The sequence below is a fragment of the Talpa occidentalis genome, unplaced genomic scaffold (genome assembly GCF_014898055.3).
Source record: "Talpa occidentalis isolate TD23 unplaced genomic scaffold, MPIMG_talOcc4v2.1, whole genome shotgun sequence".
Classification (NCBI taxonomy): Eukaryota; Metazoa; Chordata; class Mammalia; order Eulipotyphla; family Talpidae; genus Talpa; species Talpa occidentalis.
Window position 1 is genome coordinate 66,285,887 of NW_026555331.1, and position 72,089 is coordinate 66,357,975.

The window sequence follows — 72,089 nt, forward strand, 5'->3', positions numbered from 1 at the left end:
CACAAGGGAGTGGGAAATTTGGGGTGCTTTATTGGAGAAAATATATTTTCTTCTCATTCTATGCACACTAATTCCATAAAAGTTCTTTGACACCAAAAGTCTGCTTTGCCTTTGTGCACATGGATGGCCAAATCCTGTTACAGCATGCAAATTTGGGAGTCCTGGGGTGCCCCTTGGTCATTGTAGGGTCAGGAATGGACCAGTGCAGGTTTTCTGATCCCATGCAGACCGGGTAAAGGAGGAATCAGAGTCCTCAGTGGTTTTTTGCAGGTCTTTTATTGGGGTTACCAGGTACACAGCTGGGAGGGGTGCTGGGGGGGCGGGAGGCTGGCAGGCCTCCCAGCCCCCAGCAGGTCATCACTCTGTAGGCTCTCCGGCCTTCTCTGCTTCTCTCTCGGCTTCTGCTGGCGTCCCTGTGACGCTGCCCTTAAAAGCAGAGTCTTAGCCCAGGTGAATCCCATCTACCTATGCCCACACCCTACTCCAAGTGCCCACCATCAGGCATGCATTCAGGACCGCAAGGATCCATCATCTATCCTGATGGCGGGAGGGCAGAAAAGCCTGACATTTTCTTTACCCTACAGTCATGCACTAACAGTTTTTAGATTAAGTCATCAAGGATTGCCTGTTTGAAGGACAATTGGAGTGAATGATACAAAGGAATTTTTTAGCACTTTCTAAGCAAAGGTTAATTTCTTCATTACATCATAATACCATCGGGGATCAACTGGGAGCTCTGTTCCTTTTCTAGCAAATTCTAGTACCCAAGCTGAAAGAGTAGCCATCATCTTGAAATGTACAGGTTGCTGTGACAAATGGAAAAGGATTCTGGAGGGTCTTACACCAGCAATAAAAATCTCTGATCTACAATTGACACTTTTCCACATACAATTCTTTGACCAGAACTACTCACATGATCTCACCTGAACCAAAAATTTAGAAAATGTGATCCTACCATGCCTTGGAAGGCAGAGTTTATCAGAAATATTTGGAAACATTATTACTGACTACCATAGTCTTTCACATTCACAAGGGAAAATAAAGAGATAGGTTTACATACATGTGTAGTAGTGGCACATTATAATTGTATTGCTTTTTTTTTAAAGATTTTATTTATTTATTTATTTATTTAATTATTTATTTATTTATTTATATAAGCACTGGGTACAGTCAGAAGTGTGGGAGGGTGAGAGAATTCACCAGAGCCAGAGCAGAACAGAACAGGCAGACTGATGGAAATACACTGCTGAGGGGAGCAGCGGGTGCGACAGGAGAGATCTGTCACGCCATGTGGGACCCTCGTCGGCAGCCAGGGATCAAACTGGCGCTGCAGAGGCTGTGGACAGCTTCGCAGCCCAGCGCTCAACTGTTGCGCCACCAGGGGAGGCCCTGTATTGCTTTTAAATCAGTTTCAGGGAAGGAAAAAATTTTCCCTCTACACATCTATGTACCCAAATGTTAATAAAAGACATTAATGAAGAAATTCATATAGAACCACAAAAAAATGCAAATAGCCAAAGCCCTACTGATGAAAACAAAGGAGAATGGAGGTATCACACTTCCACACTTCAAACTATACTATGAAAACCATAATAGTTAAAACAGTATGGTATTGGAACAAAAACAGACTCACAGACCAATGGAACAAAATAGAAAGCCCATAAATAAAGCCACACATATATAGCCAATTAATCTTTGGCAAAGGAGCAAAGAATATGCAATGGAAGAAGTAAAGTTTGTTCAATAAATGGTCTTGGGAAAATTGGACCACTACTTGCAAAAGAATGAACTAGACCCAAATTCCCAAAAATAGATGACTGGCTCAAGATGTGGTATATGTACACAATGGAATACTATTCAGCAATCAAAAAGATGAACTCATGCTATTCACAGCAACATGGATGGAGCTAGAAGGAATTATGCTCGGTGAAATAAGCCAGAGGGAAAAAGAAAAATATCGGATGGTTTCACTTATAGGAGGAATATAGGGGAACCAAATAAGACATGAGATGGGTGGAATAACAATACAAAACAAAAACAAACAGATAATTATAAATCAGAGACATCCTGCAGGGAGGAAGAGGGAGAGGGATCAGAAGGAGGGAGGAAGGAGCACAGGGGACTGTGGTGATGGTACATGGGTGCATTGGTAAAGGAAATTCTATGGGGACTATACCTGGGTGAAGGGGGAGGAAGCAAAAATTGTTTAAAAATCAACAATGATGTAAAAAATATAAAAATAAAATAAAATAAAGCCCAAAAAAAGACATTAAGAGGAAGAAAACAAACAAAAGCATGTTCATTAATATGCCTCCTGTTTATAAAGAAAGATTTGGAAGAACTGAGTAACTTCCCAAATTGGTCCAAGCTATCACCTTAAATATCTCCTTCAGCTAAAGATAAAACAAAGATGGGTGGTGAAGGAGAAGCCAGTTATGAGAGATGACCAAACAAAGCAAAGCAAACAAAATTAGGCAGATTTAAGCCAATGCCTTTGAGTCATAATCCACTCTATCACCACCTTCTTCCCCAACTCAGAGTGACATCAACTCTACTCTAGACAGCTATGGACAAGAGGATGGGACTGTCTCTCCTCTTTCCTCCCAGTCTCAGGTGTGTGTTTCTTTCTGAGACGGTATGCTGCTGGCCTTTCTAAAGCGCTCACCATTGCGTTGCATAGACCCTATTCTAAAGTCAGTGCAAGAGAATTGAAACTCCTTTTATCCAAACAGGTCCTGACTTGTAGGGTGGAAAGTACCATGGCAGATGGTAGGCTGAATATATTGGCCCTGAGAGTCCACACCCCAGTGTCCTCACAGGGTGCAGCTTGTTATGTGCCAAATGGTATCCCTGTGAAATTCGTTTATGAAGCGTTAACTCCCAGAACCTTACAATGTGACTGTGTTGAAGGAAGGATTCTTAATTATGTAATTAAATTAAAATGAGGTCATTTGGGTAGGCCCTAATCCAGGATGATTTGTGTCCTTGTAAGAAATGAAAATTTGAACCATGACCTGTTTAGAGGGAAGATATCGTGAAGACACAGGAAAAAAGATGGCTATCTGCAAGCCAAAAATGTCACCTCAGAAGAAGCCAATCTTGCCAACACATTGGTCTCCAAAATTATAAATATTTATCTATATGTGCATACAGATATGTTGTTTAAATCACCTATTCTACAGTGCTTTGTTATGGTAATCTTAGAAAACTCATACAGATCGGTACCAGTGTAGGGTAAATGAATGTCAGGTTTTTCTGCCCTCCTGTCAGTGGGATTAATGATGGATCCCTGTAATCCTGAATGCATGCCTGATAGTGGGCACCTGGAGTAGGGTGTGGGCATACGTACGTGGGATTACCTGGGCTGAGACTGGGCATATAAGGGTGGCATCACTAGGACGCCAGAGGAATGAAGTGAGAGAACCAGAAGAGAGAAAAAGAAGCAGAAACTCTAGTCTAGAGAGCTTTCGAGACCATGAAAGAACGCCAGAGAGCCCAGAAAGAGTGAAGACTTGCTGGAGGCTTGGGAGGCCTCCCAGCCTCCCTGACAGGGGTGCCTGGCAGGCACCCCTGCCTGCCATGTACCTGGTAAAATACCAACAAAACCCTGAAAAAGCCATGGCGGGCTCCAGGACTCTCCTTTACCCATCTGCTCCAATCATAGAGATCCTGCGCTGTCCCTACTTCCTGCCACTACAACCAGTCAATAGGATTCTGCTCTAACAAACACTTAAAATTGTGGGAGTGTTTTTGAAACTAGGTAAAGGTTAGAAGCTAGAAGAGTTTTGAGGTGAATATTTGAAAAAGGAACCAAAACATAAAGATTTAGAAAATTCTCAGCTTATACGTAAAGCACAAAAAAAATGAGAAAGTAAGTTGTAGTGCCAGCTGGCATGGAACAGGTTTTCTATGGATCTGGGCAGATGGATAAAGGAGAGTCCTGGAGCCCTCCATGGCTTTTTCAGGCTTCTAATGATCTCTCTACACCATTTATAGTGAGGCAACCAGGTGCAGGGCAGGCAGGGGAGCCTGGGGGGGGGGGGGTGTGTTTGGGAAGATGCAGGCCTCCCTCCCCTCCCCGCCACCGCCCCAGCAAACCTTCACTTCTGGGCTCTCTGGCATTTTCGCGTGGCCTCTTCCCTGGTCTCTACTGCACTCTGCCAGAAGTCTTCTGCCGCCCCATCCTCTGCTGCCACCCTTATATGCTCAATCTCTAGGCTCAGGTGTGCCCACTCACGCACACCTGAACCACGCTCCAGGTGCCGCCATCAGGCACACGTGTAAGACCACAGGTGTAGATCGTTGACGCTACTTGTGGGAGAGGAGAAAAACCTGATCACTTCCATTTACCTTACACATGTTCTGAAGAAAAAACCAAGGATGTGACTAAACAATAATTTACTAGAGGGTTTCAACATTAAGTTTGAACTGAAATGAAAAAATCAGATTGATGGTGGTAATGTATTCTGAGGAAAAGAGAAAAAAGAATGATGATAAGTGAACAGAGCCTTAGAGAACTGTGAGACACCATTTGGAATATCAACTTGTGTGTGCATATGTAACAGGAGAGGAGAATGAAAGAAAGGAAAAGAACAATATTAAATACTGTAGGGTAAGTAATATGGTCAGCCTTTTATGCCGCTGGCCTCTGTGGCTATTACCTGCGGCCTTGAATGCAGGAGGTACTTGGGAGCGTGAGCATGGGACACGCATGCCTGATGGTGGACACCGAGCACGGTGTGGGCATGCATAAGTGAGCACACCTGAGCCTGGAGGCTGAGGCAATAAACAGGGCATCTCTCAGAGACAGGAAGACATCTACAATGGCAGGCTACAAGAGGACAAGCCAGAGTTGCAAGAGCAAAAGACCATGAGAAATGCCAGGGAAAGCCCAGAGGAAAGAGTGTATAGAGATTAGCAAGTTGCTATCTGCCTGCTGGCTTGTTTCCCCTGTGTACTATTAAAAAACCTGTGGGGATGATGCCAAGGGCTCCAAGTTTCTCTTTTAAGCTGCATGAATTGACTGTGAACCTACGAGCCTGGGATGGTTGCAAAACAACCATCTAGTGACTGAAAACTTCTCAATTATGATGAAAAATGGTCCATGTCCACGAAGCTCAAAAACCTTCCAGGGAGGAGGATAGGCCTCCCTGGTGGCCTAGAGATTAAGTCTCAGGGCTATCACACTATCTCTGCTGTGGCCTAAGTTTGATCCCCAGTCAGGGAGCTAACCTATATGGTGCAGCAGACCTCTCCTGTCTGGCGCGCTGCTCCCTTTAGCAGTGTATTTCAGTGGATCTGCCTGTTCTGCCCCAATTCTGTCTCTGATGAATCCTCTCACCCCCCACCCCACACATCTGGCCTATTCCCCAGTACTTCTAAGCATAAGTAAATAAATAAAAAATCTTTAAAAAATAAAAAAAGGGCCTCTCTGGTGGCGCAAGGGGTTAAGCACCACACTATGAAGCAATCTACAGCCTCTGCAGCATGAGTTCAATCCCTGGCCAAAAATAAACCCAGATGGCACAGAAGACCTCTCCTGTCTCACCCACTGCTCCCCTCAGCAGTGTATTTCAGTCAGTCTGCCTGTTCTGTTCCCCACTCTGTCCCCAGTGAGTCCTCTCACCCCCACATTTCTGGCCTATACCCTGGTTCTTGCATGCATAAATAAATGTTTAAAAAAAATTTAGGGGGGCTTCTGGCCTGCAGTCCAAGCCCAGAGGGGGAGCGGGAACCCACCACCGGGGCAGACCTGGTGCGCAGGGAGTGCATCCCGCATTGCCATTTTAGAACAGGGACATTTCTTCAGTAAAGACTGCCTGAAACCAGCAGAAGGCTCCCAGAGGAGCCAGAAGTGAGCTGGGAAGTTCGCCCACGCCAGGCCTCTTCTGGCCTGCAGCCCAAGCCCAGAGGGGGAGCAAGAACCCACCGCCAGGGCAGACCAGGCACGCAGGGGAGCATGTCCCCGCATCAGCATTTTAGAACAGGGACCTTTCTTCAGTAAAGACTGCTTGAAACGTACAGATGTCTCCCGGAGGAACCAGAGAGGAGCACAGAAGTTCACCCAAGATGCCGGCCAGTCCCAGCAACTCAGTGTCCCGATGCATATGGCAAATTAGAAAAGAGACAGTAGGGAGTAGAAGAACCACACGCAACCTAGCAACTCCTCAGGAAAAAAGCACAACACAAAAAGAAAACCACCCCCCAGATTGCAACGACAGTAACTTGGAAGAAATTCTGAGCCTTCCAGAAAGAGAACGTCAAATGGCCATGATTAAAAAACTGACAGAAGTCATAAAAGAAAACAATGATAAGGGAAAAATAATCAAAGACCAGAGGAATGAAATCGAGTCCCTAAAGAGGGAAGGAAAAGAAACGCAGGAGAACAAAGAATTAATGGAGGCACTAAAGAACTCTGGGAAAAGCAATGAAAGCAGAATAGATGAAATGGAAGAATGAATAAGTACTCTTGAAGACACAGAAATAAAAAGAACCAAAACAGAAAAGGAAAGAGAAGTACGAAGGAAAAAGACCAAAGAAAGACTTTGAGAACTATCTGACTCCATGAGGAAAGGAAATATAAGAGTTATAGGAATACCAGAAGGAGAGGAGAGAGATGTAGGAACAGATAAAATATTCAAGGAGATAGTTGAAAAGAACTTCCCAAACGTGAAGAAGGAGATGAAAATTGATATACAAGAAGCAAGAAGAACACCAAACTTCCATAACAAAAGGAAAAATACAGCAAGACACATAATATTAAAGCTCCCAAGAATGCGGGACAAGAAAAAAATAATGAAGCTGACAAGAGGGAAGAAACAGATAACATTCAAAGGGAAACCAATCAGGCTGACATCAGACTTCTCCAAAGAAACACCACGGGCAAGGAGAGAGTGGAGGGACATAGTCAACAGACTCCAAGAAAACAGATGCCAACCAAGAATACTCTAGCCCACAAAGCTCTCCTTCCTCTGTGAAGAAAGAATGAGGACCTTCCCACACAAACAGAAACTCTGGAATTTCATTACAATAAACCCCCACTCCAAAAAATACTACAAGGAGTCCTAAAGCCAGAACCTCAGAGGGATGAATAAAAATGAAAGAAGGCCAAAAAAAAAAAAGTTATTAAAAGAATAAATAAATAAAATAAAAGGAAAGACAAACACAATGGCAAATACAGATGCTAACATATCAATATTAACTCTTAATGTAAATGGACTAAACTCTTCAATAAAATGACACAGAGTCACAGGCTGGATTAAGAAACAAAACCTAACCTTTTGCTGTCTCAAGGAAACACATTTAGCTACAAAAGATAAAAATAGACTCAAAGTTAAAGGATAGATAACAATCCTACAAGCAAATGGACCAAAAAAGAAAGCAGGAAAAGCAATACTTATATCAGATAAAACAGATTTAAAACTCAAAAAGATAAAAAGAGACCCCAACGGTCACTACATTATGATCAAGGGGACAATACTTCAAGAAGAAATAACACTAATTAACATATACTCACCAAACGAAGGAGCACCAAAAAATATCAGACAACTATTGTCATCTCTGAAAACAGACATCAGAGAAAACACATACGTAGTGGGAAACTTCAACACACCACTATCAACAATGGATAGATCAACAAGACAAAAAATAAGTAAAGACATTAAAGCTCTAAATAAGGATCTAGAGTGCTTGGGCTTAACAGACATCTATAGAACACTAAACCCAAAAAAAAATGAAGTACACATTTTTCTCAAGCGCACATGGATCATTCTCCAGGATCGATCACATACTGGACCCAAGACAAACATCAACAGATACACAAGATTGAAATCATACCAAGCCTCTTTTCTGACCATGAAGGCATCAAACTAGAAATAAACCATAAAAAGAAGGCAAGGAACTCTCCTACCTCATGGAGATTGAAAACTATACATCTGGAAGACCACTGGACTAACGAGGAGGTCAAAGAAGAAATTAAAAAATTCTTTGGGTTGAATGACAAGGAGGACACCAATTTCCTAAATGTATGGGATGCAGCAAAAGCAGTAATAAGAGGAAAATATATAGCAAAAGAGGCTCACATCAAGAAACAAGAAAGAACTGAAAGAAACAACCTAATATCAAAGCTCAGAGACCTAGAAAAAGAACAACAAAAAAACCCCAAACCAGTAGAAGAAAAGAAATAATAAAAATCAAAGCAGAAATAAATGAAATTGAAACTAAAAAAACAATCCAAAGGATCAATGAAACCAAAAGCTTGTTCTTTGAAAAAATCAATAAAATAGACAAACCCCTAGCCAAGCTCACAAAGGGAAAAAGGGAGAAAGCACAAATAAGCAGGATCATAAATGAAAGAGGAGAAATCACAACAGGCACAGCAGAAATCAAAAGAATAATCAGAAACTACTATGAACAGTTATATGTAAACAAGTTCAACAATCTAGAGGAGATGGACAAATTCCTACAACTCTACAATCACCCAAAGCTAGATAAAGAAGAAATAGAACACCTGAACAGACCAATTACAAGCAGCAAAATTGAAATGGTAATCAAAAACCTCCCCAAAAACAAAAGCCCAGGACCTGATGGATTTCCAAATGAATTCTACCAAACATTCAGAGACGAATTAGTGCCTATCCTTCACAAACTCTTCCAAAAAATTGAGAAGGAAGGGACAATACCAAACACGTTCTATGAAGCCAACATTACACTAATACCAAAACCGAACAAGGACAACACAAAAAAGGAAAACTACAGGCCAATCTCCCTAATGAACACTGATGCAAAAATCCTCAATAAAATTTTAGCCATCAGAATCCAACAATGTATCCATAAGATAATTCACCACGACCAGGTAGGATTCATTCCAGGGACACAAGGATGGTTTAACATCCGAAAATCAATCAACGTTATCCAGCACATCAACAAAAAGAAATATAAAAACCATATGATAATATCAATAGATGCTGAGAAAGCTTTCGACACAGTGCAACACCCATTCATGATAAAAGCCCTTGGATTCTTGGGATACAAGGAACATACCTCAACATCATAAAGGCCATCTATGACAAGCCAACAGCCAGTATCATTCTCAATGGTGAAAAGCTAAAAGCAATTCCATTAAGATCGGGAACAAGACAAGGATGTCCACTCTCACCACTGCTTTTCATTACAATACTGGAAGTCCTAGCCAGAGCAATAAGACAAGAGAAAGACATCCAAGGAATCCAAATAGGAAAAGAAGAAGTCAAACTATCACTCTTTGCAGATGATATGATAATATACATAGAGAACCCCAAAAACTCCACAGAAAAACTAATTCAACTAATCAATCAGTTCAGCAAAGTGGCAGGATACAAAATCAACATGCAAAAATCAGTAGCCTTCCTATACACAAACAATAAATCTGAAGAAGAAATAAAAAAAACAATCCCTTTTATTATCGAAACAAAAAAAATCAAATACTTGGGAATAAATCTAATAAAAGAGGTAAACGACCTGTACAAAGAAAACTATAAAACACCCTTAAAAGAAATAGAAGAAGACACAAAGAAATGGAAAGACATCCCCTGCTCATGGATTGGAAGAATAAACATTATTAAAATGGCCATCCTACCAAAAGCAATACACAGATTCAATGCTATTCCAATAAATATTTCAATGTCATTCTTCAAAGAAATAGAATAATTGTTGATGAAATTCATATGGAATCACCAAAAACCCCGAATAGCCAATGCTCTCCTGAATATAAAAGAAGGGAATGGAGGCATCACACTCCCAGACTTCAAACTATACTACAAAGCCATAATCCTCCAAACTGCATGGTATTGGAACAAGAACAGACACACAGACCAATGGAATCGAATAGAAAATCCAGAAATAAACCCACAGATTTATGGTCAACTAATCTTTGACAAAGGAGCAAAGACTATGCATTGGAGCAAAGAAAGTTTGTTCAATAAATGGTGCTGGGAAAACTGGGTCGCTACATGCAAAAGAATGAAGCTTGACCACTACCTCACACCATGCACAAAAACCAACTCAAAATGGATTAAAGAACTAGACATAAGACCAGAAACCATAAAATACATAGAAGGAAATATAGGCTAAACAGTACGTGATATGCACATCAAAGACATCTTTACAGACACATCACCCAAAGCAGTGATAGTGAAGGCAAAGATGAACAGCTGGGACTACATCAAATTAAAGAGCTTCTGCACAGCAAAAGAGACAATAACAAAAACAAAGAGAAGCCCTACCGACTGGGAGAACATTTTTGCACCCAACACTAATGATAAAGGACTGATCACAAAAATCTGCAAAGAGCCGATGAGACTCAACAACAACAAAGAAAATAATCCAGTGAAAAAATGGGCAGAAGAGCTAAAAAGAAACTTCTCTGAAGAGGAAATGCAAATGGCCAACAGGCATATAAAAAAATGTTCAACATCACTTGTAATCAGGGAAATGCAAATCAAAACTACCATGAGATACCATCTTACCCCATTGAGAATGGCACATGTTAAAAAAAACTAGCAACAATAAATGTTGGCGAGGATGTGGAGAAAAAGGAACTCTCCTGCACTGTTGGTGGAAGTGCAAAGTGGTCCAACCACTATGGAGAGTTAAGTGGAGATTTCTTGACCTACTAAACATAGAGCTTCCATATGATCCAGCAATTCCACTCCTAGGTATTTACCCAAAGGACACAGAAACATTAATTCCAAAGAGCACCTGCACCCCTATGTTTATAGCAGCACTGTTTACAATAGCTAAGCTTTGGGAACAACCCAAATGCCCAAAAATAGATGACTGGATCAAGAAGATGTGGTATATATACACCATGGAATATTACTCAGCATTCAAAAAAGATATACACATGCAATTTGCAGCAACATGGATGGTGCTGGAAGGGATCATGCTCAGCAAAATAAGCCAGAAAGAAAAAGAAAAATACCGGATGGTCTCACTCATAGCAGGAATCTAGAAAACTTAAATAAGGGACCAGGAAAATGAATAACTATAAGAATGTGAAAATCAAAATCAACAAGCAAAATAAACTAGAGACACTCTATGGGGGCTTGGGGGTGGGGAGGGGAGGGATCGTGGTCAAAGTAAGGGGGTTGTAATTGTATGGGGAATATAAAAATAAAATTTATTTAAAAAAAAATTTAGGGGGCCTCCCCAGTGGCGCAGCAGTTGAGCGCTGGGTTGGGAAGCTGCCCACAGCCTCTGCAGTGCTGGTTCGATCCCTGGCTGCTCCCCTGCCACCAGAGGAGGGTCCCACATGGCTCGCAGTCCTCTCCTGCCGTCCACACTCCCCTCAGCAGTGTACTTCGGTCCTTCTGCCTGCTCTGCTCCCTGCTCTGGCTCTGGTGAATTCTCTCACCCTTCCGTGCTTCTCACTGTACCCAGTGCTTGTATAAATAAATAAATAAATCTTTAAAAAAAATTAAAAACCCTTCTTTGATTGCTGAGTAATATTCCATTGTGTATATGCACCACATCTTCTTGATCCAGTCATCTATTATTGGGCATTTGGGCTGTTTCCATAGCTTAGCTATTGTAAATAGTGCTGCTATAAATATAGGCGTGCAGGTGCCCTATGGAATTAATGTTTCTGTGTCCTTTGGGTTAATACCTAGGAGTGGAATTGCTGAATCATATGGAAGCTCTATCTTTAGTAGGTCAAGAAATCTCCACACAGCTTTCCATAGTGGTTGGACCACTTTGCACTTCCACCAACAGTGCAGGAGTGTTCCTTTTTCTCTGCAACCTAGCCAATATTTGTTGTTGCTAGTTTTTTTAATGTGTCATTCTCATTGGTGTAAGATGGTATCTCATTGCAGTTTTGATTTGCATTTCACATGCAGTTTGCAGCAACATGGATGGAGCTAGAAGGGTCATGCTTAACGAAATAAGTCAGAAAGAAAAAGAAAAGTACCGGATGGTCTTACTCATAGCAGGAATTTAGAAAACTTAAATAAGAGACCAGGAAAAAGACTAATCAATACAAAGTAAAAATCAAAATCAACAAGCAACCATAAATCAGAGACACACTGTGGGGGTAGGGGCTGGGAGAGGAAGGACTAGAGTCAAAATAAGGGGGGGTGCAAAGGTATGGGGAATATAAACATAATGAAAATGCATACATTGTGCAAAGATGACAAATGATTTAAGAATTATATAAAATAAAATATTTTAAAAAATTAAAAAACCCTCTAACTAGGATAAATGAAAGGGGTTATACGTACGTACACCCAGACATAAGTACGTATGTATGTATGTACCCAGATGTACGTACACCCATTACAGTTCAATACTAAAATCTGAAAATGTATATTCAAAAGAATTGAAAACAGGAACTCAAACAGATATTTGCATATTTATGTTTATTGCAGCAATATTCACAAAAACCAAGGTGTAAGACCACAGGTGTCACATATTTAAAATGTACAATCAAAGAGAGTTATGCAATCATTATCATTATCCAGTTTTAGAAAATTTGTCTCCCACAACGGAAAGCCTATATCCATTTAGCATCACCCCATTTCCTTCTAACTCCTCCCAATCCCCTGGCCCTAGGCAACCATCAGTCTACTTTCTGTCTCTATGGAGCTACCAGTTCTGGACATTTCACATAAATGCATCATACAATATATGGTCTTTGATTGGCTTACTTCACTTACTATGGTTATCGATGTTGTAGCATGTGTCATTTCTGTTCACTGCTCAGTGATACTCCATTGTGTGGCTATACCATATTTTGTTTATTCATTAATTAGTGATGAACATTTGGGCTGTTTACACTTTGGAGCTTTTGTGAATCAATATGCTATGCTGTGAGCATATCAGGTTTTTGTGAGGACATATGCTTACCATTATCTTTGATATATACCTGGAAGTGGAGTTTCTGTGTCAGATGATAACTTTATGCTGAATATTTTGAGGAACTGCCAGCTGCACCATTTTACATTCCCATTGCCGGGTAGGAGTGTTCCCATTTTTCTATGTCCTTGCCAACATTTGTTATCTGTCTTTTCTATTATAGCCATCCAAGTAGATGGGAAATAGTATCTGAAATAGTATCTCGGTTTTTTCCCCAGACAAAACTTCTTCAAATGTTTACTTTGTTTTTCCACTTAAAGGGACAGAATAAAGGCTAAAAAGTAAGAAAAGCAGAACAGCTTTCAAGAAACTTAGTTTTTCTTTACAGGCAAGAACACAATATTTATGATTTTTTTTCCCAGTCTAGGGGTGTTCTTTTCCTAAGTACAAGCATTAATGAAATATTAATAGGTTGTAACTCTAACCGAGAAATCTATTTAACCAGCTGAGACTATTTTTTTCTCTTATGTACAAATGAAATAAATGACAGTCTTTCATTTGTAGAACCATATTAAAGCATTCTTGTTACACTTTAACACTAAGCTATTAGAGACTCATCTTTAAAAACAAAAACAAAACTAGGGAGACTGAACTTGAAATCTTACCAAATACACGATAGTTAATATCACACTCATGGGGCCTCCCTGTGGCTAAAGGGGTTAAGATGCAGCACTGTGAAGCAATCCGCACCCACTGCAGCATGAGTTTAATCCTGGGCCAGGGAGGTGACCCACACCGCGCAGCAGACCTCTCCTGACTTGCCTGTTGCTGCCCTCAGCAGTGTATTTCAGTCAGTCTGCCTGTTCTGCTCACCACTCTGTCTCTGGTGAATCCTCTCACCCCCAACACCTCTGGCCTGGACCCCAGTTCTTGTATGCATAAATAAATAAATCTTTTTAAAAAATCACACTCATGCTATAATCATAATCCTGTATTTAGAAATACTTTTCAACTTTTACAACCACCAAGAAGAATAGATAGTAATGTATTTCAGTGGGATCTGGAGAGAGCTTAAAGGGGGAGAAGGAGGACTGAATATATATTTTTTCCTAAAAGGTTAGTAGTCTACTCTGAAGAATGATGTTCCATTTTTTGAAAATCACTTAGCATGTATGGTTTCTTTGTCCAAAATGAAAGCTGTGCAAATTATACACATTCATGCAAAGACGAAAAAGGTAAAAATGGATTCCTTTTGCAGTTATTAGTAACAGATATATTCAGGAGCACCTGGACAGGACTCCCTCCACCACAACCATTGGGTAAGATAATATAAAATCAGATAACTGTAAGTTAACTAAAGTTTTTAACGTTCCAATTTAAATGAAGTAGTTCTGTTTTTTTTTTTTTAATTAAGGTAACATTGGTTTACAACATTGTATATCTTTGAAAAGCAGATGAGTAAATGAAAAGCACAGCCACAGATACGGAGAAAGAATTTTCAAAAATCTGTCTGACAAAGTACTTGTGTCTAGAATGTATATCCTTATAATTCAAAATATAAACTTATAAAAATAAGTCTAAAAACTCAGTAATAATAAGACAGACAACCCAGTGAAAGCATGGACAAAACAGGTTTTGCTAGTTATGTAAAATAATTATTTTGGAACAGGTTTTTGAAGGTTCTTAAAGAGTTAAATCTCGCCATTCATATCACCCAGGAACTGCCCCCCCCCAGAAATTGTATGCACATATTTAAATGACAACTTGTACAAGATTGTTTATAGCAGCATATTTTTTTTTTTGTGATAGCCAAAAACTGGAACCAACTCAAAAGTTCATCAGCTGAACAGATTTAAAAAATATGGTAGACCGACATAATGGAATGCTACTTAGAAAAAAACAAATGAGCAACTAATTCAGCATGGGTAAATCTCTAATCAACTATGTCCAGTAAAGAAATACTAGAAAACAAAAGAGAATCTATTGCGACAAAATAATCAGAGGTTCCCTGGGGATGTGGCACAGGAGGAGGAAACTCGCCCGCTGCTCCCCTCAGCACTATATTTCAGTCGATCTGCCTGTTCTATTCCCCACTCTGTCTCTGGTGAATCCTCTTACCCCCACACTTCTGGCCAGTACCCCAGTTCTTATATACATAAACAAATCTTTAAAAAAAAAGCATAAGAAAAATTTGTCTGTGATGGATGCATTCATTATTTTGATTGTGGTGATAGTTTCAGGAGTATAGACTAATACAAAATTCATCAAATTATACACTTAAAATATGTGCAGTTCATGTGTATCACTTATATGTCAATAAAACTGCTGAAAGACATAACACGATATTTTGAAGTTGTTAAATTTCTTCGAAAGGTCTTTTGTAATTTGTTGTTTTAATTCAATACTGCTTTGGAAATCAGCTTATGCTGATATGTTTATATATTGAAACATTTTTACCTTTGTATAATATCTCATTGTACGAACATAACACAGTGAATTTATCCATTTTCCTATTGATGAGCATTTAACTAGTTCTCAGTTTTTCACTTTACAAAGTATTTTGCTGTTAATAGTCCTATATGCCTCTCTGTGCACACATCTGTGAAGCTTTCCAAAGCGTACTCTCAGAGTAGAAGTGTTGTGTCGTAATTATTCACATCTGAAACTTTATAAGATTTTCCCAAATTGTCCTTGAGCATCATTTCCCTGTATACTCCCATTAGCTGTGTATGCAATGTAACCCTGTTCTGTTCTTTCCAATAATAAGAACCTAAAGTAGTAAATTGTATTTATGTGCATTTCTTTAATTATTAGAAAAGTGTACTTCTTTGTTTTAGTCATTTGCATGTGTCCTTCTGGAAACTGTCTAAAATTTGGTGGGGTTGTAACAGGGACCCCACAGGGCCAGGAGGCTGAGTGGTAGCAACGGTTGCCACCCCGTTGCTCCAGTGTGTGCAGGGTCAGGCCAGCACAGGAGCCTCAGAAAGCAGCAGAAGCAGTGAGCATTTCACCCCCTCTCCCAGAGCAAGCAACCCCACTGGGGTTCCGAACAGCTTTGCTTGGCAGCCTGCCTTGACCTGCTGCCTACAGGCATTCCCCTTCCCTTGTAGCAGCCAAAAAACCGGCTGGGCCAGGAGGATTTGAAAGCTACCAGCAGAGGTGGCAGCAACTTTGGTTCCACGCCCAGTGGCTCCATGCCATACTGCCTCTCTTGGGCTGCATCTGCAAAGATTGCAGATTCCACAGCAAGCTAGACCTGGGGATCCCACAGCAGCTACTGTTCTGGACAACATGGTGTGCTTCCAACAGAGCCCAGCCCGCAGCTGGTAGGAACCATGTCCCAGTGCTGTTGCAGCCCCTACCACCCACACTGCTATGTTTTCCCTTTTGTATTGTGAAACATTGTTGCTTATGGGTATGACAATAAGGGGCTTGTTGGATTGATCACTGTAGAAATGGTGAGGAGAGTTGAAAGTTGGGAAATTTAAGCCAGATCCTCATGGCAAAACCTGCTTTTCCCTTCTTCCTGAGTGGTGGAGCATGCTGTCTTTGTTGGGGCTCAGGCCAGCTGCCTCAGCCAACAGCCTGTGGGTGATCCCCCTCTCCCAGCCCCAGTGTGTACAGTGGTGACAGGCATTTTACTGCCCATAGCCCCCAGTGGCTGACCCAGGATGCTCTAAAGCTGCCTTAGTATGCTGTCAATGGACAGTCCCTCTCCTGGTGCCAACCCTGAAACCATGGGAGCCCTGAGAGGTGGGGCACTGGGAGGTGGAGGCACCCTAAGTTCTACAACTCCCAGTTTGTGGCTACAGGGAGAAATGTTGGTGTACTCCCAGTGGAGCCTAGCCTGCAGCAGCTGGGCCCCATGTCTCAGTGCTACTGCAGGCAACCTGCACCTGCCCACCCCCACCACCTGGTTACACCCAGTCAAGCTAAGGTGGTACTGGTTACAGTGTGCCTCTGGCTCCCACCAAGGCCAGCTCCAGTTGTGGCACCTCAGAGCCCACTGACCCAGAGCCTGCCCTGACCTCAGTCCAGGTTGGGTCTGGGCAGGTAGCGGGCTTTTCCCTTTTGTGTCTGGTGCCAGGATGGTAAGTGGACCATTCAAGTTTAAGCTCCTCAGCTGTCAATCAAGGGCTTGAACTGATAGGAACAAGTTGATTGGTGCTTAACAGTTAAGACTGAAAAACAGTGTCATCAGATTTAAAGGGTGGGGGACCTTTAAGAAGGTATAAGCACAACAGGAGCCGATTTGGGATTGACTCAGCAGTCAGTCTCCAAAGAAGAAGCATTGAGCAGATGACCTCTGTGGGGTTCTAAAACCTCTGCAGACTCTGAGACCTCTGTAGACCTGCAAACTTCCACAGACCTACAGATCTCACAGACCATCACAGAGAGCTGGCCACTGAGCCTGCCTCTGTGACATCACATACAAGGAGCACCAGTGGCTTGGGCCCAGTGTCTCAAAGAACTGTTGGCCATTGGTTCATACCAATAGCTCACACAATGCTATTAACACTGGCATCTCTGACACTTCCTCATAGTGACTGGAGCTGACTGGCTGTCTACTGACCAGTTACCATCTCCCTGTGTCCAGCCACCTTTGAGAGCTGTCCACCACTTCTGATCATCTGGCATTGCCTCCTGGTGCTGTTGCTTCCATTGCTATCTAGTCCTGTGTCCTGTGCTGTCTAGCCAAGGCCTTCAGACTGTTGCTGTGAGCTGCTGCAGTGTCACCTCAACCTGTGAGTAGCTCCAGCTGCCACTATGAGTTGGATCCTGGCTCATTGCTTACCAATGTGCCACCAACTATAGGCTCTCATTGACAGGACAGTGCCATCTTGTATGAATGGCCTTTATTTGGGACTGCCGGGTACTGCAGACACTATCTGGGGTGAGACAGCCTATCACTTGTGGACTTAGAAACTCTTTGGTTTCCCCAATTTCTTTTCTGTTTAATAAACCTCATTGTAGTTGCTCCCTGAGCCTAAGTCTTCTGGTAAATAGTCGTACATGGGTGAGGACCCACAGAGAGTGACCTGTCCCCAACTCGGCACTGTTCTTTGATATTGTTTTAGTACAGTTTTAGGGGGAATATTGGAAGAACTAGTTGAATTTTCTTCCAGATGCAGCCAGTCAGCTGATAGCATTTGCTGAAAAATTTTCTTTTTACTGATTTGAAAGGCTGCTCTTTATGTGTACCTGTTTCTCCCATGTGGTTTTTTCCCCTGGGAGAGTTAATTCTGCTCTAGAAATAAATTCACGCATCTAGAGTGTTCCATAAATGATCAGATCTGCTTGTCCTTTCCTGTGTTGGTAATTGGCTATGGTAACTTCTGTAATACTAGATGATGTCAACCTCAAACAATAAGGTAACGATATTAGCCAACAAAATATGATATAGCAGAAAAAGTTGGAGGAGATGCTTTGAAAGAAAGTTTATGGTGGAGACAAAGAATATGAAGTGGTGAAGGTATTTATTGCAGGTAAGAATTGTTTGATATTGTTGGATCAGCATGAAACCTTCCTTTCTCCTGCTGGGATCTACAACTGACAAGTGGTAGGGTGTGAGAACTTTCTTTTCAGGGCTTGCTGGCTCCATTTTGAATAAGGTTTTCCTTTATTTTCATAATATTTACCATGAGGAAAAACTTTTTCCTCTACTCTCTCAGGTTCATTGGCTGAAGCTCAGCAAGTAGAACTGTCAAAAGACATAAACAGGAGGATAGATTATTTTATATGCGTATGGAGAGCAGGGTGCTCATTAAAATGACATTTGTGGAGAATGACAAGATAAAAGGAAAGATGTTTTGAGCTTCCAGAGGTGTAAATTGTGGGAGGGTAAATATATGGGGGAACTAATGGAAGACAAGGGTTATTTGATAAAGTTTGTTATACAGGCCCATCTTGGCACTAACTTTTCATCTTCATGGCTTATAAAATGTGTCCAGGGACAGGGAATTTACAGCAATACTAATTTCTCAGATGTTTATGTTCTTAGATAAAAGAAGTTCTGAGAAGGTTTGTATCTACATCTATTGATTTTCAGTGATCCTAACTGAAAGCAATTCATATGCTAAGTGGCATATTTTGGTGTGGCATATTCTAATCCCCTTTTTTTTTCTTTTTTTCTTTTTTTTTTTTTGAGGCATGTTTATTTATTTATTTGTTTGTTTGTTTGTTTATACAAGCACTGGGTACAGTCAGAAGCGCGGGAGGGTGAGAGAATTCACCAGAGCCAGAGCGGGGAGCAGAGCAGGCAGAAGGACCCAAGTACACTGCTGAGGGGAGCAGCGGGCGGCAGGAGAGGTCTGCGCGCCATGTGGGACCCTCCTCCAGTGGCCGGGGAGCAGCCGGGGATGGAACCGGCGCCGCAGAGGCCGCGGGCAGCTTCGCAACCCAGCGCTCAACCGCTGCGCCACCGGGGAGGCCCTCTAATCCCCTTTTATATCAAAGTTCAGTAGAGTTAGTAGCGCCAATTTCACTATTACTTTTTTTTTTTAAAGATTTTTTATTTTTATTTATTTATACAAGCACTGGGTACAGTCAGAAGCGCGGGAGGGTGAGAGAATTCACCAGAGCCAGAGCCGGGAGCAGAGCAGGCAGAAGGACCAAAGCACACTGCTGAGGGGAGCAGCGGGCCGCAGGAGAGGTCTGCGCGCCATGTGGGACCCTCCTCGGGTGGCCGGGGAGCGGCCGGGGAGCGGCCGGGGATTGAACCATCCTTGCAGAGGCTGCGGGCAGCTTCGCAACCCAGCGCTCAACCGCTGCGCCACCAGGGAGGCCCTCACTATTACTTTTTAAAATGATTTTTTGGGTAACCCTGCATATTTATTCTGTCATGTTTATTAACTTTAGAATTATTTTATAAAAATTAAAAATCATTAGGATATTCATGAGTAATTTTTATTAAAGTATGAAATATTGGAATTTTAATTGGGAGAACTTGCATTGGTAAAATAATTATGACTATATTAATAACCTTATAATATTGCATATTCCCACCAATTATTTGTCTTTTCTGTACGTTGGTAGTTTCATATTTTGTCTGATATAGGTCTCATACACTCTTTTAAATTTTGCCTAAAAATATTTTAAAACTTCTAATGTGAATATTTTTTCTTCTGTTAGATAATTCTAAGCAGCTTTTGTTTGTATTTAATAAAGCATTCTATTTTTGTATATTGATTTAGTAACTGGATATATTTGCAGAATTTTTCTTAGTATGTAGTTGTTCGTTGTAATTTCTAATATTCCTTTGTATCTGTACTCTATCTATAGTAATTTCTCCTCTTTCATTTCTAATTCTGTTGATTAATGGTTTCTCTCTTCCTTTCTTCTTGAAGAGGCAAATATTAGTTTCACTGATCTTTTGTAAATTCTTTTTTGCTTCTATTTCACTTATTCCGCTCTAATATTTTATCTCCTTCCTTCTACTAGGTTTAGATCTTGCTTGTACTATTTTATTTGGAATTTTTCTTACTTCTTAATATGAACCTGTACTGCAATTATTTTCCTTCTTGAAACCATATTTGTTGCATTCCATAACTTCTGATAACATGTATCCTCATTTTCATTGGCCTCAAGGTAATTTTTGATTTTTGTTTTAATTTTCTCTTTAACACAGTAGTTGTTAAGAAGCATGTTGTTTAATCTCTATGTGTTTACAGTTTTTCCATTTTTTTGTTAAGCTTTATGGCATTATGATCAAAAAGAGTGCTTTGTATTATTTTAATCTTCATAAGTTTATGGTCAATTGACTTATGTTCCCACATATGGTCTATTCATGAGAATATCCCATGCATACTTGAAAAAATATATATATACTCTGGTTTTTGTGGGGAGTGTTGTGCAGTTATCTGTGAATCCTATTTGGTCTAGCTCATCATTTAAAGCTATTGTTTCCTTATTTATTCCATATTTTGTTGATCTGCCCATGTTTATAAGTGGATTATTAAAATCTTCTAGTATTACCAGGTTGTTGTCAATCTCTCTCTTTAGTCCTGTTAATAATTGCTTTCTTTAGTCCTATTAATAATCTTGATGCTTCATCATTTGGTGGATGGATGTTTAAAATGTTATTTATTCTTTTTGTATTAAGTCCTTAATCATCATATAATGTCTGTCTATCTCTTTTAACCTTTTAAAATGATCAATCTATTTTATCTAATACAAGTTCAGCTGTCTTAACTTTTTTTTTTTAAAGATTTATTTATTTATTTATTTATTTATTTATTTATTTATTTATTTATTTATATAAGAACCGGGGTATAGTCAGAAGCATGGGAGGGTGAGAGAATTCACCAGAGCCAGAGCGGGGAACAGAACAGACAGACCGATGAAATACACTGCTGAGGGGAGCAGCAGGCGTGGCAGGAGAAGTCTGCACAAGGGCCGGGGATAGAACAGGCGCAGCAGAGGCTGCGGGCAGCTTTGCAGCCCAGGGCTCAATGGCTGCGCCACGGGGGGAGATCCTGTCTTAACTTTTTTGATTACCACTTCTTTGCAGCATTGTTTTCCAGCCTTTAAGTCTGTTGCTGTCTGTGGTCATAAAGATGAATTTCTCAGAAACTATAGAAGGTTGGCCTTTGTTTTATAATCTATTCAGCCACTCTCTACCTTTTAAGTGGTGAATTCAAGCCATTTGTATTTAAGGTGATTATAGAGACATAAATGCTTATCACCAGTTTTCTTTTTTGTATTTTTTTTTAGCCTGTTTTGTCTTTTTGTTTTTTGATATCTTTCTTTTATATTTTGTTTGGACCCATTTTCATTGTCTTATGTGTTTCCTTGTACTGATTTTTGACTTGTGACCTGTTAAATAGCTTGACTCAAACTCATTCTAATGGTCCACATCTTTACTCTTCTTTTGAGCCATGTTGTGTAAGTCAGTTGTCTAAATAGGATGAATTTTGTCGTCGTTTTATAATAGTACCTTTACTAATTCTTTCAAGTCTGACTTTGGTGTTGATATGTTCTTTTAGTTTTTATTTTTCTGTGAAGCATCTTCCCCCTCATTCTTTCTTGACTATTAGTTGGAGGGATAAAATATTTTAGGTTGGAAATCTTTTTTTTTTGAGGCTTTAAATATTTACTGCCATTGCCTTCTTGTGTGCAAGGTTTCCACTGAGACATTCGGAGTCTAATAGACTTTCCCTTGTAGGTAACTTTTCCCTCTCTCAATTATTTCAGTAATTTTTCCTTGTTAGTTTTCAACAGATTGATTATAGTATCTTGAGGTGTGTCTGTTTGGTATTAATTTGGAACTCTTATGTTAGGATTGCTGGTTCCTTTCCCAGATTAGGGAGTTTCTAGGCTTCACTTCTTTAAAAATTTCCTATGCCTTTCTCTTCCTTGTCTCCCTTGGGATCCTCATGATACATCTATTATTTCTCTTTAAATTATCCTAGGGAGATCTTACACTGTTTTAATTTTCGTTTACTATTTTTTTTTTTTTACAGTTCTATATGGGTGTTTTCCACTACAGGCATTCAATTTTGCTGATTCTATTTGTTACTTGTTTTTGTCAACTATTGAGGCCCTCTAATGTATTTTTCAACCACTTATAATATTCTTCAGATCCATTAACTCTACTTGTATCAATCTCATATTTTCTCTATCTTTATTTGTATTTTTGCTTTTGTTGTTTCTTTGTTCTTATTTTGTCAAGCATCGTTATAACTTTTTCCTCAAGGCAGAATCTGTATTTCTGCAGTATTAAAACTTCCTTTGTGGTGTTTTTGTTACAGCATTTGTAGGATTTTCTTCTGTTTCCTCATTTGTAGTTTGTGTGGAGATAAAGAGCTGCTTCTTATGGTCTTGATAAGTTAGCTTTATACCATGCCCACAGGCATCTGGGTATATTCCTAGTTTGTTTGTTTTTTTTTAACCTAGGATCCTTAGGTGTTTGTCGTTTTGTACACTGAACCCTCCATACCTGTTCATATGATGGGGCACTACTAGCAATAGGGGTAGTAGATAGGAACTGGGGCAGGAAGGCACCAAACTGTTACCTCCAATGAGTGCTAAGGATTGATGCTTTTTAAGATGCCACTGGAGGGTAGGAAGCCATATTGTTTCTCTTCCATCAGTCAACTCCTAAGCCAAAACATCCTGAACAATCTCATGCCAGCCTCAACCACTGAGTTGTGGTTGAGCAGTAGAGGTAACCGGGAGGGCATTATGGTTGAGACAGGGTCACAGGCTGTGATTTCTTTACTTCTCCTTTCAAGTGTGGAGATTTGTTAGGTTTTTGAACTCTGGTTAATGGCAATATAACATTTTGTTGTTACCTCGGCTTTGACCCTGGATATAAAGCAGATGTTTTACACAACACAGGTGCAGGTTACAGATGATAGTCTATTATGTAAGGGACATGACCTGATGTAGCCCTCTTCAGTGCAGACTCCAGCTATTCTTTTTTAGGAGTCTCAACACAAGGTGACAATCTCCAGCTCACACAGACACCACCACACTAACAATCACTAAGATTATCCACTCAGACTTCCCACTTTAGGGGTGGAGGGCATTTAACTTCCCTGCTCAGAGTGCCTGGCTTGCTGCTATGTGATTACAGGCATCTATCTACTAATTTAGCATTCTACTATAATTCTGCTGTGGTACACCCTCCATCCCATGTACTACATCTGTATACTCCCTTCTCAAGTATAGACCCTAGGTTCTAAAGTCCCCAGTGTGGGCATGAATCTTTCAGTCAACAATAGCAAAGAGGCTCCATATAGCAGCTGCCTCTCCTTTTTTGGGGGTTGAACTGCCTGTTATCACTCTGAACACAACTGAATTACAGTTTTCCTGTCCCTTTCCACATTCTGTCCCTCTTGATGCATATAATACTAATCTGTTTATCACTTGGAGTCACTGTGCTTTGTTTAGGTGTAATTTGGTTATAAACATGAGGAGGCGGTGAGTGCATTTATCCACCATTTTGCTGGACTCCCCTGGTTAGCAATTTTTAAGATTTTTTTAATTTCCCTTGTGCAATCATCTGAAAATAATTGTTGGGGTACAACTGAGTAAGTTAATAACTAAGCCCCCTCTCCTGACCCAGCAGGCAGATTTGAGAGGCTGGAATAGATTAGGGAATGGATAAGACTGTCTTGGGAACAAGCCAAAAAACTGACCACCATGACCAGAAAAAACAGCTCCAGGAATGCAGAAGCAGAGGTCAGAACACATTTTTGTGTCAAAGGCAGAGACCAGACATCCCAGGAAGTAACTGGTGCCCCAAATTAGAAAACCTGAGAAAATAGAGTATAAAAGAGAGTCTCAAATTCTCCTTCTAGCACAGACTTCTTGCGTCGCACCCACTGCTTTTCTTTGCATTGTATTTCAATATTCCACTTGTTCTGTTCTCCACTCTGTCTGGTGAATTCTTTCATCCCTGTGTCTCCAGCATTACCCTGATCTTCTCCCCATAACAATTAATTTTGTCACATTTCAATTACTATATTTATTTCATTCCTTTGCTGGAGAAGAGAAAGAGGAATTAACTAGAATAAGGCTCCTTTGAGGATGTAGTGCTCTGGTGAACTTTGGAAAAATAGTAGTACTTGGGTTGAGAAAAACAGGAGGGTGGTTGCAATACATCAAATAGCACTTCCTACCTCCCACTAGTGGAAATTAATAGAAACAATAGGTATCCCCCAGAACTCTACATATTCCAGTCATAGGAAAGTTCATGTATTTCTCACTTAAAACATGCGGTAGGAACTAGAGATAATTTTATTTTCTCTATTACCATCACAGTGTAAACGCCTGATATAAATGTATACTGCTACTAAAAATGTCAGTCACATCATCATAATTTTCAGTAAATCAGCTTCACTTTATCATTTTTGAGAAACATTATTAACATTTTCAGCATTTAAATCCAAGAATGGTAAAAAGTTCTATGAATAAGACCCCACCCCAATCTTTCAGTATTCTGCATATGAATTAAAGTGGAGTTTTATTTTTTAAGCCTTTTGTTCTTTAGCTTCCCGCCCTATATTACATCGAACATCCTACATATATATATTCCCTGTTTCTCACTTGTCACTGATTTATTATAAAGTATACAAATCAGGGCCTCCCTGGTGGCGCAAGAGGTTAATCACTGCATTATGAAGCAATCCACAACTTCTGCAGCAAGAGTTTGATCCCTGGCCAGGGAGCAACCCACCTGGCGCAGCAGACCTCTGCTGGCCTGCTGCTCCCCTCAGCAGTGTATTTCATCCCTCTCTGCTCGCGTGTTCTGCTCCCCGCTCTGTCTCTGGTGAATCCTCTCAAGCCCCGCATCTTTGGCCTGTACCCCAGCTCTTGTATGCGTAAAGAAATAAATCTTAAAAAAATATATACAAATCAACAGTCAGGTGGAAGAGGTACATAGAGCAAGGTATGGGGAAAAGGCACAAAGTTTTATTCCCTCTCCAGGCTTGCCATCTCTCCCAGATCCTCCTGTTCACCAGCCCATAAGTTTTGTGAACCCACTTCCTCTCATGATTGTATATATTTCTAAGATTCTCCACGGAATTGTAAACTTCTGAAGGTCACGGCATTTGCCTCTAAGTTTTGTATTCCTTGCCTCCTTCCAGAGCCTACCAAGTTTTTGATAAGCCCAGGAAAGGGGCAGACTAGGGTCATGCTTGAATCACTACACTACTCAGTCAACATCTGTCAATAAAATAGTATATGGGTCAGTTGAGGGAAGTAGTTGGTTGACTCACAGGGACAATAGAACATTTGCCTTTTGGGCTAAAGTTCAAAGACGGGGAGTTAACCACAAATCTGCACACTCGCTTAGTCCCCAGCGGAAACACAACACTGGTCTTCTCAGACCAATCGTTTGACTTTTACAAATGTGTGACCCACACGGAGGAAACAAAGTACCCGGGCCTCGCGGGAGTGGCTCTGGGGCTATTTCTTTTCCCTAAGGTGACTAGAGAGAGGAACATCAGGCCAGGCTCTGGGGACTCCGCGGCCGGCCCGGGCCTGAGAGCGCCGTCCCCAGGGCGGCCCGGACACCCGGAGGGAAGGAGCGCCGCGGGCCGCCCCGCGGAGATCCGAGGGGGCCGGGCAGAGCAGGTCGGCCAGGGTCGCGGCGGCGCCGCAGCCAATCCCGCCGACCGCGGAGCGGGACTTTGTGACGCGCGGCGGGAGGGGAACGGCTGGGAACGAGGCGGGCGCGCGAAGTCGACGGAGGGCGGCGCGGCGCCGCGTTGGCGCGCACGCGCCCGCGGGGGCGAGTCGGGACTCTCCGCTCGCACGCCCTTGGGCCGTGGCCGGGCGCCCTCTCTCCCTTCCGCTTCCGACGCGCGCCGCGTACCAGCCGGTGTATGTGCGGCAATAACATGTCGGCCCCGCTGCCCGCCGTCGTGCCCGCCGCCAGGAAGGCCACAGCTGCGGTGAGCGTCGGCGTCCGGGGCTCGGAGGGGCCGCTCGGCCCGCCGCGGGGTCCGCTCCCGTGCGGGGTGGGCTCCGCAGGCCGTTTGGCCCCCGAGGGGCGGGGCGCGGCGCCCTGGCGGGGGTGGGCTGCGGGGAGGTGTGGTGTCGGCGCCGCCCCGGCCGGACAGCGCTGGGATCTGGGCCGAAGGGTCAGTGCCCTCGCCCCACCCTCCGCCCGGAGCTTCTGCATTGCGGAGCGATTGCGGCCGCGGGCCCCCCCGGGACCCACTGTGACCCCTGCCTACCGGGTCACCGCGTCCGTGGAGACGCTCCCCGACTCGCGGTGACCCTGTAGCATGTTTTTGCCTTGAGAATGGGAGACCTCTTAAGCCCCCAAGAAAATCACTTTATTTTCATGTCTTGCACTCTTGTCCTCAGTGAAAGTAATTTGAATATTTAATGTCTGTAAGATCAGGGATGCCATTTTTCAGGAAACTTGTGTATGAATATCGCAAGCTTATTTTTGCCCGCGAAAACTCCTTTTTGTAATGAGAAAATGTGCGCTATATATGTGATTTTCATGGTTTTCGTTGAGACAAACTTTTTCTTAGAATGTGATCTTTGCCACTTCTTAAGAATGTGTAACTAGGACTTCCAGTGCTAAAACCCCACATTAATTATCTTAGGAACTACAAGGAGAGAAGTAGTTTTGTCTTTAAAGAGAGGTCCATAGCGATTAACTTGAAGGTAGTGTTGTGTAATTCTGGTATCTACTTTGGCAAAGATACAAGTTTGACAATTCTGGGTGGGTTAATTCAGTTACCTTTTATTAATTTTTCCTCTTATCTTACAGGTGATTTTTCTTCATGGACTGGGAGATACAGGGTAAGTAGTGTGTTTAGTTACAGTAATGAAATAGGGCTGCAACTCTATGCAAGTAATCAAAGGTTTAATATTTATGAATGCTTGTATTGTATTATATTAAAAATGGTGCTAGTAGTATTTCTGAAAAGTCCAGAAATAAGGTAGTCTTTTATTTTTTTGAAAAGCACTCGAATTTCTCTCATCATCTTGAATTTTACCCATTTTCAACTCCTGTTTCTGGAACATTAAAATTGCAAACTCCTCCTTGAGTTGCAGTGGGTACTGGATACCAGAGATGGGTGGAATGTTTGTGGAGACAGTGCAATTGAGCTCTCCAGAGGAGTTAAAATTTCAGAACAGGTTTTGAGGAACTATTTGATGTTAATAAGGGGAATAATAGCAATGTGATGTATATAAAACAGTACTTGAGAGATTAGCTGTTCTCTTAAGGGGAAAAAAATCAGTTAAAGGGCAGGGGAGGCCATGAAAAGATTTATTAGGAGGCTTATCATTTTGTTGTGCTGACTTTAGATATATGGATTTATCTTTCACTCAGGCTTTTTAGATAAAATGTGAATGTTGTTACAGAATTGCAAAATTGGGAGAAACTGAAGATGATTAGTCAAGAAATTATCAAATCTTTTAAATAGGTGTTAGTTTAGATTAATTCGTCAAAGTAATCCCTTATATTTCATGATACTAAAGACAGGCACATGACACATACCATGTGTGAAGTCAGAAAATGTTTTAGAACTCTTTCTGGCAGTCAGGTAATCTATGAAAATGACACATCTATTTTGCTATTTGTTTATTTTGCTAAACAGGTTTAAAGAAGCTCTATTTTATAAGCAACCCCCTCTTGCTGCTAAGAGCTGGGGAGGAACTTGGCTATTTTTCAACTTTCCTGATAAAGAGAGCTATGCCTAAAGAATTAGTTCAAGATAAAAAAACTTCAGTGTAGGAAGCTTATTTGTGAACCCAACTTAGCCGGAATCCATACACTGAAAGTAAGAGCAAAAATGATGAATGAAATGAACAGTGTGAGATTTGAAATATTGACTTCCATGACATTTTGACTAAGACAGTTTGACTAGTAAAAAACTAGTCTCCAGTTTTAAAAATACTTTCTGAGTGAGCACTAAAGAAAAGTTGACTCTAGATTAATTCCATAAATATGTGATGAAATTCAGAACCAACCAATATGACAAATGGCAATTTAATGTTTAAAGTACTTTTGGAGAACTAGTTAAAGTACCTTTGTCAGGTTACTTTGGAGGACAATGGAGAAATAAATTGGCAGCTTCTGCTCTTTTCTTGTTAAAGTTCGTTTTGCAGAACCAGCCAAGGTGTGCTGTGTGGTCTTGCAGTCTGTGTTTTTTTAGATTCCTCATGAAAAAAATGTTTTGTGGCTTACCAAGATTGGGAGACCCTGTAAATTCCACATTTTCTTAATTCTAATGTTTCCTTCACATGTCTATTTCTATGATTGCTACTATTCGTACTGCATGTGTATTATGGTGGCAATTTTTTTTTTTTTACTTCATTAAAAGCCTTTTTTCTAGTTGTGCCTCTTATATTTTATTTTAGTGTCTAGGAAATATATGACATATTTTCCTCTTGAAGATTTATAGCGTGTTTAAAACTCTGAAAACTTCTACTGTAAGGAAACAAATCTGACCACCAAAATGTTATTATTCCTAATATGTACAATACTGTGAAACTCATATTCAAAGAATTAAATACCTTTTAAGTCATATTGCATGAGATCACAGTTCTTCCAACATAAAAATGACTTATGTTTATGAAAATGTTTTGTTGAAACTTCAAGATGCAAATATAATTGAGAAGAGAATGAAAAACCAGTTGAACTCCTACAACCCAGATATACCTATTTTTTATAGCATGTTAAAAAATATTCTATTTGAAATGTTTTCAAAGTCATAGAATTGTATGAATAATAATACAGATTCCTCAATCTCTTTTCTCTCTGTTTATTGAATATATTACTGTATTTGCTAAACAATTTTGAGTAAATTGCAGATATCATGATTTTTTTTTTAAACTTTTTTTTTTTAAGATTTATTTATTTATTTATACAAGCACTGGGTACAGTCAGAAGCGTGGGAGGGTGAGAGAGTTCACCAGAGCCAGAGCGGAGAACAGAACAGTCAGACAAAGTACACTGCTGAGGGGAGCAATGGGCGGAAGGAGAGGTCTGTGTGCCATGTGGGACCCTAGACCAGCGGATCCAACTGGCGCTGCAGAGGCTGCGGGCAGCTTCGCAGCCCAGCGCTCAACTGCTGGGCCACAGGGGAGGCGTAATATCATGATTCTTTGTTTCCAAACACTATAGTATTTCTTTCCTAAGTACAGTAGAATTTTTTATGTAACCACATACCTGTTATCAAATTCAGGAAATGTAGCACTTACTTGATATTACCTAATTAATATACTACATACTCAAACTTTATAGGTTGTCCCAGTAAAGTTCTTTTAGTAATCATCATCCCTTCCCCCTCATCCCATCCTGCACCTTCCTCCATCTCCCCCAGTCCAGTTCCCAGTTACACATTGCATTTAATCTTTTCTAATCTGAAACAGTTCCTTACTTAGCTTTTCTTTATTTTCTGACATCTTTGCAGAGATCCGATAGTACCTCAATTTAGGTTTATTTGACATTTCCTCATGATCAGATTCAGTTTATACATTTTTAATGAGTACCATGTAGGTTATATGTCTTAGTTATTGGTTCACATTAGGAAAAATGATGTCCTTTGTCCCAGATTGATACTAACTTGGTTCACTTGATTAAGGTGATGTCTTCTAGGTTTCTCTACAATAGTTGTTTACCCTTTGTAGTTAAAAAGCTGTTGGGTAATACTTTGAGACTATTCAAAGTGCGCATCAAACATCACATCATCCATTGATTCTTGATTACTGTGATGTGGTTTTCTGTCATTCTTTTTATCAGTTTTCATCTCTCTATTAGTGTGGGTTCAGACTTATTTAGTGGGTTTTATTCTGTCATTATTTTAAAAATTTGAAGCCTTTTGAAAATAACTTCAAATTTGCTTAAAAGTTACAGAAATACTATTTTAAACTTTATACTCTTGACCCAGATGACCCAATTATTAACATTTCTGAAACATTTGATAATTACCTATGGACATATTATGCTTCATTGCTGTAATAATCTGTTTGTACAAGGACACGCCTACATAATCACAGTATGAAGCCATTAGTCAAGAAGGTAATTTTTTTTTTTTTAGGATTTATTTATTTACACATACAAGAACTGGGGTACAGGCCAGAGGTGTGGGGGAGTGAGAGGATTCACCAGAGACAGAGTGGGGAGCAGAACAGGCAGACTGACCAAAACACACTGCTGAGGGGAGCAGTGGGCAAGACAGGACAGGTCTGCTGCGCCATGTGGGTCAACTCCTTGGCCGGGATTTAACTGTTGCTACACTGGCTGCAGATAGTTTCATAGTGCTGTGAAGGTAATGTTGATCCAGTACTACCATTACATCTACCAACCCCATTCACATTTCCTTGGTGAGACCCAATAATTTCCTTTATGGGCCCAGGATCCAAATCTACAGTTATGTAATGTACTTAGTTATCTTGCCTCTTCAGTGTCCTTCAGCCTTAAATAGTCTTCTTTTCATGACTTTGACACAGACCTATTACTTTGTAGAATGTCCTTCAGTTTGGATTTACATTATTTCTCCTTCTGAATGAAACCTTTTTGGCAGGAACACCACAGATTTATAACTGTGCTTATTATCTCCATCTATAGTGTAAGGCATAGTATGTTGACTTTGGTGTCTTGCTAGTGATGCTGCATTTTATCACTAGGTTAAGACAGGGTCTTTAGAGTCTTCTTACAAGATTATTAAGTATATTGTATTTCAAAATATTTTACAATATTTTCAATACTGTGAAATATCTATTTCTGACCACATTTTCACCATTGAATTTAGCATCCATAAGTGATTTTTTTCCTGAAACTTGGTGTGATAGTTGCTAAACAGTGATCTTTTAAGAATTAATTGTAGGTTTACTCATTGACAGACAATGGTGAGGTATAGTTTTCCCTTTTTTTCTTGTTTATTATGTATGCATGTATTCACTTATTCATTTTTAAACTTTAACAGATTCTTTAGCTCTTAGACTGAAACAGGGGTTAGTCTTATCTTAAATCAGCCATTATTTTGATGCTCATGTCATCCTAAACTTGGCCATTACAAGCCAAGTGGATTGATTTTTAAGTCTTTAAGACATGTAGTCATTATTCCTTGAGTACTTCTTTGTTTTCTGGTACAAGATGTTTTCCATGATCATTGCAGATTTTTTCTTCTTCAGTCCTGGACTTAAGTTTTCCACAAACCCTGATTCCTTTAGAATTGTTTATTAGGAACCAAGATCTATGTGCTTATGTGTGCTCATTATCAGCATCATTACTTCTAGACTCTTTTATTGGGCATAGTTAGTAATGTATTAATGTGTATACACACACACACACACCTGTATATACATCGCTTTGTCAGTTTTTATATATATTAAAAATCTTGAGTTTGCACTGATTCTCCAACTCCAGGTGCCCCATATGCTTGAACCTCCCCTTCTAACCCCCCACACCACAGGCAAATGTGATAACAGAAAACTCAGTTCTAGTTGAGGGTAATAGGGAAGGAGAAAATGTTAAGTGGAAACTTGCCTCCCCATATGTGCCAGGAGTTAGTAATTTGTATTGATTAGTTTATGTGAGATTTTTCTAGGCTAAGGATTGTAAAAGCTTAGAAAACAAAGTTTGAAGGAGAGGAGTAGTTAAGTTCTAATCTTACTGAGAAGTCAAATAAGGAGAAGATTGAAAAATTATACTGAATTGGTATTATGGGTGTATTTTCTGACCTTTTGTTTGCAAGTTTTTCAGTAATCAAGAGCTATTAGAATTATAGAGTGTGACTTGAGGATTATTTAATTACAAGGAATAGAAAAATTAATGACTAAGCAAAATGGGATTTATGAAGGGATACAAGGATAGCTCACTACCTTGTAAACTCTGTGTAGGTTAATTTTTTAAAAAAATTCATTGAGATATGTCGCATTCCATAAAATTCACCTGAGAACAGGGATTTTTTTTTTTTTCCCTGTTTAACTAAACAATATATGTCCAGCACTGGAACAGTACCAGATGTGTAGTAATACTATATGTTGTATAAGTAAGTGAATGAATGAGGAATTAAAGGTCAGGGCATACAATTATCAGTCACCCTGTATGTTAGTTCATTAGGGCTGCAAACCATATAACTTGAAGCAGCAGATTATTCTTGCAGTTCAAGAGGCTAAAAGTCCAAAATCAAGGACTTTTAGTGTTAAATGGGCTGCATATGCTCATCTGAAGGCTGTATGGGAAAATCCTTTGCCTCTTTCAAAGATGCAAATCCTCTGCATCTTTGTGATGACTACTTGCATTTCTTAACTTGTCTTGCATGGCCTTTTCTGCTGTTTATGTCTACTCCAGAATTTGCAAAGAACCTATTCCCAAATAAGGTCACATTGTGAAGTTCCAGGTAGACATGAATTTCATGGGTGTACTATTAAGCCAACTACAGCAAGGTTATTCTTACTGCCTTTTTTTTAACTTTATAATTGCTCGCATTTACGTGTTTCTGTATATTTGCACAATTTTCTCTGCTGAAATACTTTGTCAACCAGAAGTGGACCATCCCAGCTTTATATCAACCCTAATTTTGCTATTTTTAGTTAAGAATCTAACCCACCTTGGGTCTTTCTGCTTTTGGCCAGTTGCTTATTAAGTCTCTGATAAGAATATATAAGGGAGATTCTATAACGACATTGTGCTGCTGGGAGCGTGATGGGGATAGTGTTTCTTGTGCAAACCTGGACAGAATCGTTGAGTTTTTAGTTTCACACCATTTTACTGTGTCATAGTGAATGTAATGGAAATTTTTGGTGCCCTAAAATTCACTTTTTTGGACTGATAAATCTTGGCATGTCCGTGTTTTGTTTCCTTTTGTTTTCTAATAATAGAATGAAACATTTTGATAAGCCTAGATTTCTGTATATAAGATTCTAGTCAATTGAAGGTTGGTGTAGAATTCTTAAATCTCTTGATATTTTTATTTACTTTGAAAATAAAGGACTTAGAAACTTGTTGGCTGTACTTTTGTTCAGTATGGTTGGATTTAAAATCATCTAATACAGCCAAGAAGGGTAAAATCAAGTTCTGGAGAGACATTGATTTTTGTGTTTCAGCATGCTTCCAAATCACCTGAAAGGCTTAATTGTTGGACCCAATTGCTAGAGTTTCAGATTCAATAAGTTTGGGATGGAGCTCAGGAATCTACATTTCCAACAGGATCCCAGATGGTACTGCTACTCTTTGGGGATCACAATTTGGAAAACCACTAAACTGAATGAAGTCAGGTCACACTTCTAGGTAGAGGTAGAGTTGGAATAAGAATCCAAGATCATATTCCTTTTTCTCATATAAGTTTTTTTTTTAATATTTTGTGCTCAGTTTTGCCACAAACATATTAAAATTTGAATGATACAGAGATTAGCATGGCCCCTGCACAAGGATGACATGCAAATTAATGAAGCATTCCATATTTTTAGATAACCTATAAAAGAGCTATGCTCAGGTTTACATCTGACTTCCCTGAAGAAACATTATGGGCAAGGGAATAATAGAATCATGTGATCAAAATAGTTAATGAATTAAAAACAGACAGCCGAGAATACCCTATTCTGAAAGACTTGCTTTCAGATATGATGGAGAAAAAAAGACCTTCTCAGATAAACAGAGCTGAAGGAATTTGCAAAGACTATAACCCCCTCCAAGAAATGTTCGAAGGAACTCTCGTGTCTAAATTGAACAGAATATACACAAAGAACTGAATATACACAAAGAACCGAATAGAAAGAACCACAAAATTAAGGACAAAATGACAGTAGCAGACTTTCATATGTAATCACTCTAAATATAAATGGAATGAACTCAGCGATTAAAAGGCACAGAATGGTTGGATTAGGGAAAAAAAAATCCAACTTTCTGCTGTCTCCAGGAAACATAGATGAGTCCCCAAGATCAACAAACACAGAATAAGGGTTGGAAAAACAATCCTACAAGCAAATGGTTTACCCAAAAGTAGGTGGGGACAGCCACTTTATATCAGAAAAAGTAGATATCCAGCTAAAAGATACAGCACTAGGGATGAACACTATATATTGATTAAGGGAACAATACATAAAAAAGACAAAACAATGTATACCCACCAAAGGGGCAGAAAAAGATATAAGGCAATTACTATCTAATCTGAAAACAGACATTAAGAAAAATACATTCTTGACAGGGGACTTCAGTACCCCCTCTTTCACCAGTGCATATTTCAGCCAGAAAAAAAGTAAGGACACAATAACCTTCATGGACTTAGTAGACATGTGTAGAGCACTATGACCACAAAAAGCTGAATATACATTCTTCTTAAGTACATGTGGGACATTCTTAAGGATTGACTACATGTTGGGTCACAAGTATTAAATTCATGAAGATTGAAGCCATATCAAGTATCTTCTGCCACAATGGTATCAGACTGGAGATCAACCACAAAAACAAACAAACAAACAAACATACAAACAACAACAGGAAAAACCTTTAATATATGGGGGCTGAACAACATACTACTGTGACTTTTGAGTTAATAAGAAAATCAAAGAAGATAATTAAAAAATACCTTGAGACCAATGATAAGACAGAACATTCCAGAAATTATGGGACACAGCAAAAGCATTACTAAGAGGGAGGTATAAAGCAATACAGACCTCCTCAAGATACAAGGAGGAGCTCAAATAAGTAATCTTCTCTCTCAGCTAAAGGAATTAGAAAAAGAAAGCAAACAAAACCAGAAGCCAGTTGAAGGGAGGAAATGGCAAAAATCAAGGAGAAATACATAAAATTAAAAAGACAGTTCAAAAGATTAAGAAACCAAAAGCTGGTTCTTTGTAAAAATAAACAAAACAGACAAACCTGTAGTTATGCTTACAATGAAAAGGAAAGGAGAAAAATAAGATCAGAAACGAGAAATTATGATATCTCAGAACTATGAACGTTTGTAAACCAATAAATTGAATGACCTAGAGGAGATGTACAAATTTTCAGAAACTTAAAACCAGCAAAAACTGAACAGGGAAGAAATAGAAAACTGAACAGACCAATTACATACAACAAAATTGAAAGTAATAAAAAAAATCTGTTCCCCAAAACAGTCTAGGGACAGTTTCATAAGTAAGTTCTAACAAACCTTCAAATATGAACTAATATCTAGCCTCAAAGTTTTCCAAAAAAATTGAAAAGGAGGGAATACCTTTAAATCCTTTTCTTAAGGTTAACATTACTGTACTACCAAAACCAGACCAAGGACAACACACACACACACATGCACACACACGCACACACTATCTCTCTCTCTCCAAACCAATTTTCTTAAGGAACAAATTCCTTAACAGAATCTTGGCAAATTGAATTTCATCCATACATTCAAAGGATTATATACCATTAACAATTAGGATTTATTCCACAGACAAAAGGATGGTTCAGCATCTGAAACTCAATGTAATTCACCACATCAGTAAAGGAAAAGATCGTATCAGTAGATGCTGAGAAAACATTTGATGAGATTCAACATCCATTTATGATGAAAATCCTCAAAAAATTGATGCTAGATGAAACATACCTCAACATAATAAAGGCTGTATATGATAAACTCACAACTAACATCATTCTCAGTAGTGAAAAACTGAAAGCTTTCCCACTGAGATCTGGTACAAAAAAGAATGTCCATTTTCACCATTATTATTCAACGTATTGTTATTCAGTAGTGTTGGAAGCCCCAGCTAGAGCTGTTAGGCAAGGTAACAATATAAAATGAATCCAAATTGGGAAAGAAGAAATAAAACTATTATTATTTGCAGATGACATGATAATATACATAGAAAACTTTAAAGACTGCTAAAAAATTAAGTGAAACAATCAGTTCAGCAGTGACTGTACAAAATCAATACACAAAAGTCAGTTACCTTCATATATGAAAACAGTGAGGTAGAAGAGAAAATCATGAAAAAGTCCCATTTACAATTATATAAAGAAATACCTCAGAGTAAACTTAACAAAGGAGGTGAAGGACCTATGCAAAGAGAATTGTAAGACATTGTTGAATATAAGACTCAAAGATGGAAAGATTATCCCTGCTCATGGATTGTAAGAATTAATGTTATAAACATGGCCCTCTTAGCCAAAGCAATGTATAGATTCAGTACAATCCCTATGAAAGTTACAATGATATTCTTTAAAGAAATAGAACAAACATTACTGAAAATCAGATGGAACCACAAAAGACCCTGAATAACTAAAGGAATCCTGACACCCCCCCCCAAAAAAGGTGGGGGCAGAATGGTGCCATCATATTCCTGGACTTCTAACTATACCACAATTCTGGAGCAAAAACAAACAGACCAATGGAGTAGATTGAGAACAGAGAAACCCACGCTAATATGAACAGTCAATTTACAACAAAGAAGCTAAGAATATAAATTGGAGCAAGGAAATCTTCAATAAATAGTGTTGGGAAAACTGGATATCTACATGCAAAACAATGAAACTGGACCACTATATCCCACCATACACAAAAGTCAACTCCAAATGGATAAAAGACTTAGATGGAAGTTTTGAAACCATAAATATGTAGACAAAACATTCCATGACATAGGCTTCAGAGATATCTTTGTGGATTTGTCCCTTATAGTAAGGAAAACAATAGTGATTATTAACAGTTGGAACTACACAGAATTTAAAAGCTTCTACAGAGTAAGTGGGTAACCATCACTAAAACAAAAAACACCCTAATGAATAGAAAAAAAAATATTTATACAACATGTATGTGACCAGGGTCTGATATCCAAGGTCTACAAAGAACTCATACACCTCAACAAAAAGAAAACAAATAACCCAATCAAACAATGGGTAGGAGAGCTAAATAGACACTTCTCCAAAGGAGACATATTCATGGCCATCAGGCACATGAAAAAATGCTCAAAATCACTTACTGTCAGGAAAATGCAAATCAGCCGCAATGAGATACTACCTCACACTTAATGGGAATGGCATATATCAAAAAGATCTGAAACAAGTGCTGGCAAGGATGTGGAGGAAAAGAAACTTACATTGTTGGGGGAATGTAGACAGTTCAGCCCCTGTGAAAAAGTGTGATAGGTTTTCAAAAGATTAAAAAATGGATCTGCCATTTGACCCAGCAGTTCCACTCCTAGGAATCTATCCAAAGAATACAAAAACTAAATCAAAGGGAAACATATACTTCCCATGTTCATTTCAGCCCTGTTTACAGTTGTCAAGCTATGGAAATAACTAGGTCCCCAAATGCAGACTAGTGGATCAGGAAGACCTGGTACATATACACCATGGAATACTACTTTGCTATCAAAAAGGTAAACTTTTGCCATTTATGACAACAAAGATGAAGCAGGAGGGGATTATGCTAAGCAAAATAAGTTAAAAGGAAAAAGACATATACTGGATGGTGTTGCTTACATGTGGAATATAGGGGAACCAACCAAAGGGTCAGATCAAGCCAAACTAATTACAAATCTAGAAATTTTGTGGTAGAACTGAGGCTGCTGTGGCTGGAGAAGCAGAAGTAGAAATAAGAACTGATTGGGGAGAGAGCACAGTGGACTATGGTGATGAAGTGTAGGTATTTTTGTGGTAGGTGTGAGGTAACACGTGAAGTAGGAGATTGTGTACTTCTAAAACATATAGTTGCAAACCATTATTCTCTCAATTTAAAAAAAAAAGGTAGATTGTGTTACTGCTTCATCCTTACTACTGGGTCTGGGCAGTAATGAGGCAAATGGGAGTGTCTGGTAATGGGAATAGGGTTTCCTTTGGGTTGATGAACATGTTCTAAAATTAATTGGGATAATGGTTACATAATTCTCTGTAAATCTGTAGAATTCTATGTAAATCTATAGATTTCTATCTAAATCTATCTATACAAATCTATGTATAGATACTAAAAAACTAAAAATTTAACTTTGAGTAGTTGGACTGTATGTGTTGTGTTAGTAAAACAAAAAAACACAAGTTTGTCATTTAAGTTCTGCAATTTTGAGACTTTCCTAGCTTTACTTTATTGATTTTTAGCTTCATTCTGTTGTGGCCCAGGAAGATAACTTTTCGTGTATATATTTTTTTTTTAATAAAGATTTATTTATTTACTTATACAAGCACGGGGTACAGTCAGAAGCGCGGGAGGGTGAGCGAATTCACCAGAGCCAGAGGGGAGAGCAGAGCAGGCAGAGTGATGAAGTATACTACTGAGGGGAGCAGCGGGCAGCAGGAGAGGTCTGCACACCTTGTGGGACCCTTGCCGGTGGCCGGGGATCGAACCGGCACTGCAGAGGCTGCGGGCAGCCTCGCAACCCAGCGCTCAACTGCTGCACCACCGGGGAGGCCCTCGTGTAAATCTTTTAAAATCTAGTAAGGCTTAACTTGTGACTCGTGATCTGCTCTGGAAAAGACACCATATGTCCCTGAAGAAAATGTTTATCCTGTTTTTGGATAGAGTACTCTGTATATGTGTTAGATCTTCTGTTTTCTTAGTTAATGTCCTCTTCCTCTGGTGCTTATCATAAGTGGGATATTGAAGTCTAGCTATTATTGTAGAGCTTTTTGTTTGTTCTCCCAGTTTTGGTTTCATATATGTTGACCATCTGTCCTTTGGTGTATTCTTGCTGTATTGAACCTTTTTTGATATATAATCCCCTCCTTTTATCTCTTGTAACTGTTTTTGATTTAAAGTTTATTTTGTCTGAGGTTAATATAGCCACTCTTTCTTTTGGTTAATTATCCTATTCCACCTTTTTACTTTCGATCTATTTATGTCTTTGGATCTCAAGTAAGTTTCTTTTACAAAGCTTATAGGTAAATCATGTATTTTTATCCATTCTGCCAATTAAAATGTCAAGTAATAGAAAATTTGATAAATAATTCTAGCAGCCTCTAAAAAGTATATTCTAAAACTGTAGTTAAATGGTATCTTCCCATAAAAATATAAGGGTATTGATTAAAATGTTAGCGAATGTTTTTCTTTCCCCCTCCTTGATTGTGTCACTACATGTGCTTTTTATTTTCCTTTGTTTTACTTTCTTCCCTAATTGTAAAAGGGAATAAAAGAAAATCCACTGTAGTGTTCTCCTCTATAAAGCTTTTCTGGATCTCCACAGCTGAAATTAATTTTAACCTCTTCTATATTCTGACATTCTTCATAATTTTTTTGTAGCACTTAAGTTTAGTTTGATGGTGTGTTCTACTAGATTGTAGGCTAACTGAGGACACAGTTCATATCTTAATCTTTGTATCCTTTGTAAAGATAAAGTTATCTTTAAAATGTTACTGTTTGGCATGTACATAGGGACAAAGCAGTGGATTATGTGGTATAAGCAAAAGTAGTTAAGAGTAGCAGCATATTGTAGGAAAAAGCACAAAATATAAATGATAATACTGATTGTGAGATTACAATTTTGGGCACAAATAGTATGTGAAGTCATACGTGGTTAAGTTTTTATGTGACAAGCTGCACTGTATTTATATTTAGGTTGAGTTATTGAAAAGGAACTGAAGACCTTTGAACTGCAAAATCTATATCCCAAAGCTCTTATCCTTTACTGCATTTGACTCTTGCTTTCTATTGTTACCCAAAAGTATATATGTATATATGAGAGGTACAGAATGCCAAAAAGTATGCAAAAAGTCAGCAATATAAATTTCTTTGTACATAGAAAATAGTCAAGGTTCTACTACATAAAGAACAATTCTAAAATTAACATAAAATTTTTAAATTTTATTGTTTTCCGAGTTACCATTAACTTAAGTCTTCTCAGTAAACTTTATAAAGTGACTTCACTATATAAAATATAAGGGAGTAAGGCTGACAGTCACACTAGCAAGCCATGGAAGGTCAAGATTTTATTCTATGTATGCTTTCAGGAACATAATTGAAACTATTCCCTTTTGGATTCAGATTGGAAAATTGTGTTTTATAACTGTTATTTTTAATGGCTGCATTCCCAAAGCTATGATTAGTTGATTATTTTCTTAAATTTCCCCTAATATTAATACAAATCTTGAAGTAGAAAATACAGTATAATAATACAATTAAGAACTAGAAAAAGACATTGAAACAGTATATATAAAATCAGTATTGGCACCCACCATGGAAAGGACATTTTATGAGATAGCTATAATACAAAAGTATATAATACCTTTTGCATGAGTAGCAGATAGTTTTTATATTTTAAATGCTGCTATTTAAGTACTTTGTTGAAAGGTATCTAAGTATGGCAAAAACTAGTTAAATGTCTTGTCTGGTCCAGGATCTGGGAGTGGCAGCCCATGTGCCAAGTATCATTGCTGCATAAGATTGCTGATTATAACCCATTATAACACCATTTGCAAAGCTAACTGGACTCCTAATTCTACTGAAAATATTTGACAAAATTTAGAGGTTATTAAACCAAAAAATAAATACATTGAATAATATATCATTATCAGGTGAAAGCCTATAATAAATTTAAGTTGAACAGAAAAAAAAATGAAATATCCATTGAAGTGTTTTTTTGACATAGTTTTGTAATACATACTGTAAGAGTCCCTACAGCACATATCTTTACACTTACTTATACTTACTGTAAAATCAGTAATCCCGCCTTGAAAATATTTCTCAAGTAATTTCATACTTACCTTAGGACAACCAGTTACTTTTTTTCCCCAACCTTTTATCTTTTGTACCCTTTAATATCCTCCAAGTCAGTAGTGTTTAGATATTCAATGAGCAGCATGTAGCCGAGGAGCCATATATATTCAAAATGGCTGCTCCATTTTAAATGGGAAACTGAATCCTAGAGAAGACCACACTTGACCAGCTCCCATGAGTTTTATCTGAATACTTCTCTAGTGAGTATGGTCAGTAGAAGAGAATTTATCAATTGATTTGCAGCTGCGCATGCAGTACTTTTTTTAAAACTCTAGTTCCCCATAATTTTTTTTTAAAGATTTATTCTATTTATACAAGTGATGGGGTACAGGCCAGATGCGCGGGAGGGTGAGAGGATTCTCCAGAGACAGAGCGGGGAACAGAATAGGCAGACTGATGAAACACACTGCTGAGGGGAGCAGCGGGCGAGGCAGGAGAGGTCTGCTAGCCATGTGGGTTGCTCTGAGGCCGGCGGGGATAGAACCGGCACTGCAGAGGCTGCAGACAGCTTCACAGCACTGCGCATAGCTGCCTGCACCACCAGGGAGGCCCACATAATTTTTTTTAATTGAGATAACATTGATTTACAACACTATCTGATTTAGCCAATGGAATAGAATTGAAAGCCCAGTAGTAAATCCACTTGTATGGACAGTTAATCTATTAATACAACAAAGGCGCCAAGAACATATAATAGAAGGGAAAGACTTGTCAACAAATGGTGTTGCTAAAACGGGATAGCTACATGCAGCCCACCCTTGGCCTCCTCTCTTCTTCCCTCTGTCCCCCTCCTCCTTTCCTTTACCCTTCCCTTTCTCTCTGTTTTATTGATATACCACAGTTCACCCATTTTGAAGTATGCAACTCAATGCAGCCATTTTAATCACTTTACCAAAACACCTTATACTTTTTTATCATTCTTAAGTCCCCCATGCCTCCAGTTGTAGGTAACCAGTAATCTACTATCACTATAAATGTATTTATTCTGGACATTTCATATCACTGGAATCATAGACTATGTAGTCCCTTATAACTGATTTCTTTTACTTAACATGATGTTTTTAAGGTTCATCCATGTAACAGCATGTATTAGTAATTCATTACTTTCACGATGAACGTTTCTTCTGTATGAATATGCCACATTTGTTTATTCATTCATCAATCAGTGGACATTTGTATTGTTCCCATTTTCAGTCTAAATATGTAGTGAACAAAATTTTTCAGTCCTCTTTGGTATAAACATAGGAATAGAATTGCTGGGTCATGTTTAATCTTTTTTTTAAAGAGATTTATTCATTTATGCATACAAGAACTAGGGTACAGGCTAGAGGCATGCCAGGGGGAGAGGCTTCACCAGAGACAGAGTGGGGAACAGGCAGATTGACTGAAATACACTGCTGAGGGGAGCAGCGGGCGAGTCAGGAGAGGTCTGCTGTGCCATGTGGATAGCTCCCTGGCTGGCTGGGGATCAAACTCGTGCTGCAGAGGCTGCAGGTAGCTTCACAGTGTGTTGCTTAACCCCTTGCGCCACCAGGGAGGCCCCGTGTTTAACCTTTTAAGGGTATGCTGGACTGCTTTCCAAAGAAGCTGTACCATTTGATATTTCTACCAGTACAAGAGGAGCTCCTATACTTCCCTGCAGCTCCTGGATCTGGGTGCGGCAGAGCTTGCCTTGCACTGACATCAGCTGTCTCGTGTTTGGGCACAATGGAGCTCGGGAAGCTATACTGCATCTGGTTGCTGATGCAGGCCTGAAAGTAAAGCTAGGGTTTTGGAGAAGCATTGCAGGGCAAAGTATAGGCAAAGTAAAAGGTGTGAAGGCACAAAGAGGGAGGATAAAAGGCAAATGGTTGTCCAAATTAAGGGTCTAGTTGAATATTGGGGCCCAGTAACCCCATTAGAGTGCTGGGTAGTTATTAACGTGGGGGGGGTTATTTGATTGACTTTTTGGTGGATAATAGAGCTACCTATTTAGTTTTAAATCCTAAGTTAGGTCAGGTCAGTAAGAAAATTGTAACAGTTCATCGGGCTATGAGAAGGCCGCAACAAAAAGTCTTCCTCTACGACCTCTCAAGTTCCAGTCTGGTGACACACACCTCAGCTGTCAGTATTCCCCAGTTTTATAAACTCGATTTTGGCAAAGCTTGGTTGAAAACAAATGTATACATAAGTTGTATGATTGTATGTTTTCCCTTTTGCACCTAATAATTACACGTGTTACCTATAGAAATTGCAACAGGAGGCTTGTCCAGTTGAACACCATAGAAATGGTGACAAGACCTGAAAGTGGGGAAATTGTAAAGGGATCCCCCCCACTCCCTACAACTCCTGGATCATGGGTGCAGTGGAGCTTGCCTGACCCCACTGCAGGGCCTTCCTCAGCAACCAGATACAGTGGAGCTTCCCTAGTTACCTGCACACTAGTGTGAGATGGACGACCTTGGCATAGGGCAAGTTTGATGTGCTGATGGGATTTCAGTTGAAACTGATAGGGTTTTGTAAACAGACTTTTTAGGTTTGAGCTCATGCTTACCCGAGTTTTAAAAACAACCAATCAAGTTTGAAAGATGGGCACCCTGAAGGGGATGTAACCTGAGGCTTCAGATAGCTTTAGACACACACACTTCTAGATTTGCTTAGGAAGACCTTCATGGAAACCTCTGGAACCTTCACTTCAGGGATACAAACCTCTGAGACCTTCAAGACCTCTGCTTCAAATCTCCACCTGACCACCAGGTTGCTAGACTGCTGTTCCTGCTTCTGGCACTACACATCACTTCCTGACTGGTACTGTTGCCTATACCCTGTGTCTCTGAAGAGCGGTTAACTGGCACCTGATCTGTTACCACTTCTGAAAGAGCTGTCTGCCACTGACCTGTGCCCAGCGTCTCTAAAGAGCTGTAACACTAATCCTCAACCTAACCACCTGCTGACCAGTACTAACTGGCATCATTCGCCTGTATTTGGTTGCCTGTAAGAGCTTTCCGCTGCTCTGATCCTCCAGCATCGCTGCTCCTGCCTCCAGCATGTCTGGCATGCCTCCTAACACTGTTGTCTCCAACACTGTCTGGTCTGGCATTTGCTGTTGCAGGCAGCTTGGCCTTCAGATTGCTGTATGAACAACTTTTGGCTTAAACTACTGGACATTACAGACACTATCTGGGATAGAACTTATAGCCATGTATAGCCTTAGAAATTCTTTCCTTTTACTCAGTTGCCCTTTGTTAATAAATACTTGCTGCACTCTGAGCCTGAGTCATGTCTTGTAGCTGTTAGTGCATGGGTGAGAAACCATGTACCATGATACTTCTTCCAGCTTTGCATGATTTTGCCAACAATATATGAGAATTCTTACTTCTCCCCATCTTTGTTAACACTTGGTGGGTGTGAAGTGGTATCCATTGTGGTTTTTATTTGCATTTACCTAGTGACAGTAATGTTTCGCATGCTTTCATGAACTCATTAGTCATTTGTATATCTTTGGAGAAATGTCCTTTGCCAGTTTTAATTGGAGTTTTTTTTTTATTGTGAAATTTACATAATGATACATTTTAATGTGAACTGCTCACTGACATTAAATACATTCACCATGTTGTGCAGGCATCACTTCCAAAACTAGAACGTTTTTACCAACTCATGAATACATTCCATACCCATTATGTAATTACGCCCAATTACTTGTCCTTTTTTCCCTCATCCTGTTGTAGGTAACCTTTGATTTGCTTTCTGTCTCCACAGGTTTGACTATTCTAGACCTTTCATACAAATGGAATTATAGTATGTCACCTGTTTATTTCATTTAAAATGTTTTTGAGGTTCATCCAGTTGAGAGTATGAATGTTTCATTCCTTTTCATGACTAAATAATATTTCATTTTCTTTATATACCAGCATTTGTCTATTCATTCATCCACTGATGGACATTGTGTTGTTTCCACCTCTTAGCTTTTGTGAAAAGTGCCACTATAAATTTTACATATGTGATTTGTTTGAGTGCCTATCAGCCCTCTAGGAGTGAAATTGCTGGGTTATTTTAGAGGAACTACCAAATTATTGTTCACAGCAGACTGACCCTTTAAATTCTCACCAGCAGTGTTCAGTGATTCTAGTTTTTCCACATCCTTGCCAACCCTTGTGATTTTGTGATTAAAAAAAAAAAAAAAAATGGGCCTCCCCGGTGGCACAGTGGGTTGAGCGCAGCGCTGTGAAGCTGTCTGCAGCCTCTGCCACGCCAGTTCGATTCCCGGGCAGGGAGCTACCCACGTGGCGCAGCAGACCTCTCCTGTCTTGCCTGCTGCTCCCCTCAGTAGTATTTTCGGTCGTCCACCTGTTTTGTTCCCTGCTCTGTCTCTGGTGAATTCTCTCACTCTCCTGCACCTCTGGCCTGTACCCCAGTTCTTGTATAAATAAATAAATCTTAAAAAAAAAAAAAAAACTATTATAGCCATTCTAGTGGGTATGGACTGTTGTATCATTGTGGCTTGAATTTGTTGTTTCCCTGATGCCTAATCATGTTGAGCATCTTTATTGTCACTTTTGGCCATTTGTGTATCTTAGGAGAAATGTCTTTTGAAGCTCTTTACTCATTTATAAAGTAGGCTGCCTTTGAATTATAAGAGCTCTTTATATATTATGGATGGTAGACTATTAAATATGATTTGCAAATATTTCTTCCATTCTATAGAGTCTCTTCACTTTTTATTTTTTAATTATTTTATATATTTTTACATCATTTTTCATTTTTGTACAATGTATGCATTTTCTTCATCATATAGTCCCCATAAAATTCCCACCACCCTTGTTTTGATCCTACTCCCTTTTTCTTCATATAAAATGTGAATTATATTACTTATGATGTCTACTTTGTTAGCCACATTGTTGTTATAAAGAGATACAAAAAAAGTGTAACTGTATTCTGTAAAATTTATAAAATCCTGTAGGAATATATGAAGGAAACCACATTGCTCTTTAGAAATCATGACAGATTATCTTTATCCATAGTTAAATCTTAGATGATAGCCATTGGGTTGTTTCAGGATAATGGTTTATTTATTTTTAAATTTTATTTAATTTTAGGACAGTATAGGATTTCTCCCCTCAGGTGTGGTCACTGTAGTTCTTCTACCTCCAAAGCACTCATAGTCCATTACTGCATTCCCTTGTTTTCTCCCCCACTTTTATGTCTCCCCACCCTTGTTCCCTCCTCTCATGGATGCCTCATATCTTATGTGGTCAGCTTTTAAGTTTTGTCTTGGTGTAACCCTTTGTTTGATTTTTCTATATTCTCCATATAAGTGAAACCATGTGATATTTTTCTTTTTTCCTTCTAACTTATTTCCCTTAGCATCAACCCTTCCAGCTCTATATGTTGCCACCAATGGAAGTTTGTTTTTTGATCACTGACTAGTATTCCATAGTGCATATAGACCACATATTCTTTATCCACTCATCTGTTCTGAAACACTTAGGTTGTTTCCATATCATGACTATTATAAATAGTGCTGCAATAAAGGATAGTGGTTTTAATGCATTGGGGGTCCATACTCTTAAGCTATTTTAAGGAGTATCATTAAAACATTTTTTTTTTTAAAGTACTATCCTGTTACTAATTCATTGGGATTTAAAACAATATCTAGTGACATGTTTCAAATATTTCTCTACCAGACATGGATGGGCAGAAGCCTTTGCAGGTATCCGAAGTTCACATATCAAATATATCTGCCCGCATGCGTAAGTACTTTTAATCTTTAAGCTTGTGCTTCATAATCTGGAAAGAAAGAATTGTGATAATTTTGCTTTTTCAGATAAACTTTTTATCTTTTAAATACTGAGTTTAAAATAAAAAATTCTTTAAAACTAAAATTTTATCTTGGTTATGTTGAATATTTTTTTTCCTCAGGAAATTTCTTTTAGCCAATCAAATATCTGTTAAGTTCTAAATATATCCATGAGGCATCTGAAGGTTATTTATCTGTCAGGTTTGTGAAGAATCTTTACTGTGTTGAAAATACTCCTACATTTTCTGTTTTGAGGTAATGTGGTATACTACAGAAAGAACACAGACTTTGGAGTCTGATAGATTTGATTTTGAACTCTTAAATTTTAAATTTAATTTAAATTTAATTCTTAAATTAGGAATTCTTTTTGAATTCTTAAAATGTGTGAGTAAAAATGTAAGTTTTCAGTAAATTCAGAAAATCAATATAGTTGGCAAGTTTTAGATAAAAAAGGTTACTGAAAGCAGTAGCCATGGAGAACACAAATGGGATTAGATAAATTCTAGTAGGTTAGTAATTCATCCTCAGAAGTAGTAGTAGCAGTAGAGCTGATAAACATGAAAAAGGGAATGGAAGGAGAGGAATGTCTGAGATTAGGTAAGAAAACATTCCTTCCTCTCTTTATCCTGAAATAGAGGGTTTATCTTATGTCTGTAAACTACAACTGAATGCTCTGGCTAGGATAACTGTGTCCTCTATTATTCTGACTTGCATGAGACAGAATTCTTGATTACATTGGAATTTTTTACAGTATTGTTGTTGGCCCCAAGATTGAGTTTGGCTTAATGCTATTTTCTAACCCAAGGATGTTTATGTTCTAAAAGAAATTTAGTAAGGCCTCATAATCTCTAAGGTACATTTATTTCATAAGTCAGGAAGGTAGGGATGAGATGTAGTTATGCACATTTATTTTTCTGTGGTGTCTAGATGAATTCATTATCCAGCAAAATTTTCATCATTGACTTGAATTGGGTGTAATGAACACTTAGGCAAATCTTGTATTTCCCTTACTTATTTAGAAGTCTCCTAAAAACTAGCAGTCACATACCCAAGAACTAGAAATAAAGAAAAATGTGACCAGCACACAGGAATTGATGCTTCAGTATCTGTGCAATAAATTGCTTATCTCTTTACCCCCTTCACCAGAATACCATATTTTATACCTTTCCTATTATCTTGGTTACTGATTGCCCTTCACATGTTTGGTTTGAGAGCATTAAGTAAGGGTACTGAAAAAAGAAAATATTTTTTGTTTGCTGAGCTTAGTACTTTCCCATTGCTGCCCTGTCTTCAGAACACACTTGGGTGGTATGGAGAACAGAGTTTTACAGATGTGGATGCAGTGAAACAGCTCATATGTGAAAATTGTAGCTTTAGTTTTGTGTAAGCCTTGTATATATGATGGGATTTATTAGGTTTTAGGCTTTATTATTCTTATTTTGCTGTTTCTTTCTCATGTAGACCAGTTATGCCTGTAACATTAAATATGAACATGGCCATGCCTTCTTGGTAAGTAGGAATTTACTTATTCAATAAAAACTTTTTATTTATACTTTTTAAAATCAGTAGTGCTTTTCTATATAGCAATTTTTAATTAGCTGTGATGTTGTTACATAGTTATAGTTATAATTAACTTTAAATTTAACCTTTTTCCAGTCATAAGCATTTATAGTTTAGATTCAGGGATAAAAAATTTGAGGAGCTGCACAAACAGATGGAGAAACAGGAGCAAATGGGTAAATAGAAATACTGTAGAGAATATTTTCTTCTTCTAGATATACCTTTGTTGATTTTGGTAATTAAATATTTGAATAACCCCATGTGGCATGTACACAGATTAAGACATAAAATCATTATCCTTCCAACCTCTAGAGAGCTGTCAAATTTTTTAGGAAGTCATTTCTTTACTCTCACTGTTCTTGCGTTCCCAGTATACTTTATGGTTAGGAAATAGAGTCAGTTCTTTGTTCCTTGAGCCACCTCCAGACTGTGATTTCTTTTTTTCCATTTATGGCAGCAGGAGGTAGAGAGGAAATGAAAATATGAATCAGGTGTCAAAGTCATCTTTTTTTTTTTTTTTTTAGTATATGTGCTGTTGAAGTGAGCACAAAGTCATCATTTTTTAAAGGACCTGATGGCAGGTGTTTGAGAAAGCAGGTGGAAGAAATCACAGTCTAGAAGTGGCTCAGAGGAACAAAGAACTGACACTATTTTCTGAGCACAAAGGGTCCCATTTAAATGGTCAATTCATGACCTAGACTGGCTTTTTACTTCCTTGACCCTTCTCTTTCCTAGTGACATTTTCTTCTCTCAACTTTAGTTACCCACAGTCATTTCTTTGGCCTTGTCAGCTGAAACTGTTCCATCTCTGAGTTTGCTTCCCTCCTGTATCCACACTGTTTGTTCTTAGGGTATAGTCTATTGTCTTGCACTCTCTACTGTTCCTTCTTACCCCTGAACTTTTTTTTTAATCTACATTTTTTCTTAACTTTCTTTTTTATCTTTGGCAACTTCTGTGAGGTTCTGCCCCCACTTGCACTTTGATTCTTAAATCTTCCTGCTCTGGCAAAATTCCCATCTAGAACTAAAATTTCTATGCAATGTTGCTGAAGACCATAATCAGATTATATGAGTAAGAGAGAACAGTAGAAAGGACCAAAGGAAGGTTTCCCTTTGCTCTCTGGTTTGAGTATAATGGTGGAAAGTTTGGCAGAATATGGGTTGAGATCAGTATAAATACCTATTTTCAAGAGTGACTTGATAAAGTAGCACTAATCCATTGTATTGACTTATGATGCAGTAGAAAGGGAAATGATTAGCTAGAATTGATTACAGACTTTTTAGTGTTGGTTGAGATTACCACTTGACTATAAGATTGGATTAAATGTTCTTATCCAGAAATTGTGTGGCATGTTGACTCTCACATTAGAATCTGTTTCTAATTAGGATGAAAAGAATTTAAGTTAATTGCTTGACCTCTGTACATATTTTGATTTTCATGTTCTAAGAGAATTTCTTTGGTTAGCCCTTTGTATCCAGAATACCATGAGTTTAGTAAAATATACTTGCCTTTTATATCCAAAATACCATGAATTTAGTAAAATATACTTGCCAGGAGAACATTATTTTAGAATAAAATTATTCTTTTATTTTCTAGGTTTGATATAATTGGGCTTTCGCCGGAGTCACAAGAGGATGAACCTGGAATTAAACAGGCGGCAGAAAATTGTAAGTACAGAAAAGTTTTATAAAGACAAAAGCATTTCTTTCTCATTGTTACCTAATTTGTTTATCATGATAGCCACATGGACTTATTTAACTCAGGTCAAAGGAGGTAAGATGGATGGGGAAGAATGGCATTTATCAAGCCTCAGCTCTGTCAAATACATAATTTTGCTTTGATTTACATAGGTAAGTGAAGAAAATAGAATTTTAAAAGACCAGTTATCTTCATTAAGAAGAGTTGAATTAAAGATATGTAATGATTTATAATAAAAATAATTATTAATATTAATGGTTAATTTTAGTGTGGTGATAATAGAAGCCACTGAATGAACACAGCAATTAAATAAGTTAGGCAATTCATAAAATTCATCTCATTTAACGTCCTTATGAAGTAAATGTTAGCTATACTTGACTGACTCTACAGAGTCTTACTTTCTGATTAGTATGCATTTCCCTAATGAACATGATAATTCTGTTTATTATTTTTGGGTGAAAACGTAAAAAACACTAGCTCGTTGGGAGAAATAGCATTTAGAAAAAGCAAGAAGCATCTTTTAACACACACACACACTCTGAAGTATTTGTAAACAGACAAATGTGATGATAGGATTGAGTTTCGAAGAGTCTAGGTGGTGATATAGATTGCATTGATGAAACATGCCTGGCTGTGAATTTATCATTGCAGAAGTGAGAGGTGTGTATACAGGGAGTCAGTGCATACCCTTTCTACTTTTTATATTTGTTTGAAATTTTCCAAAATAATTCTAAAACCAAAAGCCAGTAGGATCCTTTAAAAAATCTTTTTTAAGTGCTTTCAAACAGGGAGGATGCATTCAAAATATATTGGATGCTTGGGAATGTCAAACTAAGAACCCTGATTTTTGAAGATCATCAAAAAGTACGTCAAAGCGATAATCCTAGAGCTAGGATTTTGCCAAAAATTATACATGACAAAAATATATATCAGGGTATGGGTGTGAGTTATTAGACCATATGAAAGATAAGGGGTGAGCTTTGTGGGAAAGATAAGTGGTCTGGTGAGTTAGAGTGAAAAGTTCTGTCCTCATGAGAGAGTTGGCCTATGAAATACTTATTATTTCTTTTCTCTCTAAGGTGATAGCTGGAGAGTATTAGACACAGAGCTAGGAAAGAAAGGAGTATATTTGAGGACTGAAAGAATATACTACTGAATAAGGAAGAGAGTGTTCATGTTCCAAGGAACACAGAGGCACCTTTGCTCTTAATGCAAAAGGTGATTGAAATTAGAACCTACTGTTCCATAGCCAGTCTCTGTCATCGTAGTTTGTTAAGTTTATCTCAGCAGATAGTGTAACCATCGGGAGTAGAGCTTTGTGGAAATGAGGGAAAATAGTCCCAATAACTCCCTGTTGACATGCAGCTAACATTTACCAAACCCCAACAACAGCTTTCACTCCTTACAGCTTGACTGTTTCTGCCACTTCTCTATCATCTTCTAACTGTGCAGTCTCCCCTCAATAAATACCTCATTCCTCAATAATTATTTTATTTCTAAAGCTTTCTTGATTGTTCTTTAGTCCATTTTCATGTGCTCTAGTCAAGGTAGGTACCCTTTACTTTTCATTCAATTGTAAGAACTAAACTTAATACACAAAAATTTTTTTACAATCTGATTAAGAAATGGGCAGAGGATCTGAATAGACAAACCTACAAGATGGTCAGCAGGTATATGAAAATATGCTCAAAATCACTATCAGGAAAATGCAAACCAAAGCCACAGTGAGAAACAGCCTATACCTTTGATGCCTATAAGAATGTGGTAAGAATGACTGTTCTAAAGGCCAGAGTTAACAAGTGTTGGCAAGGATATGGAGAAAAGGGAATCTTTGTATACTGTTGGTAGGAACATAAATTGATACAGCCACTGTGAAAAAGTAGTATGAAGATTCTTAAAAAAACTAAAAATAGGACTCCTGTATGACCTGGCAGTCTCATTTTGGGGTATTTATCCAAAGAAGACAAAACACTAATTGAAAAAGATACATGTATCCCCATATTCATTGCAGTATTACTTACAGTAGTAGCCAAGATATGGAAGTTACCTCCTGGATAAGGAAAATACAGCACACACGTGAATATTACTCACCATAAAGGGAAGCAAATCTTGAGGGCATGATACTAAATAAGTCACAGAAAGACTAATAATATATGATTTCATTTATACATGGACTCTTAAAACACCGAGCTCATAAAAACAGAACAGATTGGTATTTAAGAGAGTTAAAAATACAGTTATAAAGTCAGTCAGTCTTGGGAATGTAATGTACAGCATGGAGACTATAGTTAATAATACTGTATTATATTTTTAAAAGTTGGTAAGAGAATAGATTTTAAAAGTTTTTATCACAAGAAAAATATTTTGTGTGTCAATAACTGTGGTGCTGGATTTTAACTAAATACTTATGTAATGTCAGTTTTCAGCATTTTGGTGGAAAGACCATCCTTTTATTATTTTTGTTTATTTGAGTTGCTTATTTAGAGTAGATTTCTGAAAGTGGAATTTTCTGGTCAAGGAACTTTACATATTTAAAGCAAGATGTATTTTGTATAATTACTTTCCAAAAGGGTGGCATTTATTTCTAATACTAGTGTATGAGACTGTTCATCTTTCTATCGCTTAACGGTCAATACACAGTAATAGTTATTAAATGTTAATTGATTAGAAAAATATCTCATAAAGGAGGATAGAATTTTGTTGTTCTTTTTAAAACACTTTTTTTTTTTAAAGATTTATTTATTTGTTTATTTATTTATTTATACGGGCACTGGATACAGTCAGAAGGGTGGGAGGGTGAGAGAATTCACCAGAGCCAGAACAGGGAGCAGAGCAGGCAGAAGGACCGAAATACACTGCTGAGGGGAGTAGCTGGCGGCAGGAGAGGTCTGCGCGCCATGTGGGACCCACCTCCGGTGGCCGGGGAGCTGCCGGGGATCAAACCGGCACTGCAGAGGCTGCGGGCAGCTTGGCAACCCAGCGTTCAACTGCTGCGCCACCAGGGAGGCCCAAGGAGGATAGAATTTTGAATTTGGATATTTGATAATTTGTAGCACCCTAATGAAAGCCAGTTTTTATTTTTTGATCAATAAGGAAATATAGTTGGAAGTTTTTATCATAAAAAAAAATCTTTGTGTTTTAGATGTGTAGGACCTTCCCCTTCAGATGGTGTTGACATTCTGCACCACCATTAAGCACCCATAGTCTGCCACCATGATCCATTGTGCTCCCTACCCACTTTGTTCTCACCCCTCCCCTCCCCTTCGTGATAGCCTCAGTTCTGTAGTCAGTTTTGTAAGGTTTATTGTTAGTTTGGCTTTATATGACCCTTTGTTTGGTTTCTCTATATTCCAGTGTAAGTGACAGCATCCAGTATTTGTCTTTCTCCTGACTCACTTCACTTAGCATAACTCCCTCTTGCTCCATCCATGTTTTGGCAAATGGCAAGAGTTTATATTTTTAATTGCGGAGTAGTATTCCATTTTGTATATATGCCATGTCTTCCTGATTGACACATTTGTATTTGGGTACTTAGGATGTTTCCATAGTTTGGCTCTTGTAAACAGTGCTGCAGTGAACATGGGCATGCATATTTTCTTCTAATTAGTGTTTTTATCTATATTTTTAAGAGAGATACCTAGGAGTGAAATTCTGGGTCATATGACAGAACAATTTTAATCTTAAGAAACCTCCACACAGTTTCCCATAGGGCTGACCCAGTCTACATTCCCCCAACAATGTAAGAGTATTACTTTTTCTCCACATCCTCACTAGCATTTGATTTGGGTCTTTTTGATGAGGGCCATTCTCAGAGGTATGAGGTGGTATCTCATTGTGGTTTTAATTTGCATTTCCCTGACAATAAGTGGTGATGAACATTTTTTTCATATGCCTGTTGGCCTTTTGTATGTCTTCTTTGGAGAAGTGACTGTTTAACTCTTTAGCTTCTTTTAATTCAGTTTTCTTTTTGTTAGCTGTATATGTTCTTTGTTGATCTTAGCTATCAGCCCCTTTTTAGATATATGTATGCAAATATTTTATCTCATTCAGTAGTGTGTCTTTTTGTTTTGGTGATTGTTTATTTTGTTGTCAGAAACTCTTTAGTTCTATGTTCTTCTGATTGTTGATATTCACTTTTATTTTCCTTACTGTTGGGGACAAATCTACAAAGACTTCTCTGAAGACTATGTCGTGTAGTGTTTTCCTCTTGTATTTATGGTTTCAGGTCTTAACATCCAAGACTTTTATCCATTTCGAGTTGATTTTTGTGTACAGTGTGAAATAGTGGTCTAATTTCATTCTTTTGCTTGCAGCTGTCCAGTTTTCCCAACACCACTTATCGAAGAGGCTTTCCTTCAATGTGTATTCTTAGCTCCTTTGTTATAGATTAACTGTCCATATATAGGTATGGGTTTACTTCCGGGCTCTCAATTCTGTTCCATTGGTCTGTGTCTGTTTTTGTTCCAGTACCATCCTGAGAGACAAAATTTTCCCATAAGTCAAAAATTAAAAGAGATAACTTATTTGTAAAAGGTGCAAGTATACAAAAATGTAGGACTAAGGCAGCTTTTCCTGCCACTTGTGTCTTTGCAAGTGTCTTTTACTCTTCTGTCCCTTTTCTAATAAGCCTGTTCTTTAAATATATAAAAAAAAAATACAGGACTAATTGAAAAGCAAAGTAAAATCTAAGAGTAATCAAGAAGTATGTTTAATTATGTGTGTCAAAGTATTTTGCAGAAACTGAGGTCCTCATTTGATTTTCTCCAGTCACTTACTGGCTATAGGAAAAATTAATGTGTTTTTAAATAATAGAATGAATTGTTTAAACACTGTAAACCCAAAACCATATAATTATTTAACTACTTCAAATTTAAAGTAACAACTTCTAGGTAAAAATGTCTGCAATTAATTGATAAGAGAAAAACAAACACATATGAGCAGAATTGACTATATAAAAAAGGAATATTTATTAATGAGAGAAAGAACTGTAGTCCCCAAACTATAAAACAAGAAATAATTTAAGTTTAAGCAGCACCTGTGAAATCTGAGTTTTATTTTTAAAAAATGCATTCTTATTTTGTATTTTAATGGATTGCTTCAAGTTTTTCACTCATTCCACCTTACTATATATTTTACTTTTATGTTATTTTTCCTATTTAAATTGTATTCATTGGCTTAACTTTGAGAATATTAGTGATTTACTTTCCATGTTTTTAGTGAAAGCATTGATAGATCAAGAAGTGAAGAATGGCATTCCTTCTGACAGAATTATTGTAGGAGGATTTTCTCAGGTAAGATCGTGAAAGTTTGGTTTGTATGTCACTACAATCAGTATATTTATCTGGAAGTAGTGGTTTCAGTCCATTTTCTATGGAGGAATTTGTTTTTTAGAGGATATTGAGTCTTGATTATATACTACTTTGATGCTGAATTAAGTTTGGACTAGAAACAATTACTAATAAAGCACTTCATACTCTCTTTTGTTTTTCTACTTTTCTTCCTACATTTGTAGCCTACACCTTATAGGTTATGCCTTGAAAACAAGTTAAATAAATTGATTGGAATCTGGAATATAGTTTCTTAAAATAACCATATATATGTTATATAAATACATATATGTGTCAATATGTTTCTAGTTCTATGTATCCTTTTAAAATTCTAATTTAAAGATAGGTATAAATCCTCCATCCTAGGAGGGCACTACTGATAGGAACATAGAGCCAGAAGACAATCGAATTTCTTTACTCTTTTTATCATGTAAAATAGGATTTTGGGCCTCCCTGGTGGCCTAGGGGTTAAGTCTCAGTGCTATCACCTCTACAGCCTGAGTTTGATCCCCAGCCAGGGAACTAGCCCATATAAGGTGCAGCAGACCTCTCCTGTGCTGCTTCCCTTAGCAGTGTGTTTTAGTAAATCTGCTTGTTCTGCTCCCCACTCTGTCTCTGGCGAATTCTCTCACCCCACCCACCCTCCCACCCCCAGCCTACATCCCAGTTCTTCTACACAAATATAACTTTTTTTTTTAAGGTTTTCTTTTAAAAAATTTTTGAAGTAATTTTTGTTTTATTTTATTAGTTTTGTATGGAGGAACTGGAGTGTAGGCCAGAGGGGCAATGGGGAGGTGTTGATGTGTCATCTTGATGACTGAGGAAGGAATATAGTTTCCAGGCACAGGGTGTTGTGAGCTGGGAAGGCAGATATTTTAATGGTATCTTCTCCATAGTACTTATTATTTTGAATACCTATTTTGGAAAACAATACCAGTGTAATGCTAGATTTGATTTTATACCTATGACTTTTCAGAAGAGAATATGGTATTTATAAATTCAGAATATTCCTAAGACAGTTGTAAATGCAGCAGTTTATTTTACTATTAACTATGTCTTGACACTGATCAGGTAGTCACTGTGTTGTGTGGTCTTCACTGTAAGGAATATATCCTTTAGGACATGGTGAAGTGTACATGTATTTCTATTAGTTTGCCGGTTTGATTTGACATCAGCTTCCCAGTTTGCTTTCTTATGGACATTAAATATAGAGAAATCTCTTAAGTTACTGTAGCAGAGGATATGTTCTATTAATTTTCTCTACCTCTTTTTCCAGGGAGGAGCTTTATCTTTGTACACTGCTCTTACCACACAGCAGAAACTGGCAGGGGTCACCGCACTCAGTTGCTGGCTTCCTCTGCGTTCTTCTTTTACACAGGTATCCTGATTAATACATGAAACATTAATATTGTGGAAAGTATCGTCTTATTTATTTTTAAAATTAATAAACCCAAAGTTTTTAGGACAGTTTCAGGTTTGCAGCAAAATTGCATAGAAAAAATTTCCCATAATACCTCCTCCCCCCATACTCATGCAACTTCCTCCACTATTGACATCTTGCATCTGTTACAGTTGATGACCCCACAGACTCATCATTATCATCAGAAACCCATAATTTACATTAGTAACCATTTTTAAAGAATTTTCTTAGACCTTTACAATATATTAGGCTTTATCTGTATACTATATTATCTTCAAACTTTACATTTGAAGGGTCATATATATGAAATGATTTATTTTTTGCACATAGAAATATTTTTGAATGTTGAATTTGCTGTTTGATAGCAGAATTTTGCCACAGAATATGATTTTTTATATACTTAGCAGTAGGTACTTGAATAATATTGTTTGTTCATCATTTTGTTATAACATTGATTTAAAAAAAATCAGTTCCCAGCCAACGCTACTATCTGTGTGGAGTTTGCCCATTCTCCCCACATCTGCCTGTTTTCTCGTGTACTCCTAAGGATGTGCACATGAGATTCATTGGCATTTCTCAGTTGTCACAGATGGCGTGAGAGTGGGTAGGTATGTGAGTGCACCTGTGATGGAAGAGTTTCCTGTCCAGGGTTGGTTCCCATCTTGCATTCTTCCCAGATAGACTGAGACTACTCGTGAGCCTGAAATGGAATAAGGGGATTGGAAGATGAATGGATGACTACACATTTTTGTTTAATATTACAAGTATTTTGGGTATTTATTTAGAAATTTGTTGATGTTTTGTGGCTATGCTGTAGGAACATGACTAGTTTTATCAATTAGCCTTTGATCAAATTCATTTGTGTGTCTTTTCATGTAAGGTCACAGTTTCCAAAAACCTATGGATAAGGATAAGTGAGAACTTACTGTATATAGTACATTTGGGAGATGTGGTTAAATAAGTTAGAAGAACATGATTGAACTAAAATGTACTTCTAATGTCATGATAATGAAAATACCTAATACTTAATATACAGTCTTCTTAAAGGAACTGATTCATTCGGAAAATGTTCAGAATTAGACAGGATAATCATATGTGCTTTGGAAGTTTAGATAAAGTGATATGGGGATTATAGGGATGGAAGGAATTTAATTTCTGTGGCTAAATATTATAATAACATTGTACATGTACATCTATTCATAGTTTTAAATGCCTGGCATAATGTTTTATACATTTGAATAAATAATACTTGTTTTGTTTTTTTGCAGGGTCCTATCAGTGGTATTAATAGAGATATTTCTGTTCTCCAGTGCCATGGAGATTGTGACCCATTAGTTCCCCTAATGTTTGGCGCTCTTACTGTCGAAAAACTAAAAACATTGGTAAATCCAGCCAATGTAACCTTCAAAACCTATGAAGGCATGATGCATAGTTCATGTCACCAGGTAAATGTTTGGAAGCAGTGATTAAAGGGACATACTGGCAACTTTTTCCATGTGGCATTTTTAAGATAAGTGCATTTGATTGAGATTCAGTTTAAAGGAGTTAATCAAGTCATACTTCAGAATTTTAAAGTGTAGAAAAATAGACTACTTTCATGCTGTAGTTTTCTTCTCAGTGACCCAATTATAATCACAGTTTCTCTTTAATTGATAATTTGTGAGTCTGCGAAGCTTTAATCCTTGAAATGCTAGAGATAATAGAGGGAAATATGATTGAGGGAGGTGTGAAAAAGGAGTCAGCTACTGGAGTCTTCTATAAAAGTTATTTTCATAATAAATAATTTGGTATGTTCACTTTCATATCTTTTTGGGCCTAACTTAGTTCCATGCTCTCTTTCAAATGGGTGGATGGTTGTATATAAATCTTTATGAAAGGCACAAAATATTTTATGTTATGAATTTAGCATTTCATTCTAATAAGTAAATATTTAACTTTTCCAATGATACTTTAAAGTAGTTGTATATTGACTAAGACTTCTCCATATAGATATTGGCACTTCTAAAACACCCATCCTCCTCCCCACCCCACCAGTGTTTTGTTTTGCACAAGTATATAGAAAAATGCAGACCATTTTTATGGGATTAGATAATAGAAGGGAGTTATCATTTGAATATACCATTATAATCATAGGTAAAGTTCTAAAATTTGGAACCTCATTTCTCTATTTTTTTTAATTATAATAGTAAAAATATGGTGTCATCTTAATTCATAACATGGATTTAGGTTAGTGGTATTTTAGTAGGTGTTTAATTTCTGGTTTGTTTAATTTCTGGTTTTAACTGTTCATTAAAAACCACTTTATTCCAAACAGGAAATGATGGATATCAAGCAATTCATTGATAAACTTCTACCTCCAGTTGATTGACTTCACTAAGAGGCCTTGTATAGAAGTACACCAGCATCATTGTAGTAGAATATAAACCCTTTCCTGTGCCCAATCTTGAAACTTCTAATGTTTGCAGTGTTAAAGTTTTGCAAATGCACACCAATGACACAGACTAAATATCTCCTCATGGGAAATTTATGATCCTTTAAGTTTCTGTACTTGTATTTGTATATGATCCAGAATATACTAGTATTAAAATAGATGAATCAGCTAGTTTCTTTTCCCAAATGTAATTCAGCAAAATAATAAAATACTGTAACCAAATTTTTATTATATCATTTGAAAATTATTAGTATGCTTAGTGAAAACTTGTCCAAGTATAAATGAGCAGTTATGATATAAACAATTTATCCATGCTGTGACTTAGGCTGTGGACTTACTCCAAAATTACTTAGTCACCATGTAGTATCTGTATTTTTATATATGTATTCAAATATTCGTAATTATTACAATATATAAGGATGAGGTGGTGTTAAATTATTCAATGAGGTGGTATTCCATTATTCCTAATAATAGGGATAATGATTCTAAGTCAGTAAGGAGTAATGTTTTCTTTTCAGATAGTGGCCCTTTTATTTTGGGGACCAGACTTTTCTTTCCCCACTTAGCATTTCTATTTTAAATTTTTTCCTCTCTACAAAATAAATGTGTTCTTTTATTAACCTTTATAACAGACCAAATATTCCCTCCTTGCCATAGACATCTGCTGTCAAATATATGCTGTAATTTGATATTCTGAATCGTAGATATGGTGTTTAAAATGTATTTATACTTATATAAAGAAACCAGGCATCACTTCAAACTTCCTATACTTATTTCTTATACTATATTTTAGTCCCCAGAGTTAAACCTCTTTAGTTATTAGAATTGCCATTTTAGGTAATAAGTAATTTTGGTTTTAATTTTCTGTAATCAACTGAACATTTAATTAGGCCATAATCTAGTATGTTCTGGGATATTGAAAATTTATCTTAACTTCTGAGATGATTCTCCTTACAGAGTATTAGTTTACTTGTTTTTATATATGTTTGAAACCAACTGCTGTACGAAATGAACAATCCATTAGAAAAATTTGCTTTACTGTCATGTGACAGTGGACTTAATTGAAATTTTCACTTTAGTTGTGATTTTTTTTAACTAGTTTTTGTGCAAACATAAAAATAGAAATTATTTGATTTTAAATAGTCAAAGCTTTCAAATTAGTGGTAAAAATTATTTGAAAACAGATACATGGGTAATAAAGTTTAGTCAGAACTCAGTACAGTTGGTAGTATTACCACAGTTTAATGTGTACCAAAAATGTACATTCAATGTTCTCAAACTGTTCACTTTTCTGCTGTATTCCAACTGACTGAAAAAACATTAAGAATGCATTTTTTATAAATGGGTGCTAATTGATAAAGGAAATAATTTAGTGATGGACTATATAGAATGTTAACAGTGAAGCCATATGTTTATCTCTGGATTTAAAATTTTTAAACAATCATTTATGAAGTTATTTTGCTTTACCTTCAAGAATGTAAACTGTTTTAGTTACACAAATTAGCAAGCTCTAACTTATGGCCAGGAATTCCGTTGAAATGTTGTGCTATAATGTGGGATATATAAATCCTTTTTCATGGTTTCCAGCAATGTGAAATAAAATTTAATTCTGACTTTTCTGTGACTGCCTTTTTGTTTGTTATCTTTACTGTTTGATTAAAGAACTGAATGACTGTCTATAATGAAAATGAGGATAATGACAGTGTAATCACAAGAGTATACATTTGCTGAAAGTTTTGATGCTAGTTTAAGGTTGGCCTGGAATGGATCCAGACATAGTGAAAGCTCCTGTCACTCAATTTTAATAAGGTGGGGAAAAAGTTATAATTTGGTTTTCTGTCCTCCTAGCTTATATAAAAAGTTTTATTGAGTGTTTTCCTTTGTCTCTCCCTTTTTTGTAGTATTCACAGGGGTAACTTAGTGTCATAAATCATTTATCTAAATAGTTTTTCTCCTATTTCACTGTTGACTTCTAATTTCTCCCAATAAAGAAATCCTTTCTGTTCTGTAACTTAAGTAGGCCTTCACTTTCTGCTTTTACTTAAGAGTCAAGAGATTTTGTGAGACTGCTTATTTATTTTTAAATAACCCTAATGCTAAGAGAGTTCTATACAAAAATGTCTCAAACTTCAACCCTTTTTTAGATTTATACTCAAAATAGCACTTTATTTCATGTGATAAACTTTTCAAAAACATCATGCTGCTGTGTTCTTATTTTTAACATGAGCAATATTTGAAATTATTTGAACAAAATATATGAACAGTATTTTAAAGTATTGTGAATACAGTTCAACATAATAAAGGTCATACTACAAACCCACCGCCAATATCAAACTCGATGGTGGTAATAAAAAAATTTCCTTTAAGATCAGGAGCAAGGTGAGGATGTCAACTCTCAGCACTTGTATTTAATTTTAATTTAGTATTAGAGGGCTTAGCCCGTGTAATTACATGCTAACAAAAGAAAGAAAAGGGGTCCAGATTGGAAAAGAAACAAAATCATTATTTGCCAATTATATTAAAAACCCTAGAGATGCCACCAGAAAACTATTAGAAATGCTGCAGTGGCACAGCGGGTTAAGTGCAGTGCTGTGAAGCTGTCCACAGCCTCTCCATAGCCAGTTCAATTCCCGGTCAGCGAAGGAGATTCCCACATGGTGCAGCAGACCTCTCCTGTCTTGCCCACTGTTCCCCTCAGCAGTGTATTTCGGTCCTTCTGCCTGTTCTGCTCCCTGGTCTGTCTCTGGTGGATTCTCTCACCCTCCCGCATCTCTGGCCTGTACCCCAGTGCTTGTATAAATAAATCTTAAAAAGAAGAAGGAAAAAAATGAAGCCATCCCATTTACAATTGCTACAAAAAATAAATGCCTAAGAATGAATTTAGCAAATGAGGTGAAAGATCTGTACAATGAAAAGTATAACACAGTTGAAAGAGAACAAGGTCGCAAAAAGATGCAAAGAGATCCCACATTCATAGAGGGAGAATTATTATAGTCAAATGGCCATCCTGCCAAGAGCAATGTGCAGATAGATGCAATGCAATCTTAAAATTTCAATGCCATTTTTTCAAGAAAATAGAACCAAAAATACTAAAATTTATATGGAACCATGAAATGTCCAAAATATGTAAAGCAATTTTGAAAAAGAAAAATAGAGGCATATTACCGGGCTTTAAACTATAAGCAACAGCAATTAAAACTATGGTATTTGAATAAAAATAGACATAGACAAGGGAATAGAACAAGAGCTCAGAAATAAATCCACACATAATTGACACCTAATTTATGACAAAGGATGTATCACCATATAATGGAGAAAGAAAATCCCTTAAATGGTGATGGGGAAACAAAAGAATGAAATTGGATCATTCATACTATCCATAAAAATTAATTAAAAATGAATTAAAGATTTGGATGTAAGACCTGAAGACCTAAAATACATAGTAGAAAACATCAGTGATACATTCCATGACATCAGTTATGTTGGGGACAGCACCACCAGCAAGAGAAATGAAAGCAAAATTTAAGAAGTAATGGACATTAAAAATTACCGGAGGTGAAGAGTGGGGATCAGAATCAAGTTGTGGGGGGTCTAATGGATGGTAATGGGTGTTTTGTCTTAAAAGTATATATTGTGTTCAAAATTAGATGTCAATGTGGTACTATTAATATCTGTACAGATAACAATGTCACATAATGTATATACAATAAGTGTTTTGTGTAAATAATATATATGCATCTAATATGTATATATTAGATACATAATAGGAAAATTTGCCTGCTATTGCAGTTTTATTGCTTTTTCCAAGCCAGCATGTGACATTTCTACTCTCCCAGCTTAGCATTCTATTTGCAAAAATTACTAAAAGTGAAAATGTAACTTATTAAATACTTAACAGGTTCCAGATACTATACTAAGCATTTTATATTATTTATATATGTAAACTTCACAGCTTTATCTCCATTTTACAGAAGAAGAAACATACCTAGAGAGGAAACTATAGATTTGGAGCTAAGAACCAGGATATAAACAGGTGCCTAAATCCATGTTCTTTACTGCCTTGTTCTATGCTCCTTGTTCTATGCTCCAGTTCTTTACTGCCTTGTTCTATGCTATTGGAGCTAAGAACCAGGATATAAACAGGTGCCTAAATCCGTGTTCTTTACTGTCTTGTTCTATGCTCCAGTGGGTTAACTTAAAATGCTTCTAAAGACCTTAAAACACTTCATTCAAAAAAACCTAGACATGCTGAATGAATAAACCATGGCTAAAAACCAGCTTACTATAAATTGCAAACTCCAGTGGCTCAGAACTAAAAAAGAAGTTGAAAATCTACGTGGTACAGCTAACATTGGGGCTCAGAAAATAATTCACCATTACAAGGCTAGGACCCTTTTAAGGACTGCACTCTTTTTCACAAGGTGCAGAAGGAAAAAAAAAAAAATGCCTCCCCAGCACAGGGACGGGAAGGGGACACTGTTATTTTGACCTGAGCTCTGAGTGGGCAAGAAAGGAATTACTCCCTTAAAGCTGTTAAACCAGGAACTTGTCCTCACATATTTGGATTTTGAATTTGTGCTATGTGCCCTGAAAACATACACTCTTATAAGTTAGTTAACATCAAGAATTTTCTCTTTCTTAAGCACCTAGTAGAGGCAGTCTTTTTTAGAGAGTGACATCCTCTACCTAGGATGCCAACACCATCAAGCTCAACACCCTCAAGACACAAACCATATGAGGGAAAAGTCTACCTGCCACAAATGAGTATTGAGTGATACAAAAAAATAAAAGTACCATTAGACTTTCAGGAACCTTAACAGGTAGATAAGAGAATGTTAAACTGATCAGAAAAGGGTAGTATTAAAAATTTAAATTTGAAAAAAATGCTAGCAAGGAAAGACAAGTGAAAAATCTTAATGTGGAAGCATTATTTATGACAGTAAAACATTTGAAGCAACTATGGGTGGAATAAAAGTGGACCACATAAACTATCGTAACTTTTATACAAAGGAATGTTGTTATAAAGGGAGGAGGATGTACTGTATTAACTTGGGAAGGATTCATATTACATTACTGGTGGGAGATACTGTAAAAATCTGAAAAGGGTGGAGAAAGTAAGACCATACCTTTGACTTGGCTAGAATTTGCATTAAAAATTTTTAAATGCTATAGAAAATGAGCAAGAAGAAGAAATTAAAAAGCCATCTCATTTACAATCTATCAAAAAAAAATGCCTGGAAATTATCCTAATGAAGGAGGCAAAGGGCCTATCCAGGAAAAACATCGAACATTGTTAAAAGAAATAGAAGACACAAAGAAATGGAAAGATTCCCTGTTCATGCATAGGAGAATCAATGTAGTCAAGATGGCCTTCCTACCCACAACAATTCACTGATTCAATGCAATCCAGTAAAAATCCCAATGGCAAGAGGCGGATCAACATGGCGGCGAGGAAACGCTGCGAGTAAGATCTCCCATTAAAAAAAAAGATAATAGGGAGGAAAAGCGGCAGGTCCCAGTGAGAACTGGGACACGGAAGATAAACGGACGACTCCAGCAAATTACCCAAAGAAGAAAGTTGCCATAAAAGAGGACTAGAAGGGAGGAAAGCTCAGAACCCTGCTACCCTCCCCCACCCACAAAGTCGGCACTCTCTGACCAACAGGTTTTAGTATATGTGCTGCCAAAGCAAACACTCTCTGACCAACAGAAAGGAGGAAAAAACAAAAAACTAAAACAACCAACAAGAACAAACTATGCATAAAGCGGGACTGTGAGCGGAAAGGAACTATTTCAGCCACCACACCCCATGAACTGGAGCTGTGGAGAACCCTGCAGGATTCGCCGCAGAGGTGAGCGAACGGCTCAGGGTGCCATTAGAGAAAAACAGAGACTCACAGAGACCTGCACACAACCCCAGGCCAGCGGGTAAGCTTGTGCGGGAAAGTGGCGCGCTTGAAAAGCAAACGTGGATCACAACTGCCCAGGTCCCTGCGCCTGTGACCTAGGCTTGCAGGGAGACGCGCAGGGGTCCTCACTGAGGTGAATGTCCCTCCCTAAGTAATCAGAAATCAGGCGCCCAGGCACAGGAGCGGGGTGCAAAAGGAGCCATTTCTGTAGACACTGAACTGGGCTACAGCCCATGTCCTGGACCTGAGGGCTTTGGAACTGAGACCCGGGGCATGAAATTTGGGGCGTGGGTTCCCCACAACGGTGGGGCACAAGGCAGACACAGCACCCCAAAGCCGTTGAGGCTTTTCACACCACTCCCACTCTGTTCCCAGTCCCACGGGGTGAAAAAAAACAGCTCCTAAGGACACTAGGAGAGATCTCTGGCGCCAACTAGCGACCAGAAAAAAAATCACCAACACCCCATAGAACAGGGACCTTTCTTCAGAAAAGACTGCTTGAAAACGGCAGAAGGCTCCCGGAGGAGCCAGTGGTGAGTTGGAAAGTTCGCCCACGCCAGGCTCCTTCTGACCGGCAGTCCAAGCCCAGAGGGAAAGCGGGCATCCACGGATGGGGCAGACAGGGGGCACAGAAGAGTGTGCCCGAGACCGGGCGCGTGGGGAGTGCGCGCACATCACCATTTTAGAACAGGGACATTTCTCCAGTAAAGACTGCCTGAAACCAGCAGAAGGTTCCTGGAGGAGCCAGAGGGGAGCAGGGAATTTCTCCCACGCCAGGCCCATTCTAGCCTGCACTCCAAGCCCAGAGGGGGAGCGGGAACCCACCACCGGGACAGACCAGGCATGCAGGGGAGTGTGTCCCTGCATTGCCATTTTAGAACAGGGACCTTTATTCAGTAAAGACTGCTTGAAACCAATAGATGATTCCCAGAGGAGCTAGAGGGGAGCGGAGAAGTTTATCCAAGATGCCGGCCAGTCCCAGTAACACAGTGTCCGAATACATACGGCAAATTAGACAAGAGATAGCAGGGAGTAGAAGAACCGCATGCAACCTAGCAACTCCTCAGGAAAAAAGCACACCACAAAAAGAAAACCACCCCCCAGATTGCAACGACAGTAACTTGGAAGAACTTCTGAGCCTTCCAGAAGGAGAACGTCAAATTGCCATGATTAAAAAACTGACAGAAGTCATAAAGGAAAACAATGATAAGGGAAAAATAATCAACGATCAGAAGAATGAAATTGAGTCCCTAAAGAGGGAAGGAAAAGAAATGCAGGAGATCAAAGAATTAATGGAGGCACTAAAGAACTCTGGGAAAAGCAATGAAAGCAGAATAGATGAAATGGAAGAACGAATAAGTACTCTTGAAGACAGAAATAAAAAGAACCAAAACAGAAAAGGAAAGAGAAGTACAAAGGAAAAAGATTGAAGAACCACTTCAGGAATTATCTGACTCCATGAGGAAAGGAAATATAAGAGTTATAGGAATACCAGAAGGAGAAGAAAGAGATGTAGGAACAGAGAAAATATTCAAGGAGATAATTGAAGAGAACTTCCCAAACGTGAAGAAGGAGATGAAAATTGATATACAAGAAGCAAGAAGAACACCAAACTTCCACGATGAAAGGAAAAATACAGCAAGACACATAATAGTAAAGCTCCCAAGAATCCAGGACAATGAAAAAATAATGAAGCTGACAAGAGGGAAGAAACAGATAACATTCAAAGGAAAACCAATCAGGCACATCAGACTTCTCCGAAGAAACACCACGGGCAAGGAGAGAGTGGAGGGACATAGTCAACAGACTCCAAGAAAACAGATGCCAACCAAGAATACTCTATCCTGCAAAGCTCTCCTTCCTCTATGAAGAAAGAATAAGGACCTTCCCAGTCAAACAGAAACTCTGGAATTTCATTACAATAAACCTCCACTCCAAAATATACTACAAGGAGTCCTAAAGCCAGAACCTCAGAGGGACGAATAACAACGAAAGAAGGCCAAAAGAAAAAAAGTTATTAGAAGAATAAATAAACAAAATCAAAGGAAAGACAAACACAATGGCAAATGGAGATGCTAACATATCAATATTAACTCTAAATGTAAATGGACTAAACTCTTCAATAAAAAGACACAGAGTCACAGGCTGGATTAAGAAACAAAACCCAACCTTTTGCTGTCTCCAGGAAACACATTTAGCTACAAAAGAGAAAAATAGACTCAAAGTTAAAGGATAGAAAACAATCTTACAAGCAAATGGACCAAAAAAGAAAGCAGGAAGAGTTATACTTATATCAGATAAAACAGATTTCAAACTCAAAAAGGTAAAAAGAGACCCCAACGATCACTACATTATGATCAAGGGGACAATACTTCAAGAAGAAATAACACTCATTATCATATATTCACCAAACAAAGGAGCACCAAAATATATCAGACAACTATTGACATCTCTGAAAACAGACATCAGAGAAAACACATACGTAATGGGAGACTTTAACACACCACTAACAGCAATGGATAGATCAATGAGACAAAAAATAAGTAAAGACACTAAAGCTCTAAATAAGGACCTAGAGTGCTTGGGCTTAACAGACATCTATAGAACACTAAACCCAAAAAAAACAGAGTACACATTTTTCTCAAGCGCACACGGATCATTCTCAGGATCGATCACATACTGGGACACAAGACAAACATCCACATATAAACCAAGATTGAAATCATACCAACCATCTTTTCTGACCATGAAGGCATCAAACTAGAAATTAACCATAAAAAGAAGGTAAGGAACTCTCCTACCTCAGGAGATCAAAGAAGAAATTAAAAAATTCAATTGAATGACAAGGAGGACACCAATTTCCTAAATGTATGGAATGCAGCAAAAGCAGTAATAAGAGGAAAATATATAGCAAGAGAAGCTCACATCAACAAACAAGAAAGAACTCAAAGAAACAACCTAATCTCAAATCTCAAAGATCTAGAAAAAGAACAACAAAAAAACCCCAAAGCCAGTAGAGGAAAGGAAATAATAAAAACCAAAGCAGAAACAAATGAAATCGAAACTAAAACAACAATCCAAAAGATCAATGAAATCAAGAGCTGGTTCTTGGAAAAAAATCAATAAAATAGACAAACTCCTAACCAGACTCACAAAGGAAAAAAGGGAGAAAGCACAAATAAACAGGATCATCAATGAAAGAGGAGAAATCACAACGGACACAGCAGAAATCAAAAGAATAATCAGTTACTACTATGAACAGTTATATGTAAACAAGTTCAACAATCTAGAGGTTATGGGTAAATTCCTACAACTCTACAATCACCCAAAGCAAGATAGAGAAGAAATAGAACACCTAAACAGACCAATTACAAGCAGCGAAATTGAAATGGTAATCAAAAACCTCCCCAAAAACAAAAGCCCAGGACCTGATGGATTTCCAAATGAATTCTACCAAACATTCAGAGACGAATTAGTGCCTATCCTTAACAAACTTTTCCAAAAAATTGAGAAGGAAGGGACAATACCAAACACGTTCTATGAAGCCAACATTACACTAATACCAAAACCGAACAAGGACAACACAAAAAAGGAAAACTACAGGCCAATCTCCCTAATGAACACTGATGCAAAAATCCTCAATAAAATTTTAGCTATCAGAATCCAACAATGTATCCATAAGATAATTCACCACGACCAAGTAGGATTCATTCCAGGGACACAAGGAATGAACATCCAAAAATCAAACAACGTATCGAATACATCAACAAAAAGAAATATAAAAACCATATGATAATATCAATAGATGCTGAGAAAGCTTTCGACAAGGTGCAACACCCATTCATGATAAAAGCCCTTGAAACTCTTGGGATACAAGGAACATACCTCAACATGATAAAGGCCATCTATGACAAGCCAACAGCCAGTATCATCCTCAATGGTGAAAAGTTGAAAGCATTTCCATTAAGATCTGGAACAAGACAAGGATGTCCACTCTCACCACTGCTTTTCAATATAATACTGGAAGTCCTAGCTAGAGCAATAAGACAAGAGAAAGACATACAAGGAATCCAAATAGGAAAAGAAGAAGTCAAACTATCACTCTTTGCAGATGATATGATAATATACATAGAGAACCCCAAAAACTGCACAGAAAACTAATTCAACTAATCAATCAGTTCAGCAAAGTGGCAGTAGACAAAATCAACACGCTAAATTCAGTAGCCTTCCTATACACAAACAATAAATCTGAAGAAGAAATTAAAAAAACCATCCCTTTTATTATTGAAACAAAAAAAAATCAAATACTTGGGAATAAATCTAACAAAAGAGGTAAAGGACCTATACAAAGAAAACTATAAAACACTGTTAAAAGAAATAGAAGAAGACACAAAGAAATGGAAAGACATCTCCTGCTCATGGATTGGAAGAATAAACATTATTAAAATGGCCATCCTACCAAAAGCAATACACAGATTCAATGCTATTCCAATAAAAATTTCAATGTCATTCTTCAAAGAAATAGAACAATTATTGATGAAATTCATATGGAATCACCAAAAACCCTGAATAGCCAAAGCTCTCCTAAAAAGAAAAGAAGGGAATGGAGGCATCACACTCCCAGACTTCAAACTATACTACAAAGCCATAATCCTCCAAACTGCATGGTATTGGAACAAGAACAGACACACAGACCAATGGAATCGAATAGAAAATCCAGAAATAGGGCCTCACCGGTGGCACAGCGGTTGAGCGCTGGGTTGCGAAGCTGCCAGCAGCCTCTGCAGCGCCGGTTCGATCCCCGGCTCCTCCCCAGCCACCGGAGGAGGGTCCCACATGGCGCGCAGACCTCTCCTGCCGCCCGCTGCTCCCCTCAGCAGTGTACTTCGGTCCTTCTGCCTGCTCTGCTCCCTGCTCTGGCTCTGGTGAATTCTCTCACCCTCCCGCGCTTCTGACTGTACCCAGTGCATGTATAAACAAAAACAAACAAATGAATAAATAAATAAATAAAACATGCCTCTATTTAAAAAAAAAAAAAAAAAAAAAGAAAATCCAGAAATAAACCCACAGATTTATGGTCAACTAATCTTTGACAAAGGAGCTAAGACTATGCATTGGAGCAAAGAAAGTTTGTTCAATAAATGGTGCTGGGAAAACTGGGTTGCTACATGCAAAAGAATGAAGCTTGACCACTACCTCACACCATACACAAAAATCAACTCAAAATGGATTAAAGAACTAGACATAAGACCTGAAACAATAAAATACATAGAAGGTAATATAGGCAAAACACTACGTGATATTCACATCAATGACATCTTTACAGACACATCACCCAAAGCAGTGATAGTGAAGGCAAAGATAAACAGCTGGGACTATATCAAATTAAAGTGCTTCTGCACAGCAAAAGAGACAATAACAAAAACAAAGAGAAACCCTACCGACTGGGAGAACATTTTTGCACACAACACTAATGATAAAGGACTGATCACAAAAATCTGCAAAGAGCCAATGAGACTCAACAACAACAAAGAAAATAATCCAGTGAAAAAATGGGCAGAAGAGCTAAAAAGAAACTTCTCTGAAGAGGAAATGCAAATGGCCAACAGGCATATGAAAAAATGTTCAACATCACTTGTAATCAGGGAAATGCAAATCAAAACTACCATGAGATACCATCTTACACCAGTGAGAATGGCACATGTTAAAAAAACTAGCAACAATAAATGTTGGCGAGGATGTGGAGAAAAAGTAACTCTTCTGCACTGTTGGTGGGAGTGCAAACTGGTCCAACCACTATGGAGAGCTGTGTGGAGATTTCTTGACCTACTAAACATAGAGCTTTCATATGATCCAGCAATTCCACTCCTAGGTATTTACCCAAAGGACACAGAAACATCAATTCCAAAGAACACCTGCACCCCTATGTTTATAGCAGCACTATTTACAATAGCTAAGCTTTGGAAACAACCCAAATGCCCAAAAATAGATGACTGGATCAAGAAGATGTGGTACATATACACCATGGAATATTACTGAGCAATCAAAAAAGATAAACACATGTAATTTCAGCAACATGGATGGCGCTGGATGGGATCATGCTCAGCGAAATAAGCCAGAAAGAAAAAGAAAAATACCGGATGGTCTCACTCATAGCAGGAATCTAGAAAACTTAAATAAGGGACCAGGAAAATGAATAACTATAAGAAAGTGAAAATCAAAATCAGCAAACAACTATGAACCAGAGACACTCTATGGGTCATGGGGGGGGGCGGGCAGGGGAGGGATTGGGGTCAAAATAAGGGGATTGCAATTGTATGGGGAATATAAAAATAAAATTTATTTAAAAAAAATCCCATTGGCATTCTTCAAAGAAATAGAACAAACATTAGTAAAATGAATATACAACAACAAAATACCCCAAATAGCAAAGCTCTCCTTACAAAAAAATAATGGGAAAAATAGAGGAATTGCACGTCCAGACTTCAAACTATATTATAATAAAACAGCATGGTAATGGAAAAATAAAAAACATAGACCAGTGGTATCGAACTGAAAGCCCAGAAATAAAAGCACACATTTATGGATAGCTAATCTATGATAAAGGGCAAAGTATATATAATAGAACAAGAAAAGCCTCTTCAGTAAATGGTGTTGGGAAATTGGACTGTCACATGAATGAAAACTAGACTGCTATCTCACACCATACACAAAAATCAACTCAATATGTGTAAGACATACATTATTCTACAATAAAATATATAGAAGAAAACATCAGCAAACACTCCCTGACAAACTTCAGAAACATCTTTGTGGAATCATCTCCAGCAGAAAGAAAACAAAGGAGAATTTAAACAATTGGGACTATAGCAAACTAAAAAGATCTGTACAGCAAAAGAGAAAGCAACCCAAATGAAGAGACACCCTACTGAAAGGGAGAAAATATTTGCACACCATACACCTGGCTAGGACTGATATTAAAAGTCTATAGAGGGGCCTCCCTGGTGGCGCAGCGGTTGAGCGCTGGGTTGCA

At 38.1% G+C, this 72,089-nt stretch overlaps 1 protein-coding gene and 1 non-coding gene across 2 annotated transcripts; both read left to right on the forward strand.

Annotated features, from left to right (window-relative positions):
* Nucleotides 1-26,081: 26,081 nt before the first annotated feature.
* Nucleotides 26,082-59,740, forward strand: LYPLA1 (lysophospholipase 1). Its single transcript, XM_037506617.1, has 9 exons — nucleotides 26,082-26,234; nucleotides 27,068-27,099; nucleotides 46,598-46,663; nucleotides 48,172-48,219; nucleotides 49,868-49,938; nucleotides 55,187-55,260; nucleotides 56,573-56,674; nucleotides 57,985-58,161; nucleotides 59,031-59,740. Exons 1-9 carry the CDS (start codon nucleotides 26,166-26,168, stop codon nucleotides 59,082-59,084), a joined length of 693 nt encoding a protein of 230 aa, XP_037362514.1. The 5' UTR covers nucleotides 26,082-26,165; the 3' UTR covers nucleotides 59,085-59,740.
* LOC119251662 (U6 spliceosomal RNA) lies at nucleotides 33,616-33,721 on the forward strand. The gene has a single exon (XR_005126560.1). It is a non-coding gene; the product is annotated as a U6 spliceosomal RNA (small nuclear RNA).
* Nucleotides 59,741-72,089: the final 12,349 nt, after the last annotated feature.

Excerpts from the sequence above, each read along its gene's own strand:
- LYPLA1 (XM_037506617.1), top strand. The coding sequence starts at position 26,166 with ATGTGCGGCAATAACATGTCGGCCCCGCTGCCCGCCGTCGTGCCCGCC. Across the intron at positions 48,220-49,867 it reads AACATGGCCATGCCTTCTTG|GTTTGATATAATTGGGCTTT; the intron begins GTAAGTAGGAAT and ends TTTATTTTCTAG. Across the intron at positions 49,939-55,186 it reads TAAACAGGCGGCAGAAAATT|TGAAAGCATTGATAGATCAA; the intron begins GTAAGTACAGAA and ends CCATGTTTTTAG.